The sequence below is a fragment of the Sinohyriopsis cumingii genome, chromosome 5, assembly GCF_028554795.1.
Source record: "Sinohyriopsis cumingii isolate HCF-2022 chromosome 5, ASM2855479v2, whole genome shotgun sequence".
Classification (NCBI taxonomy): domain Eukaryota; kingdom Metazoa; phylum Mollusca; class Bivalvia; order Unionida; family Unionidae; genus Sinohyriopsis; species Sinohyriopsis cumingii.
The window spans coordinates 138,592,454-138,664,542 of NC_142965.1; the positions used below are offsets into that span (position 1 = coordinate 138,592,454).

Consider the following 72,089-nt stretch of genomic DNA (forward strand, 5'->3'; position numbering starts at 1 on the left):
AAGTTCGATTAGAAGTTTCCTCTTCCTCTAAGTAGATTCCACGTAAAATATATTGGTAATCCTTTAACTTGTCTTCCTCAATGCGTTGCACTAGGTAAATCTCGAAGTAACCAAAATGATCAACACGTAGATCATCGGGGGCCTGGAAGTATTGAACAAGGTCTGACCATTGAAACAATTTCTGACGAATCAGTTCTCTTATACCATTCAGGTACCAGTGGTTAAACATCTGGTGACGTAACGGATGCAACTGTTCTTTACGTTTGACTTGTATTCTGACCAGCTCTCGGTAAATGCGTTCTCTTAACTCCACAGGCAAAGCACGAATGTTCTCTTGTAAAGTATCCATGAATAGGTCAGTCCGTACAATTCACAATCTTCTCCTAGAGCAAAAGTAATCCACATAGTAAGTAATTTCTGACCACTGCCATTCAGGGTAACGTCCAAGAATCTCACTGAACTCTTTTGATGTAAACGGTCTAGAGTGATATAATAGGACGAATGCACACTTGACCCAGAGAAATCTAACACACTGGTTGACTTTTTTCACTTTCCTCTTGTGAATTTCTCGGCAGAAAAGTTCTACAGTTACCCATTGAGATTTCACTCTGGCAAACCCCTGCCAAACTTCCTTGTAAATCTTCTCTTGCAGTTCTTTAGGTAATGATTCAATATCGTTTTTGAAATGAAGTTTAAACACTGGTCTCGGTGATGTCCAACATTTGACTCCTAACCAATCTGGTTTCTTCTTCTTCAACGACATGGTAAGTTACTTTAATGTTTCGGTCCCACTAAAGGTAAGTAATGACAATTCGGTGACCAACGAGCATGTTCTAGGTAGGCCGAATCTTGCGGTTCCCAGTGGTGAAGTGACACACCGCAACTGAAGCACTTGACTTTATCCCCTTCGCCCAAGTAGAAAAATCCGGTTCTGGCTAATTCTTCGGGGGTCGGACCTCCCAGATACTTAGGCCATTTTCCTTTGAACGATTGAAGACGATTTTCAAAGTCACATTATTCCGATAAACGCACAGGGAACGAATATTCGTCTTTCACAGGTTCGTTTCGATGAGGGTTGAGTGACATGGGCAGGAGTTTGCTCAGAGCTGGATGACATCCGTCGGGGAGTAGGCGTGAAGGTGAACATTCACCTTTAAAACGAAACCCAGTAAAATGTCCAAGAGGACGAGCGGCATCGCTTTCGCATCCCTCAGGATTGGCACGCACAGCATCCCTTTCCATGATAGGGGTAGTGAGAACAAAGTTCCCATGATGCTTTACGGCATCGCTAAGGTCACAACGTACAGCATCGTACCCATCGCAAGGCTCACAATCGCATTCCACTTGTGACACGAAAATAAACGTGTCCAATCGACGGGCACAATCACAATAGTCAGGCAAGAAAACCGGAAAATGGTAGGGTTTGAACTTGGAGTTCTCATCGGGTTTCTCACTCGATTCTTGCTGTGGCGAAGTCATCCTTCTGGTGGGTGGCTATCCGCTTACAGCCAAAGTTTTATACCAACATGTCCATACGGCAAAGTGAAATGATTGGGAAGTCGCACTCGCTTCTGGTACACGATTTGATAGACCTTTTCCAAGGGTCGACTGACGATGTGATGAGTGGGTAAACGTACAATCTTGTTCGGTTGATAGGTGGTCACTTTAAAGTGTTCATCCTCTCCGGATTGCAAGGCTTCTTTCAATACCCCAAAGTTGACCACACGACTGGTACGATAATTCAGAGTCAATCCTTTCACTTTGCACTGCGTGTGCACTTCTCATTGTGGGTCTCGGTATTCGTAGCCGTAATTTTTAGGACCGCCACTGACGAAACTTAGAATATTGTCGTCGGGATGCTCGTCTATCCAGGCTCCTAAACGGTATCCTTCGATGTCAGGGTGCTGTTGACTCGGGTGATGGATGTAAATGCAACTGTCCGTGTCAAAGTACAGGACGCGTTCCCCTAACAGTTCTAAAGCTTCGTACAATTTTAAGCGAGCATGAGCTGTCACGTAAGCCGCAATGATGACATTTCCAAAAGGGTCGTCTTGTACAAAGTCCAGATCTTCCTCGTAACTGATCAAGATCAAATCCACGCGAACGACGTCCACGTGTTTCATGTATTTGGTTTTGTCGTGAATCATCTGGAAGTAGCGTGAAGGTTCTGTCAAATATTCCGTCTTGGGTAAACACGGACGTCGTGCCATTTTACCCCACAAGCAATTTAACATCACTTTGGCAAACGATCGCCTGCCTTCGTTTTTCTCGATGTGGTCTAAAGAGATGCCTTCTTGTTCATAGTATTTCTCTTTGAATGTCTTTTTGTCTTCGGAAGTGTGACACCAGGAAGGATAGCCGCTGGCTTCTTGATTCAGTTTCAAAAAGTCATCCACGTAGTCGGCGAAAATGCCTTTCTGAGTGGGGTCACCCTTGTGGTATTGTTGTGTCTTGGGAAAGTGACAAATTTCGTACACTTCTAACAGTTGGTATCCCATGTCCAGAGTTTTGAACAATTCTACGCTGACCCAGGTTCCCGTCAAGGCCCGTTCTTCCTGGGTGTGCTGACAAGGTTGATCTTGGTTGCACATTGCGGCACAAGTACGGCACAAAGAAAACATCAGTTTGCCTTGGCAATGGTGAGGTAACACGGGATGGTACAAGTCCGTGGGAGGCAAAACTTTGGACTTGATCAGACCTTCGTATTGTCGAATGTTTTTCAGGTCGATGTGTTCCGTCAACAACTGTGGGTGCCCTACAGGAAAGCGACAATATTTGCACACGTAGGGATACAGCGAACACACGTCCAAGTATTTGATTTCTTCTCCTTTCTCTTCGTCGGCTTGGTACAGCAAAGAGGTGGCATTGGTCCTTCCTCCGTACAAACTATCCCTCGGGTTCAGCGGGTCCACCCACTGGTAACTTTCTACGAGGCGTTTAAATTCGGGATCGGTTTTCAAACGGTGATCGTACTCGTGTTCCCATATTTCCACCACTTGGTATCCTTGCTGTTCTAACTTTAGGCGTCGCTGACAAGTGTCCTGGTACAAGTCTTCTATGGTTCGCTGTAAAAACTGATTTTTAGTGCCACGGTCAGGGTAACAGGCGGGACATCCGTGAAATAAGCAACCGTTAAACTCGTACACGATCTTGGGGTTTTCTAAGTCCCAGCCATCGACCGAATGCGTTCCAATGGTCTTTTCGCCTCCTCCGTTGCGGGAATGCTGAATCCATTTGTCTTCCTTGTCGCACAAGTAATGTAACCAGCGTAGGGCTTTGAGCGAGTACTGACGTTTGACATAGTGGGTCGTTTGAGGACTGATGACAGCCACGGTCTTTTCAGGCATGAATCGTTGTCGATACACTAAGGAAAACGCTTTGGCAATGGTGCAAGCTTCTTTCAAAGGATCGACCCCTCCGTGTTCCATGAACAGTTCTCGAAATTTTCAACAGCAACGCCGTAAAATGTCCACGTCGGAACGACAATACTTTAACATTTCTTCCTGAAAGTCGAAGGGGTCGGAGGCATGAAACTGGTACCAAGCGTAGAAAGCTTCTCGTTGTTCGGTGCGCATGTTGTCAGGGTCGTAATAGTGAGCCTCAGGTAAATGGGGTAGAACGGCGTATTGATTGGCTTCCGTATTGAAAAAGTGTGGAAAGTACCCTTTAGCCATTTCTGTCATTCCAAACGTTTTAGGCATTCGACTCAAAGGCATGGCCAAGTAACTCATCGAATCTTTAAACTGTACTTGTCCCACTTGCATGAAAATGATTTTGGCTCCGTTCAAAGTAACTTTAGGACGCTCGGTGCCTTGTTCCGCATAGTATCTCAAAAGAAACTGTCCATCGTATCCGGAGAAATTGTGAGCCATCACCATGGCATGACGATGACAATCTCCGTAACGTTCGATGTCCTCTTGGCTCCACGTCTTGTCGATGGGGTCTAAGACCCATTGGGCAAAATCGGCTAACGTGTTCGGTCCTCGAAAGATTTTTTCACGCCCTCCGGGAATCTTGCTGCAGTGAGGGCAATGACTGAAGATAGGTTCTTGAATGCACTTCTCGCACGCTCGATGAGCCACGCAAAAATTAGGAATGTGAATACCGGTCTCTTGCATGCATTCGAAATCAAAAAAGATGAAATTGCCTTTCTTCTTGTGACCGACCTCTTTCTCTGGTGGGGGCTGGCATTTTTGCACGTAGCATTCGTGTTCCAAGTCCACGATGTGGTGACAAATGTGACATTTTTTCTTTCCTGAACATACGTGTGTCTTGGCATTATTGGTACGTAGGCCTTGTCCACACGTAGGGCACAATCTCAGGAGTTGACAAGCACATTTCTGCTGTGAACCTTGTGTTTTCAAATGTTGTTGGTAACAGGCAGGGCTGACAAACGTGCGCAGACAAGCAGGACAATGTACTCTTTCTTGTCCTTCGCTCAGACAGGGTGGAGAGGCCAAACATCCTGAGCATTATCATCCGCAATGTTTGTGTTGCTCTCGATTATTATAACCATAGTCACATTTCTCACAGTAATATTTGTATCCCAGGAATCCAGTGATAGTGGTAATGGTATTGAAATGGTCATCGTGATGATAAAGGTGAATGTATTTTCCATCCTTAAAGTCTTGGACTCGAAACAACAGAGGCTCGCGCACTTCTTGAGGGTGCACTTTCAAGGTGTAGAATGGAGCTAGGACATCTTGCAATGTTTGCATTTCAGGAATATCGCAGGGTATGTCTTTGGACAGGCCAGCTTGTTGTAACAGGAGTTCTGCTTCACTTCGTTGTTTGGCTCGGTTCGATTTTCGAATGTTCTCCCAGGCTCTTTTCCATTCTACCGTGTCGTTCGTGTTGGTATAGGTTCGTCCCACAACGATAGCCCTGGCTAAACACATCTGGTCTTGAGGGTTGTGAATTCGGACGAGGCTCGTTTTGGTGATGCGAAGAACGTTCACCAATAACATCTTATTGCGTTGTCCGGTCCCTTGAGGAGGAGAGACGTGGGTCATGTCCAGTGTGGCTTTTCCATCGGTGATGTCAAACTGGTCATTAGATTGTTGCACGTGTTGAATCTTGTCCATGACTTTGGAAGCAGTCAATTCTGCAGGGGTGCTAAACTCGATCCAAACAGGAGATTTCAAACCGTCGTGTTGTATGGAAAGTCTCAAGCGATCGTCTTCTTTGGGTTGACATTGTCGCTTGAGTGCAGTGAGCAAAGAATCCCACACCCCAGTGATGAACCCTTCTGCTTTCTCTAACGGTACTTCAGCCTTGAAATCTTTAAACTTCACTGAGTATTTGTAAGCCGCGGTTCTTAATTTTCTAGAGGAGCGCTTTTCCGTCTCTCGAATGGAATATTACTTTTCCGGGTTGACTAAGGGTGGTGAAATTTGTTTAGAGGGTTCGGATTCTGGTTCACTCATGTCCTCTTCAAAATCACTGGCATGAATTTGTGCGAAGACTTCAGCCCTGGTACGAGGCAATAGATCACGTTTCTGCCTCTTACTTTCTTCTTCTTTCTTCTCGAATGAATAGGATCGTTTCATCTTGAGTGTAAAACGTCAAATGACTCAAGTTTAAACACCATAGACTAATTTATAGTCCTGGCAGACCAGCGTATATAAAAGGGTATGTGTCTTGTCCTTTCACTATTCATTTCACTCTCAAGCCGAGCACAACGATGGAAGAGACTAACCAAATCGAACGTTTCATCAGAGCTTTGCGAGGGGTCATTAGAAAATTCTCTTCAGACCAGCCGACGGACTACTCTCCTTCCTTCCGAGATAAAAGTCAAGATACTTGCTATATCTGTCAGAAGAAAGGGCATTGGTCTTCAGAGTGTCCAGACCGTCAAAAAAGAAAAAATGGGGCTAGAAAAGACAAAAGTCAAGATACCTGTTATTATTGTCAAGAAAAAGGACATTGGTCTCCAGATTGCCCAAAAAAGAAACAAGAGGAGTCAGAAGAAAAGAGGGATTCTTCAGAAGAAGAGAGGGATTCTTCAGAGGAAGAGAGGGATTCTTCAGAGGAAGAAAGCAGACAGGTGAAGAAAAAGAAATAGGAGAAGAAAAGAAGAAGGGAAGAAAGTGAGGAGGAAGAGGAGGAAAAGACTGTGACGGTGAAGAAATTGAAAAAACAGAGAGACTAAAAAATGAGACAGAAGGAGTGTAAGAACTTTTTAAAGTTTTATGTTGTGAATTGTGAATTGGATTGTAACTATTGATAAAAGAATACATTAATTATATAAGGTAAGTGTCTTTGAGTTTTGATTTTAAATAAGAAGCTACACTCACGCACTCATATACACGTACTATAGGGGTAAAATGGGGTTTTTTGTTGATTTTTGAGTTATTGGCAATTGAAAGTGTATCTCTTTTCGAGAGACGTGGGTGGCCCTGAAAAGGGCCTTTGGTTTTTGGTGTAGGGGTGAGTTTAAGCAATCAACTTTAACTGCCTTAAGCCTTTGCCACGGCCAAGGCCTACTTCTGGACTGCGTACTGTTGATGATGATTGGGTTGAAATCACTAAGGGTGGTACGGTAGGCTTAGTCACAGGGTTGACGTGTTTAGCTCGGGAAGGTCGTATTCTCTTCGGTCGTAATAAAGAAGTCTGATACATTTGTTTCAGACTTTTTAACTCCGCTAAAATGTCCAACAGTACCGTGACCGTTTGATTTTCACCCTCTTGTTTCTTTGCTGCTACTTCTTCTTCTTGTTTTCTTCTTACCTCTTCTTCTTGCTGCTGTTGCTGTAGGAGAAAAGCTTGTTCCGCTTCCTTTTGTCGTTGTATAAATTTCTCCAATTCTTCTTTCTGTCTCCGTCTAAAATTCTCCACTTGCGGTAATGAAGGTGACGAAGGTTCCGGAACAAATTCTTGCGAGGTAAGAAAATCCACAAAATCCCAATTTGCCTCTTCTGAAAGTAAGTCCGGGTTCCCTTGGGCGGTCTCCACTGCTGGTGCACCCCAATGGATCGTTTTCTGAGTTTCCGTCATGTTGAATCACTGTCGCATAGATTGACTGCACACAGGCGCTAGCGAATCTATATAGACCACGTGACGTCACAGACTGTTCTCTTCGGATTTTGAAACGCGTGTTTGGATTGGTCAATAAACTCAATCCGTTTCAATCCTTCCTCTACCTATAAATAAGCGCAGTTCACTGCATTGATTCACCTTTTCTCGTCGCCTCAAGATGTGGACAGCAGTCGAATCATCCACCCTTGTGTCTTCAATGATGTTTAGGACGGACATGCTAATGTATGTCCGATCCAAGTGGACAGTTGTCCACAAGTCAGACACCAGTCTGTGGATACGAAGAGTCTATGTGGAAAGACAAGGTTGCCTCAAGAGGACTCTGATTTATGGCCCTACACTAAGACGCAGCTTGAGGACAAGAAGATGCCGCAGATGCCATTTATGTTAAGGGCATATTAACATAAATCCAAAGGCCCTTTTTAGGGCCACTCATAGGTCTCAAAAAGAGATTGACTTTCCATTGCCAACCCTCTTTTTTATTTTATTTTTTTAATTTTAAAAAAAAAATCCCATGTTTCAATTGCCTTTGTCCCTAGAATGGATATTTTTTCTCCCATTGTTCAATTGCCTTTGTCTCTAGAATGGATATTTCCTTTCTCCCATGTTAAATTCCCTTGTCCCCAGAGTGGATGCCTTTTTTATCCCATGTTAAATTTATATAGTCCCCAGAGTGGATATTGCTTCCCATGTTAAATTTACGTAGTCCCCAGAGTGGATATTGCCTTTTTAACATGGAACTCCCCTAGTCCCTAGACCGTCCCACCTTACTACTAATAATGTTTTGTCACTTCCAACAACGATCAAGGCCTAACGTCATTAGTTTTATTTTGCTTCAGGTAAACCTGGGATTGCTCCACCTAAAGTCAGACTTAGATTTATCGAATGGCTAGGTTGTATCCTTACGTTCAAATCTAGACTTTACTTCTGTTAGTAATGTCCTTTTCTGAAGTCTTTCTGATGTCTCTTACTGATTGATATACCTAATCAGCTTCATCTTGTTGTGATATGTCTGCAGCTGGGCACTTTTGATGTTGGCGTTAATATTGGCTTTGTCCTCTTATATTTAGAAAGGAAACGTCTATTTTGCCCTCGACTCACCACGGCTTAGTTGGCTTGTCATCCATGGCATATTTGTACACAAACACCTATCCAATGATGTGTATGCCGTAAATCTGGCCAATCCAGCACTAATAGATCTTAATTACTGAAAATGAAGTAAACAGTTTGCGGTGGAGAACTGAGTCGAGTAGCTGACTGAGAGAGCATGTTATTGTATCAATTATATGATCTCTTTATATCTACAATCGCAACACTTAAAGCTCACAATTTCGAACGAAATCACTACATTTTACGGTCGCTAAGAAAGAAACCGCTGAACGATATATTTATGTTTCAAAAGCTTTTGCTGTTTGTAAAAGCAATTTATTCCTCATTTTGTTTTCCCCTGTTTATTCGAGATAATTTTCCACCCCAAATAATCCTGATAATTGAGCTGCAAATTTTGTGTTTTTGTTCTAGCATATTTATGCTACATGCAGCTTTCTAATAACAATCCTCCATGAAAAAGCTCGGTACGCAGTTGACGGGAAAATATTTTCTCACTAGTTCCTATTAATCTAACAGACAGCTCCGGTGGCCTAGTGGTTAGAGCGTCCGCCTCGGATGCGGGAGGTCGTGGGTTCGATCCCCGGCCGAGTCATACCAGAAACTTAAAAAAAATGGTACTAACAACTGCCTCGCTTGGCGTTCAGCATTAAGAGGTTAGTGTTAGGACTGGTCGGCCTGGTGTCAGGATAATGTGACTGGGTGGGACATAATGCTACATGTCTGCGGCATGATGCCCCAGTGCTAGACATCACTATAAACTGCCACACTGCAGACATCGTAGCGATATGACTGAAAATTTGTTAAAGCTACGTTAAAAATCCAAATAACATCACATTAATCTAACACAATTATAACAACAATAAATACACAGTTTGTTGTGTGGTAATCTTCAATGTTCTGAAGGTTTACCTGTACCTTGACTACCTAGGTCAAAATGGTATGGGAACATTATACCTGGAAACTAACAAGGAAGTATATTTTGAATGAGGTTATTGTAAACCTGCATGTCAAATAGATGCATACAAATGACGCACATGTTGGTTTGTTAGACTGCACGTTACGGTACAACAGTATTAAAGGTAATCTATTTGTCTGTCTTGATCTCGCTTTCTTTTTCTCTCTCCCTTACACACATAAACAAATACACTTGTACTCGGGGCCCCGAGTGGCCGAGTGGTCTAAAGCGCTCTCCGTTACGGATCACTGCCATCTCACCTCTGTCTGCGTGGGTTCGAGTCTCGGATTCGGCTAATGTAGGTATGTAAGAAAGCTTGCCAGTAGCTTCTCGTGGGTCGGTGGTTCTTTCCGGGGTTTTCCCGGGTTCTTCCTCCACCATTAATACTGGCCGCCATGTATAGCCTATCGTGTGCTGAAAAATGGCGTTAAACCCTACAACAACAACAACAACAACACTTGTACTCACAAGATGCCACAATGTATACTCATGTAGTCCATGATTATTGTCGCAATCACAGAAAAGAATACACTTTAAGCACCGTGTAAATGTCTTGCAATCTGCTGATACCTCCTCGAGTAATATAAATTTTGACAGCTCAATACGGTGTTATCCGTTGTACCAGTGTAGTGTACCCTGACAATTCTAAAGTGTACTAACTTACCCTGATCACTAAACCAATAATTCTGTTTGAAAACTATCGCTTACGTAGATTAGTCACAAGAATATCCATACATCCGCCCTGCACACACAGACACACATACACAGACGTGTTAGAATCTTACCCAGTGAATTGGCACATGTACTAATTCTATTTTGTAAGGCTTTACATCATAATAGATTAGATTCGGCTCTCGAAGCAATCTCTCCCTCTCTCTCTCTCTATCTCTCTCTAACACACACACACACACACACACACACACATCATATGTATAGTTAAATACACCTATTATCTGTTATTCGGCCGAGAAATCGCACCCCAACTGTATCTCAACCCACACCCTTTACTATAGATGTGCAGGAAACATACAGTAGACACGCTTAATAAAAGAAAAGCTATTGATCTCCCAAGGAAACAAGGTGAAATGTACCTACATTTGCTTGGTTGTGTACACACGTTATCGACTTATCGACCATTAGCCTCAATTTGAACAGTATTGCGGGATATTGTAATGCATACAGACTCTCTCTCTCTCTCTCTCTCTCTCTCTCTCTCTCTCTATATATATATATATATATATATATATATATATATATATATATATATATATATATATACATCGAACATCGATCTGGTTTAAACAAATTTTATTTCCATATTTACATAACATGGGATCGGGCTACAAATTCACACGACTTAGCAACAACTCTTCTCTAAATACAATAGTAGATACATGAAAAGTGGTAAGGACTGACAATACGTATATATACTTACGAGTGGATCAGAAACACGGTGAATTAATACAAACGGAAAATGAAAAATTCATTATACTACTGTGAGGAAAGAATGGAATCAAATTATACAAACTTAATGCAAACTAAGTGTACAACATGTAATTTAAAGAAAAGAAGGGGGGAGAAGAAGGGATAATAAAGTGATTCCTTTGTACGTGCAAAATGGGGACCATGCTAAAAGGAAGTGTTTTCTTGGATGGGAAATGTTGGTCTACAAGATTTCAAAGATGTGGGTGTGTAGGTCATTTGATAACTAAGATTATCCAAACAGCAGGACCTTAGTACTAACAATTATCAATAACTGGTTAAGCAAAGCATTAATCTTGGTCTCGGTACTGAATATTTCTTACAATTAGGAATATAATGGCAGGTAGTCGTATAGTGCTCTCCACATGTGCACGATATGCTATAAGTATGACAAATATTGTTTAAATCACAGGAGCCGTTTTATCTTATTTAACCCTGGTATGAATAAATGAAGATTTCATGTTACCAATGTAATAATATAGCGGAACATAACTGGGTAAGAGTGAAATTTACGTTAAAATGTTAAATAATCTGGATTGATATATGAACGTTAGGAATGAAGCATGTATGGATGGAATAATGACTGTGTGAATGGATGGATAGATTGCTAATGGATAGACAGATTAATGAGAAGGAATGAGAAGAGTTCTACCTGGTAACGTGTGAACAATAAACAATTATTAAAATACCTCAAAACAAAACAATATAAGACACAAACATTGGACAATGATATCTACTTTAGATTAAGACATATACCGAATGATATACTGATTATTAAAGCTATTTAGATTTAATCTGGATCGTTCTCTACTTTTGACCACACTAAACATATTTGTCTGTATTATGTTCAAGCCGTTAATTGATCCAGTAGAGAAGCATTCGTCATTTTCTGCGAATCATTTTAGGATAGGTATTTATATAGGTATTTATATACATTATCTCGTAATATTACTTACCAAAGACTAATGGTGGGTAGGTTAAGGTTGGAAGAACATGAGAAAATTCTAAAGTACAAAATATAATACATTCAAATCAATATACCCATGTCAGAATATCAATTGTACAGAAAAAAAAAGAGTCATCTAAAATTAAACTAACAGAAAAAATCAATAATTTGATTGTGTCAGATGAGAACATAATGGAAGGATATGAAGGTAATGTGCATTAGTAAATACTCGACTTCGCATCTGTCTGTCTATTTAGATTATACATTAATATTTTCAAACAGTTTTGTTTCGCCTACAGGCTTTAATAATGATTGAATTCTTATCCATTCGTTCTTTGTTTTCTTGTCATTTGCATTTTGAAGCATGATATATCCAACCATAAGTAGGTCGAATTACTTTAAAATTGTTTAGTGACATTATAAACCAACATATAAGTTTTTGGAGGTTTCGTTTATGTTTTTTTTTTTGTTTCTGAGAAATGGAAATTTTGGGTTATAGGCTGGAAAATAATAGTCTTCTCTTTTGAATAAAAACTGTACTTAAGTTTAATAGTCTTTTATATGTCACGTTTTTGCACACAATTATGCCAAATACGGGTGGTGGGGGTGAGTCAATTATTTTAATTTAACACATCTATTTACAAGAAGTTTTAACAGGACGAGATACATGCACATATAAATCCATAGCTGAAGTAAAGCAGCTATTAGTTGTTTCAAAGTTTAATTATTTTGGAGCGAAATCTTACCAATGACACCTTAGAATACAACTAGAGCAGGTTGTGTGTAAAATTAATCTTTCACACGGTGTATCAAAAATGATTTTGTATCGACTCCCTGGCGAAGCTCATGACATATATTGTTACGGGGTAACGTTGGCCATTAAACTCCCGGTGACCATTCAACGACTCACTATGCTCTCTGTGGCTGATAAACTCTCGTTAGACCTTAACTCCAACAGGTACCTGATTCTCTGATGAAGTGGGGAATCCTTACAATAAAAATGGGACTAGTGATAAAATGCAGACTTATATTTAAGTTTCATCTGGTTTATTAACAGTCACAAAATTGTAGGGTATTAAAATTTCAAGATTCAAATATCAGGTGCATCACTCCCAAATAATACCTCATTGCTTTTACATCAAAATGGTAGTGTGCAGTTGGAAAAATTGATATATAACATTTATCAATGTCAAAGTTTAATGTTTAGATGTTATAGTAAAATTATTGTTTACTTATAGACTTTGAAACATTTGCTAACTTTTCATTAAATTCACATAAACAAAACCTTGAGAAAATGTCAATGGTTCTAACAATAATAACTACCGGTAGGTGCATATGTACAAAGTCTTGAGAAACACTCAGCGGCTTTACAATATAACAAATAACTGTAGGAAAGAGCCTTGAGAAACACCCACTTGCTCTATATTCAAACCTGCACTTCTTCTTCTTCTTCTTCTTCTTCTTCTTCTTCTTATTATTATTATTATATTTTCTATTTCTATTAAATTGTATCAAACATTATCTGAACAGGTTATGCAAGAAACACTTGACTTGACCTCATAGAATCATTAACATACTGTCTGAATGCTATTGAACTGATAAGCAGATATTTAAGCTGAAGTTGCTGATTAAAAACTTTACAATAAATATTCAGATTCAGATATTAAATTAAACGAAACAGAAATTATTAAGTTTAAACAGAGTGTAGAAGAGAAACGAGAAAAAGGTTTTCAAAACTTAGCTATAAGAGCTATCCAAAATTTACTTTAAACATTATTTACTCTGCATTTACTTATGTAGATATCGTGCAATAACTAGGAATTGGGATGTGCTGAAAATAATACACAAAAGAGTTACCTTTCTTGGCACACTTCCTTATATGGTATTCGTCGTAATAAAAAAAAATAAAATAGTAAATGATTTTCCCACGCACTGTCTAAACGTAAGGAGGTCTTGATGTGACCCTCGCAAATCCCGAACAGGTTCTTCTGCAAAGTAAAGTCATAATGTTTTAGTCAGACTTTACATACTCTGATGTCTTTTCTCTAATAAATTCAAATTCTTACAAAAGAAATGGACCTATTTTCAAGTTTCGTTGGCCTACATTTCAGTTGGCTGGAATGGGATGAAAGCCGGGAATGCCGAAATCGGATTACATTGAAATATTATTTTTTAACAAAACGAATAATAATATATTATGCCTACTGGAACTGTAAGCAACGGTCCGTTTCCTTCAAGAAACTTAATCTCAACATGTACCTACTTGAACTTACTTCAGCATACTTCGACTAATGTTGCATTGCAACAAATTCAAATCACTGGTGCTCGACGCCACCTTGATGTTGAGAAGAAAAAATAATATGAATAAAAAAAAATCATACAGAATGTCAAAATTACCTTAGATTACCCCAGGACCCGTTCTGACATAGGACCCTCTCTCTAGTAATATATTATATATTATATTATGATAGAAAGGTTCCTACGTCAGAACGGGTCATGGGGGTATTCTAAGGTAGTTTTGTCATTCTCTATGATTATTTTCCATCAGATTTTTTTTCTTTCTTCTCAACATCAAGCTCGCGTCGAGCAGCTACCAATAACCGTTATGCGAGATAACGACGGGAGTGTTCCAAATGTGACAAATTTGGAAACGAGGCCTGGAAAAGTTGTACATGTATTCCCAGCATAATAACACTGTGATATTAAAGAGTTCAAAGGATAATTTATGATCAGTTTATATGAGAATATTAAATATACCTGAGAATACTAAACATCATCTGGTATTGAATAACAGTAGGTATTAATGAATAAATTAATATTGACCGTCAATGTTGACAACACCCACCCACCTAGTTACGATATTACATGTATTAGTACTCGCGCTGTTTTACTATTGAAAGCCTTACGATTATAATAATGAACTTAATTTGATACTGTTTTATGCAAAATTAAAGGCTAGATTTAATTCCCATTACAATATGTTAGCAAACTAAAATACACAAACTCGTCATCACAAACCGCTAGAATTTAATTTTAAAGACCTATATGAAATAAAGAGGAAAAAGAAAACCTCCGCTATTTTCTTTGGTTCATTACATTTTTTACGAACAATTACTTACGTAAAAAATGATACGCAGTTGTACCAAAGATAATTTTAGTAAATGTATACAATGCATATATGGATAAGCCAATGAAAAGTCAGAGTTGAAGAGAGAGAGAAAAAAAAAAAAAAAGAAGCAAAATTAGCAGAATAGAGCATTTCGTAAATACAAACCCCGAGCTCATTTTGGTTTACCTCATGCATATGCAGAATCTACGTCACCTTGGGTCAAATCCACTGGAGTTCAGTTAGACTTAGGTGATCAATTTTAGTTGCATATGAAAAATGCCTCTTAATGAAAAGTAAGTGTATTTCAAGTTATAGGGTTATGAACTCCATAGTACTAGGTTGTGACCCAAGGTTTAAACCTCTTTAGCCTGGTTCCTGAGCCAGGGGTCTCAACTCAGCCCTCTTCTTACACGTACTTACATTTAGGTCAGATATCACACATGCATCAACTTTCAGATGGGTTAGTCTCAAGGTTAATTTATTTATCTTTTTCTAGGGAGCTTTCACCCTTTTTACAAGGCCCAAAACCCGAGGGCTCCATCAACTTCAGACCACCCTCAAATAAATTTCAAGATTTAAATCTTTTTCTTAAATTATATAGGAGGAGTTGCACGACATTGGTCTAGAACAGATGCAGGATAACATAATTCCTGATTTCTAAATTTAATCTATATTAATATATCAGAGCTGAGGAAACTGAATCTATCAGAAATATCGAACAGAACAAAAATGAAGATGTATGTATGTATGTCTATCTTGTGTGTTTCTCTCTTGGCACGTATATTCATTTTAGGCAGTTATATATAGATTGGGTTCTAGCTTTAATATTAATTAATCAGTTTATGAGTTTGAAGTAAATTTTTAGACGGATGGTTAATTCAGGCAAGTGACTACTGTGATATAAGTCACATGATAATGCATTTTAAAATGTTGGGATAGTCAGGGATGGTGCTGGCTTTAAAAAAGTTGTCGCCAAAAAATCGCCAACCTCAATATTTTGTTGCCAATTTTTAAAAAATATTGCTATTTTCATAATTCATTACTGTACTATCCATTTATTTCAACATCCTCGGGACCATGGTAATATTGTCAACATAAGCGGGTGTTTAGATAAGTGGTGGGGGGCTGAAATTAAATTAAAATTTCGCATACAAGTGAAAGTTTTAAGAGATAACTTGTTGTCAGTGACTAGGATCGACACAGAGAAAAAGAAATGGAAATTTTGATTAAATAAAAACTAGTCTGAAATACACTTGTATATTGACAACTTACATTTGTGTAGTACACTCAACAACATGTTAAATAATATACATGCTTTAGAAAATTCAGTGGTAAATGAAATCTCATTAGAAAAGACAACTAAAGCACATATATAAAAAACAGTAGTCCTCGTTTGATCAATATCCCATTGTAAAAAAACATGGTTCTCAAAATAATTAACAATATTTATTATCATATTAGCCAGGGCCATAGAGAGCGATCATGGGCCCTGGGGTAAGAAACACCTGGGCCTCTCCTAGTTCTTGTTCAAGCAACATTTTTCTTTTATAAAGTTAAACAGCATTGTTCGGGATTGGCCCGCTTACGGGCCCTGGCCCTGGGGATTTATCCCCAGTTGCCCCCCTCTTGTTAGCCCTGCTAGTAGCAGGTGGCTGTATAGTTGTTTATATGCTACGTGTGCTTAAGTTGGCCTAGATTTGGTCAGCCAGAGACAACTATCATGATGCCAATGCTACCAAGGGGATCAGGCTATTTATAGGGGTATGAAAACATGAACAAATTAAAAAGTTGTAACATTCTTGCAGATATCTATTGTTTGAAAATATTGGAACTTTGATTGTGGTTTTAAACTGTCATTGGTAGAGGTCGTAAGCAGGAACTTTTTTGTTGCAAATAGGAATCTTTCTGGCACAATAAATACTTTCCAATCACAACGAAAAATGAAACAATGTTTTTATTTAAGTTTGTTGCCGACTTTCTGTGATCAAAGGTCTTCAGCTTGCTTTGATGGTGGTTCATGTGTTATTGATGGTGCCACTAAAGGCACTCTTTAAATGCCTGTTTGTTATTGCATCAGCAAAATAAAAAAATTGTAGAACATTGACGGAGACAGACTGTTTTTTTAATTTGCTTAGTATATTTTTAGAATGATCAATGCTTCAGTGCTAATTAGTTTTCTTTGAAGTATCAGCAAAACTATTTTGTCTGGTACATTTTTCTGGTAGATTGTAGTCAATCCTGTTCCTGATTTCATAGGTGGTCGATTGTAGCTAGTCTGGTAGCATGACTATCTGAGTTATATTACAACACAGAGCACTAAGGCAAGACATCAGCATAAGTGTATTATGATATAACAATGCCGTGTTAGGCTGGTTTATCAATATTAGCAGAAGATTTGTTTATGTAACGGTGCAATTTTATATCTAAGTTTGTGGCTTCCTGTCATGGTGCTTTTGAATTTCCCAATTCGAAACCCAAGGCTTTATATACAGTATTTAACAGTCAGAAATGTCGCCAAAAAGATCGACAGATGGTATATTTTGTCACCAATAAGGAGGAAAAAATCACAATTTATGACATTGGCAAAACCCAGTGCAATCTCTGGATAGGTAGTGAAGCCTGTCATGTGTGGGGGGAATTGTATCTTTATACATAGTGAGAAAGAAATATATTAGGTATTCATTCCTAATCCATGATTCATATTTAATGTTGTTTTTTTATGAGTCTGCAAATGTATTTGATGCTGTGCTTGAAATTTATTAGAGATAAACTGTTTCTTTATTCTATTAGAGTTACAGTGTGCTCATACGCTTAAAGCAACATCTTCAAATTATTGTGAATTTAATTAAAGACATTCTGGACAATTAAATTGTGATATAACTTTACTGTTGGTACTTCATCAAGTTAAAGACTGATGACACTTCTTTTGGACTTGTGTTAGAATTTAAACATATTCAAAAATATGGACATTCGGTACATGCAACTTGTTCAGAATACTCAATGATTTTGGAATTGTGATAGAAATTTTATGTTTCTTTTTGATTTAGTTCACAACACTATAAGTTCAGTTTGTAAACTCTAATCATAGATTTTGAAAGACTGATTTGAAACAAAAATGTCTAATTGTTTACCAAACACCTTTCTTATACATATATCCACCTGACCTAAGCACAAGAAATTGCTCTTACTCTTGAACTCAACATCTTGTTTACTAAATAAAACATGACAACATCAGGTAGACAAAAATCAATTCCGCAGTATAAATTATATATATATTCAGGGTTTTCAATAGACACATACCCTCAGATTCTTACACGTGGAATATAAATATGATTCATTTTTGACACATGTAAGTTACGACTTGTGTGTCATTTTGACGCACATAGATTTGGTCTGGAGCATCACTCTTAAGTACCCATGATTTGCCTCTATCTTAGTTTCTTACTAAGAGTGCATTGTCCATAATAAATTTACTGTTCGAAGCACTGATTAACATCTGCTTGAGAACAGTTTACACCTTGGTGGCCAGTAATATAACAAAAATGAAAGATGAACTGGGTGGAACTAACAGTTAGGTACAACTGAATTTGGCTGAATTGTTTTGAGATTACATTTTAAGTTTATGGTAGAGGAAGAGGAAACAATTATGACACAAATGGACTGCCTCTTGATCATATCTCAGAATTGCTATGTTTGGACATCAAATTATAATCAACTGGTCAGAAATGGAACATATGGTGGCTCATGAACCCACTTGTCAAGGTATGGACCAACTTGAATAATTTAATTGGCAATTAATTTGCTTCATTTGGCAGAATATTTAAACCTTCAAAATTGTTTATGACTTCACTTGATTCATTTCTGAAAAAATATCAGTGTTTGTTTAATTGTGCTATAAATTATAATCAGTTAGAAAAACGGGAATGTATGGCTTCTCATGAAGCCAGTTTTGAGCATGGGATTATGTTTTATTGGCAGTTAATTTGCTTCAGTTTGCAAAATGACTAAAACCTTGACCATTTTAATTATTGGATCATTTAGAAAATTATTGAACAGACATAACACTCAGTGCATACATCTGAACTTTGAACAATGTTTCTTACAAAATACTTAAAAAGTATCTCTCATTATTTAGCATGAGACAAGAAATCTTGAACATCATTTGTTACTACCAATAACACAATAACAAGTAATCACAGCTATGGGATCATGACTGTTCAAAAGAATTGACTCTTGAGATTTTGGAGTCAAGAGTCAACTGACTCTTCAGTTTTGAAATCTGTTGAGAACCATATATATATATATATATATACATATGTGTATATAAATATATATATATATATATATATATATATATATATATATATATATATATATATATATATATATATATATATATATATATATATATATATATATATATATATTGGTGCTTATAGGTGTGTTTGCATGCCAGTGCACAATGATGCACATGCAAGTGTTAGAGGTTTATACTAATGAGGGGAACTGCTGCAATTGATTGTAAACATGGATTAAGGATGAACACACTCTTCATGCAGGCTCACACTAAATAAACTTACACACCCGCATATAGCAAATCACACACTCACTCACTTACACATTGCACAGACACACTCGGATGGTTACAAGTAATATATATTTGCATGCTTAAGAAAACTGTTTCAAAGAATGGTCGAAGCTGCTTGTTTTAAAGACATGGTGTCATTTATATTTCAGTGAGTAATGGAAATGAAAGATGAAGACAGTTATCAAAGGAAAGGAATCCCTACCAGCTCACCTAGAAATGTACACCTTGTGAAACTTTTCCAGGCTGTTGGAACTGTAATGTACACATTTCAATATATAACTTCTTTATTTCTGAAACAATTATACCTTACTGAACTTAAAAATATAAGCCATGATTAATGAATGATGGAAGAAATACACTTGCTTCTGCAACATTATGCTTCAGAGGTCTTGCTAGGATTTTAAAACTAGGAGTCCAGGACTCCCGTTTTGGTAAAAATAGTCCCACCAGCAAAAGTTGCAGTTCCCTATAGGGGTCAAGCTAGATTTGAATTTTAGGAAGAAGTGACTTCTCCTTTTGGACAGAACAGGGAGAAGTGAGAGCTCAACAGGGAGAAGTGGACACGAAGCAAGAAACAATATATATGCACACACACACACACACTTATATGTTCTCTTATTTGAATTAAGCCTTCTATTTCCCAGTATTCATATCTGCATTTAACTTTTGATTTAAGCAATACTTTATTTCTAAGTAGACAATTTTCAGAGTTATTTTGGGCCATGTGACTCAAAAACAGAATAACAGAAACTACACTGTAACAAATTTTAACTGAGTAACCATATTATATTACTGTAATTTCAAGTTAGGAAAACTGCTTAATCAACTACCCTTAATAAATATTTTAAAATTCTTTTATTTATTTATACTTTCTAAAAGTTCACAATAATGTCACTTCAGAGATTTCTAAACGTGTTTAAAACATCCCCTGTACCATGTACATGAGGGCAAGTGCACACGTGTCTTCAGATCATATTGTTCGTCCTAATTTCTTCGTTGCAGATAATACGTTACCATAACTATTCATACATAACACACTAAAAGGCATAAAATTACAGACATGTCTCATTTATAGTCGGTATGTGAACAAAACCCTTCTTTCAATCAGAATTAACACAGACTTGAGTGCTTCTGTGTTTAGAAGGAGAGGTTTTTATAATGTAATTATTTTAATATAGCAACGGTCCATTGACAGGATTGCAAATTTACGGTTTATTTATTTGTCTATGTACTCATAGTAATTTTAGGCAATGGTTAGACAGTATCTGCTTTGCTGCTTTTCTCTATATTTTCACAAATACGTTTCAAGTCAGAAAACAACTTAGACCTTACAACACATCTCACGAATTCCAAAACACAGCATTGTCCCATACATTTCTGACCTATATAATTTCCATTTTAAAGTTAAGTCTTTAATAAAATAATACCTAGGCTTTGCTTTCAATGGATTGTATGTTTTTCTGGATATATTTGGCCGATGATTTACGAAAACAGACAATCTTAAATTGAATCTAATAAACTGTTACATCCAAGACTTAGCGATGTCTGCCATTATTTCCCATTAGGCTGTTGGGTCACTTACAGTTTCAAACTAATTTTATGAGGAAATAGTGTACAAGATGCTGTTAATATATATATATATATATATATATATATATATATATATATATATATATATATATATCCAGATCACTGATTCTGATCTTAAAATACAAACTGCTATTTACTCACTATTGTTAAAGTTTTGAAATACAAGTTTGCATGTTTTGATCATCAAAGGAAACATGCGGAAATAGGGCAATGATAGTTGCTACATTACTCAGGAAAGAGTTAATGGTCAGTCAGCTATCAAAGCACATGCTGGTGAATGGGCAAGAGTTTGTCAATGTACTTGATATCAAAACTGGGCCTAGCTACTGATGTCATGATAAATCCGTTTTGCTACAACACTAGAACTAACTGGGCTAAGGCGAGGGGTCATCTCAGAATGTATGGTCAGTCAATGTAACCTCTTGAAAAATCACAGGGCAAAGTCATTTTCGCTTTTCCTAACAGATGAAGGAGAAGTTTACATTTTTCAGGCGACATAGTCACCCACTGCCTGGTAGCATGACCCCTGGCCCTTCCCCAAAACTATGAAAATTAGAAAAACTATTGGTTGCCATTGAGTTTAATTTCTATTTCTTTATAACACAAACACAGCTCTTGTTTGTCCGTCAGAGTGAGACTGAATTTTGTCAATCCATGTAAGGACTTATTCCAAACACTAAGCTAGGCATCACACATTTTCTTACACTTAGCTATTGTCCCATCTGAGCTATCAAGTCTAGCAGCTTTAGCACTGTTCTGAATCTTGTTAAAATCTTTGTAAGTTTGCTGTTTAATCCCAAAGTACTTATTCAAATTTGCAAATGGCAATTTGTCTAGGTCTCAACATGTCTTGATTCTGAGGTCATGTGCACTGCTTATTCCGCTACATTCGGAAATGAACACAATAATGAAAGCTAAAGTTTATTTTGATGTACTGTTATAAATGACCACATGTACATTTCTGGGTCTTTCTACCTCTGAATTAAATCACTGTAAATATCAGTACATTTTCCCACCCGACCGCCAGTCAGAGCCTTTGAACTTGCCTCCCAGCTATTGCATTATGTTCTTTTGATGTACTCTTATAATGGCAACATGTACATCAAGGGGTCTTTCAGTCACTGAAATCTGACATTGCAAATATCAGCACAGTTAATTGATCAACACATTTTTCCACAGCGCAGGTGGCTGAAGCAGGACTGGCATGTGTTTGAATTTTGCTGCACACCTATTACATGCATACGGAGGACTCCCGCCTCAGTGATTTTCAGCATCCTAGATAAAAAATTGGTGTCTAAATATACATGATTAAGCGTTTCCGAGACCTCTGATGCTTACTATCACATAAACTCAAGGCCAAAATCAGACAATAGACTTAAGAAGGCTTTTGACACTCTGTCATCAGGAAGCTTGGAAGCTTTATGTATTTTTTTTAAATGATCAAAATAGCAATGGATGGTAAACATGTTTTGTTTATTCACGTAGGTGTATCCTGCTGCAAACTATGTGCAACATATGTTCAGTGGTCCATATATTGAACAATTGTGAATCAGCATATCTGAACATGTGCTTTGTCAGTTATGCTCAGCAGCATATATTTAAAACATATATGTCAAGAGTATGAGTCATATGCTATATCTATACATGCATTTTTCATATAAACTTATGAAAGTGGAACATATATATATATATGGCATACATAGTATCATGTATGTTCAATGCCTAAAGTAATGCAAACCTAAGTTTGACAAGTGAAATGTACTGTGCTTCTTTCTAAATGCATGAATGTATAGATTCCCAGTTAAATAAAACATAGCCAAATAGTCAAACCTTTTAATAAAATGCTAGCGATGCCTCTTCTTTTAGTATAAAACAAAATTCAGATAAGCAGTAAATGCAGTGTCACTGTCAGACAAAAACAACAATGTTGTAAACATCCCAGTATTGTTAGATTTATAACGAGTACATAGCATTAAAAATATAATACTATTTTTCTTTCTCGTAGGATGAAGATAACAAGAAAACAGTTTCAAGTCGATGTGATACTCGGTAATTTAAGATAAGCTGCATCTGATATTCTCAATTTTATTTGAGTGTCGTTAGTGTATTTGAAAACTTCCATTTGATCTCTATGAACATTTGTATTTTTCTTAGCTCCATCCCAAATCCATCATCAAGACATGGTTGATCAGCAAATTATCGGAAAAGATAAATTGCTATTTGCCCAATGTGCCATTCATTTGTAAAAGCAAAATTAAGAAAATGTATAAAAAAGAAAACAAATATTATTCCATCATATATTTAGATAATGTAACTCGTCAATAGCAATCTGTGAATAAATACAAAATATGTGTCATGCCAAAGTTTTGGCACACACTCCTAGCCATTAAATTTCATGTGCATAAAACAATTTGTGCACATATTTAATATTTGTTTAATTTGTAAGAAAAGAGTAAATTTTAATAATATTCTGGACCAGTTTAACCCTTTATTTCATAGAGTGTATGGCTTTTTAGCCCTCCGATACACATGTAGCTAAGTTGCCCTGTGCAGTGCGCTATAAATAGAACACCTGTTACCTATTCAACTCCATACACATAGGCCTGCCTGTTAACTATTAAGCAGTGTAGTGTATGTTACGTTTAACAGCAATTTTAACCATTTTACATTTTTGGTACACATCTATTATGCATCGAAAAATGTAAGAGTAAAGTCTGATCATTATAGCTGTGTAATTATTTTTCACGTAAGAATTTTTTATGTGCTTTAAAATCTTGAGAGAACATGTTCACCATCAAGTCAGTGAAGCCACGTGACCAACCGTAGCTGCCATTTCTCATACTCGAAATTTACAAGTTCTTTGTTTGAGTCTACATCACTAAGTCATCTGAATTTGATAGTTTATAAAAACTATTTGCTACCTACATCAATATCAGAGCCTTTACCTAAGTTGTTGAACCCTTCATAGTTGTGATTCTAATCGTGAAAAGTACTGAACAAAATCCGTGACCTCCATGTTGGAGAGTGGAGAATACGACCCAGTTACTTTAAATAGCAGATTTTGACCAGAGCATAAATAGCGACCACGTGATCTGACGTAATGGTCATGTACAGCAATGAATGAGGTATCCAGTAGGGGTTTTTTCCCGGAAGGTGGCACTATGAAAACCCGCTAAAAATGGCCATTGTTTACAGCAGGCGCAGGCGTCAAAAGGCGCTTCCATGTGAATGGACTAAAGGCGTCCAAAGGCGTTAAGCAGGTAAAGGGTTAATCAGTATCAGACTTCTCAACCAGAACATTTTTGAACTATTTTGTTACTTTATACACTATTATGTGTGACAAAGTCAGTGCGCTTGAGTATTAGTAATTTAATAAATCAATGGCAGCTATAATAAATGATTAGTACATTTCCCAAAATAGTGGCTGAAGAGGTAAGCAGAATATCTTTTAATTTTAATATATATTGCATCCTTATACAGAATGTGACTTTGCAGATGTGCTTATAATATACTATATATATATATAGATATATATATATATATATATATATATATATATATATATATATATTTGATCACATTTATTGTTCCTACCTCATAGAATTCATGAGTAGCTAGTCTTCAGAGAATTAATGCATTTTTTGGGGGGAGACAGTAATGAAGATTGCAAAGTCCAGGATAGACCACTGAGATCATCGACAATTCTGATATTCTGTGACTATAAATGATGCCATATATATTAATGCTATCATTATCATTTGATAATCATATCAAGTCAAATGTTTGGAAGAAGTGCAGTTGTATGGACTGAGAAAGATCCAGAAGAGAATGATTGAGAGACATTAATGTACTGCAGTTAACAGGACTTAAACAACATGGCACTAGGCAAGCACAAGACAGTAGAGACTGTGTATATGGTATAGTTGAACAATTTTCCCTTTTTCTAATCTCTGCTAGGAATATGAATGGAGCATGCGGCCTTATTATTTGCTAACCAATCTTCATGTTCATCACACATTGTTTAAGTTATGTGTTTACCTTAGTTTCTCATGGACACCTGGATGTTGGGTCATACAGAGGTTCCTGTTAGTGCTTCCAGGTTAATACAGCATTATTGTACAATAGTAGGGACGTATATTTCATGCTTCATTTCTATGTTTTATGCTTAAATCAGTTTGTGCTGGCATTTCTGAGCCACTGAAAGAACATTAAAAAAAAAAAACTAGCAAAATGCTTACATTGAATCATATTTGCATGCTTGAAAAAGCTCTGGTCCCTACACAAATGTGTTCTTGCTATTAAAATTTTGTGAATCTGAATATACATTTTTCTTTCTTGAAAGCACTATTTTCGAATTCAGAAACGAAATCATAGCAGCTTTTTTACTCTATTGTTACCATGAACATGGAACCTCTTCTGTATTTCTGTGAAATGCTTGTTATGACTGTTGTACAAAGCACATAGAGCCTTGCATTCTATCAGAGAATTTGTAAAATGACAAAGCCACATTGTCATAATTTCATACCATAATGGCCCACAAGTAGATTCTTTCTTGACAGTGAGGCTATAAACTTCAAACCTTTTGGCAGTGTGGATGAGGCAAAGAAATTGTCCTGTTGTGAGATTCTTAAAATAATCCAAAGTTCTGGACAACACAGGTGGATCAAGTGTGAGCAAACTTTCCAAAGACTGAAATGGCCAGGTTGGAATCGGATGACTCAAGTCTTCAAACCAAATACCACCTTCTAGAAACACTAGTTGTACATACACATTTGAAAGCCAATTTAACTCAAAAATTAATTCAGCTGTATGGAATTCATAAACATAAAGTTTTATCAAACATGTTTAAAGTATCCTTTAAGTTTTGTCGATAAACGAATGTATGACTGTATGAAATTTGTGTCCTTATTCATATGTTTCTTTAACATTATTTTAGCCATTTAAGGAAAAATTAGGGACTGGCTTTGGAGAAATGCCAAGTCCTTATAATTATTATAATTGTAAATGCTCTAAATACAAGGACATTTTCAATTTCTTTATATCATACTAACTGAAAATTCATTGATAAACCAGTAATGCTTACTAACACATACTGTCGCCATGAATTTAGGTAAAAGCAGAGTTGTTGGGGTTAGTCCTACATGTAAGACATAGCACATGTTGGCTTTGTTTTAGTGCTATGTCTTACAATCCAAATAAAGGCCTTGTATAGCATGTTCTGATGTCATTGACATCAGAACAAGTAGTCAAAGTTTCAGGAATATCTCACATTTGGCAGCATATATTGACACTCTTCCACTAATTTGTGTAATTAATATACTTACTGTGCTGTCTTTATTCTGGCAGAACGAAAATATGACACTAGCAAATGGACACATTTTCATGTTCCATTGACATACATTTGAATTTGTTGCAATGTGACAGTAGTCAAGGTATGCCAAAGTAGGTTTAAGTAGGTTCATGTAGTAGATATGTTTCTTGAATGAAACGAAACGTTGCTTTACAGTTCCATTAGGCATAATATAGTTTCATTCGTTTCGTTCAAGAATAATATTTCAACTTAACCTGATATTGGCATTTCCAGCTTTCATCACTTTCCAGTCAAATAAAACATAGGCCAACGTAACTTGAAAACAGGTCCATTTCTTTTGTGAGAATTTGAATTTATTAGAGAAAAGACATCAGAGTAAGTAAAGTCTGACTAAAATATTATGACTTTACTTTGTGGAAAAGCACCATTATTTTATTATTTTATTTGCCAGTTGTAACAAGATAACTGGGTGGAATTTTGGATTCACAACAGAACACTTTTGATGATGATATAAATGCAATGTTTAATAATGGATGGCTTGAATGAGCAATAATTATGAATATGTGCATGTATATATAGTCAAAATTTTGGATTTAATTAACATAAGAACGCACAAACTTAATGATGAAAAATACAAATAATTTAGCAAATACAAAAACAAGGGGTGAATGGTTCACAACGATTTGACAATGAAACGATAGATATAGTTTACTCAGGTAGTAAACAATATAGAATTTTACTCATGTAGTAAAATGAATTCACTCAGGTAGTGAAATTATGGTAAAAAGAAAGGGACAGATATACAACTTACCTTTACAGTCCCAAAAGATACAGTAGGTTTTACGAACCCCAGAATTAGGCCATGGCTAAAGAATTATATGTAAGGAGATACACTCCGTCATCAGTACACTTTATTTCAGCTCCATAGGTGCTACACTTCAGCTTCACAGCTGCTACGGTTAATTCCTATGGTTAGCTTTACTTTGAATGTTCTGGTCACTCTAGACACCCTAGATACTCTGGACACTCCAGACAGTTCTACACAGCTCAGCATACTCCGGACATTAGACACACTGGACACTCCAGACATTAGACCGTTCGGACATTAGACACCCTGGACATTAGACACTCCAGACATTAGATACTCCAGACACCCCGGACATTAGACACTTGAAAATATATACAATACCATGTACTATACATAACACTGGAAGGGCCCCGAGTGGCCGAGTGGTCTAGAGCGCTCACCGTTCCGGATCACTGCCATCTCACCTCTGTCTGCGTGGGTTCGAGTCCAAGGCTCGGCTAGCGTGGGTACGTGGGAAAGCCTGCCAGTAGCTTCTCGTGGGTCGGTGGTTCTTCCCTGGGTTTTCCAGGGTTTTTCCTCCACCAGTTATACTGGCCGCCATGTATAGCCTATCTTGTGCTGAAAAATGGCGTTAAACCCTAGATCAACAACAACAACAATACATAACACGGGCATATAAGGTAAACTGTAATGACATTATACACGGTAAGTTATATAGATTCCATTATCAGCACAATAATTACAAAATGACAGGTTCAAAAATAAACCTAATCCTGCTCGATAAGAATCCTACTACATGTATATTAAACAGTTCTTAGAAATGTAACTTTATATTACTAATATAAATCCCTTGCTAAGTTGCAAACAAGAATAGAAATATGTGCATTATACTACATAAACGAAAGCTACATAGCAAACATACAAAAATAAACGTGGTAATATGGTTGTTATAACTTATAGACTAAAAATTAATAAACGTACATACCTCAACAGCTGAAGATGTGCAGGTCCTTGAAGCAGACTGCTGGCTGACAAGACCATCCGTATTGTAAAGAAATGTACATACGCCGAGGTATTTATGCAGAAATAGTCTGTGCATTTTAGGCATTCGGTTCATCCCATCGAGAGCACTTTGCACGTGCAGCATGGGATGAACCGAACTCACTATTTCGAAATACGTCACAATATACATAAATCACCCTCGGGTATCATTGTACACAAATATGAAACCCGAGTACATGTATGCAATAAATAAAAGAATTTAATTCTGTGACACCAGTTGTGTGAGATATTCCTGAAAATTTGACTTTCGTTACGATGTTAGTAGACATTAAAACACACTATACAGCGCCGTTAGTTATGCAGTAAGACCCTGACGCCCAAAACATAAATATCAGCATCAAGGTCTTACATGTAGTACTAGGGTTGGGGTCTGCAAAACTCCATCAAATCTTCAAATACTAAAATTGGTATATATACTGGATTTTAAAATTATAAAATAATGAATAACTGATTTTATTAATTAAATTGACAGTACATATCATATTATAAGAATACAAAAGAGAAAAGCCTTAATTCAGATTGATTATTTATAGTTATTTCAGTTTATTGTGCAATGTGTATTGCATTTTCCTGGTAAAGTCACATCCCCAATTAAAGTTCAGAAACAACAACATTATTATTAACATACTTTTTTGCGAATTGTTTCCATTGAATGCATGCTGAATTACATACTCTGTGAAAATGTGTAACGTAACAACCTATTATCACTGACATACCATAAACATGTGATGAACTTGACGTTAAACCCAGTGTCATTATTTAAAAATAACACACCTCCACGCACACAGCAAATCAAATTCTCCATTTTTTAAGAAATGCGAAGCATCAATACCATTCATTAGTGGGTCACAGACCCAGACGCAGTGGATAGTCGCAGTGACTGAAAACAAAACAGCTGAGTACCTATTTGAAACTCATCCTAATTTCTATATTTTTTAACTGAAAGTGATACAATTTACAAGAGATAAAGAATGGAAAGAAAGCAAGATGTTGGTGTAGTATTTATTATTCTGGTTCATGGGAAATCCATCAAAATTAAAGGTTAATTATATATAAATGCAGATTCAAAGAAAGAAAGGAAGAGAAAAAAATGCAGATGCACAGGGAAGAGAGGAAATGCAAAAATACAGACAAACATACACACAGACAGATATATAACATACAACAATTGTAAAGAAAAGCCACCAAATAATACAAATTCATAATAATAATATATATATATATATATATATATATATATATATATATATATATATATGTATATATATATATATATATATATATATATATATATATATATATATATATATATATATATATATATATATATATATATATATATATATATACATGTATATATATATATATAGTTATAGTTATAGTTATGAATTTGTATTATGCGGTGGCTTTTCTTTATACTTGCAGTGAAAAGTGTTACATAGCAAATGTTATAACACCAATTAAGATTACGGTGCCCCGCATTAGCCTGAGGTTGTTATTTTGTCTCTTGTAAAAAATTATATATTAATATATGCAAGTGTTTGGCATTCTGTACCTCCAGCTGAAAATAATTATATAGAATACTTTTTTGCCTATAGATGCACATTAATTTGATTGGCATATTCAACAACATGAAATGATTTGAAAAAATAGTCAAAACTTTTAACATAACCCTTATATAATTAAGGCCAGGATGCCACGGCCTTAACACACTCAATTTGCACAACTGCAGCCATGTTTTTTATACCCGGCTGCGACTGGTGTTGACAGGATTGAACACCTTTCCTTGAGATAACCGACAGTTAGATTAACAAGTTGCAAGTAACTGATATGGAAATGGAAAACTTCCAATCAGATACCGCTCATATGATATCCCAATGGACTGCTGCCAATTAGATTGTCTACAAATTTACAGTTGTTACACAATTACCTCACTATGGCTGGATTTTCCAAGTGATCCTTGACAGAGCTTTGCTACCTGGATATTACTGCTTATATAATAATGTACAAATTCATCTTCATATAATTTTGCTTCTGTTTCTTCTGTTTTTTGCAGACTTTATATCACATTCTCACATCAGTATCATTAATTTGAGAAATGTTAATGATGTGACAGATTATAAAATAGTGTAATGGACAGTTGCTTTTAATTACACTCTGGTTCAAGCATATGCAAGTACAAACATGTCATACATTTAAGGTCAGTGATTTCATCCATATTCTCCACTTTCCTTGAACCTCACACCACTCCGCTCAGTCATCAATGCAAAATAGTGTAAACTATAAATGATATACTACATATATATGATACTTACTTTATTAAATCTAATCGTGTGATATTTCATCAGTAATGTTGTTTTCAGAACATCTCAACTTAGAATCGAACAGATAGGCGATGAAGAAGATAGCAAACGCATTGTAGGAGCAGAAACCCTCAAGAATGGACACGTAAGCAAAAAACAGCAGCAACAACAAAAAATAAAACAACTGAAAGAGCATATAAAAGAATTGACCGAGGGAAATGAGCAGTTACAAAACAGGTAATAATAAGATCATTTCTTCAGGAAACACAACCTTAAAGAGTGATGCTGATTTTTAAAAAGATATATTCTTTCTTATTTTCTTCTTTTGACCTGAAGATATTATGCTCAATGCCAAATACTCTTATTTTATTTTTATTAGTCATTGTACCAAAACATTTTGCCATTGCTTTCCATCTTTAATCGTTGTTTCTTTACTTTCGTCAAGAGGCAACATTTTATCCTGTCACTTTCTTAATATTCCCTTAGTACATTGTGATAACTTCTGCTAATCTGTTAACTGTGCTCAGTTCAGGTGCAGGAACCAATAGCTTCAGGCATTTTTCTACAATAAATTCTCACAATGATATTTTACAGAAGAGCCTTCACATCTCTGAAAAAGAATAAACCCTTTGTTGCATTGCTTTAAACCTGAGTTCTCAACTGTTCTAAAATTTGCAGCATAATCATGTAAAACAAAATAAACATGCATCATAAACATCATGTAAATTATGAGTAAACATATCATTTTAGATCTGACAATACTCCTGATCATATAGTGTGAAGCAAAACTTGTTTTTCAAAATAATGTGCATTTCATTAAATATATTCCAGAATCTAAATTCTGTTATGGCATCAAAGAAGGGTCTTCAATTGTCTTGCTAAGTTTTGTTTTGCTTTTGGTCTAAGTATGTTGAGTTTTTTAAAATGAAAGTAACAAGCTGTATATGAATCAGTAGCACAAATAAACCTTTGGTAGGCTAGAAGTAACTTAAAGGCTGTTTCTTGTGTCCCCTAACCCATCCCCACCCAAATCAGTGGAATAAATGTGTGAGAGAGAGCAAGCAAGTCTACCTATCTTTACCCCTTTCTTTCATACAAAAGAATGTCAAATGCAAATGCATTTCTGGAGACTTAGTTTAAGTAAATTTAAAGTTTTCTCATCTGGTTAATGTTGATCAGAACTATCAAGCAGGGCATTTCTTTTTCCAATCAGCCCATCCTTATTTACCTCTGGTTTCAAAACTAATAGCACCAGCCATGATTAAAATGTTTTATGTGGTTGAAATTAACTAATTTTACAGATATTTATTGTCATTTCAAAATGTAAAGATTCTTTTTGCATGAAAGGCTTTCATTTAACCTTTTAAAGAAAATAGTAGTAAATACTAAAAGTGTCTGTTAATGTTCATTTGTCCTTAAAAAATCAATAACAAAGGACCTATCTTAGGAATTTTCCTGTCATCGTCCCATTTTCCAGGATTGTGAAATTTTGACATACCACTATAATATCTTGGAAGTCAATACAAATTCGTTTCAGAAGTAAACAATGATAGTACTGATTTATTAGCAGGCTAAATGTGTGATATTGTTATGAATTTTGAACGCTGTAGCTGTTTAATCCATTTATTGCCAAATATGGCGATAATACATACTTTTGCTGTGCATAAGGTGTTTGCTGGAGAACAAGCAGAAAGCTAGTTTGAGTAGAATGACTTGAATATGTTTCCAGAAAATTTACACCTAGTGAGAAAGACAGTAAATACGTCACCAGTGATAGTTAATGCAGTAGTGAGCAAATCAATTAAAAGGATACCTTGAGTTTTACTATACATCTACACTAAACAATATGAGAAATTTTGTGAACCCCTTTCCAAGTCAAGTGAAGCAAAACAACAACGCTGAGATATACAACAAAATCCAAGATGTTTAGAAGTCTTGAATTTGAGGCTGTGAACAGAAGCAGGAGTGTTGGTGGAGCATACTATGACGAGTTTGATGATTTAAATGTCACTGATTATTTTTATTGGGTGTCTGATTTTTACAAGACCATTGTATGGTTGTTTAGATTACCATAAATGAAGAGCTTACTCTACATGGTACTGTATTCTTACCCAATTAGAGAGAGGATTGATTTAGTATTACAAAGCGCTCGCCTTACTGATCACTGCAATCTCACCTCATTCAATGTGGTTTCAATTCTCGTATTCAGTCCATGTGGAAAGCTTGCCAATAGCACCCATAGCTTTTACGTGCACTGAAAAATGGTGTTAAACTCACAACAACCCATTTAGATAAACATGTATTATATATTTCAATGGCATTAAATTAAGACACAAAGGTGTATGCCTGTGTATATACGAACTCTAACAAGCTCTGTAGCAGAGCATGTAATTAGGAATATTGTAAATCACATGTACTAGCATTACGTGTTGGCTTACTAATGACGTAACACAAACGATTTTGATGGCCAATCGCTGGATCTGCAACAGTCCCTTTGATACTGATTCCATAGTTTGCAATAACTGTCACATTACTGGCATGTATAGATTAACCTCACACAGCTCATGAAATCTACAGTTGCCAATTTCGGTTGATAACCAGGGCTTGTCTTTTGAGTAGTGTGATTGCTCTTTCACCTGTCACACTCCTAATATAGCTTCCAGCAGAGTAATCCTCCAATCTTATTATTCAAAACAAATATTTCCAGATGTTTTCTGAGCGAATGTCTCAATTTTGTCCCAGATTTATACTGTTATATTTACAGGTTTTGCCATTTTGATATTATGGTATCATATAATGTCGTAAATATTTGAGGAGATTGAATAACTCCTCTCACACCACCAGGAGAGCTGTTTGCTACTGTTGTGCCCTTTACAAAACACAAGCTGTGCATAACCTGTGTGGGTATGATCTTTACCTGATTATACAAGGAGTCTAGGGATCATCAGTGGCGCCAATAATCATAATCCTGAACAATATGAACAAAATATGAGGTTTAAGCTGTGTCAGCATCATTTCTTTGACACACTGCAGTTTCTGAATTTCAGCCTGTACAGGTTAGTCAGTAACCTTACAATGGGATCCAGTGATCGATTTAAAATCACCAGTCTATATGGTGTCACAAACCTGACAAATTGAAGTTGATAAATTAGAAGTTGAGTATATGAGCGGATGGGACCAACTGAAACACCATTACCACAGATCAAGGCAGTTCATTCATTATTGCCTAGTGATGGTATTTCTGCCGATGACTATGAATACGCAAAAAAACATCTCGTCAGCATTCAAATACAAAGCATGAGTGATTATCATGGTCAGTATATCTATGTTATTGTGTGCTTCTGCTTGAATACATATTTGAGATCTTTTATATACAAAACTTCATGTGTACAAGTGTAATCCCATGCACTATTTTTAATCACTGGAACTGGAGCTTTTCACATAAATTGAGTGTGGAATCCGTTTCAGTATCTCCGTGTCGAGTTGCAGCTAAGCTCACTAACAGTCCAGGTGTGGATGGATAGATCCTGCATTCCCAAAAGTTACACCATGTGTTCTTATACATGAACCTTTATGAATGTGCAAAGATGCAGCCTATACCTGTTGGTGGTTTTCAGTGGAACGAGTGTAAAAATAACGATTATATAAGCATCAGTTATATCATGTTCTTTTATGAATTTGACCTGAAGAATCCACATGAGTGTCACAGCAGCCATAATGATATCTGATGGCTCGAGAAGCACTGTTGTTGCCACATGACTTTTGTTCCTGAATCAGTGCTAAATTATCAAATATATCCCCTCCCCCCCCCATATATATTTCCGGTTGACTGGCAGTCCTGTTTTTTGTGTCTGATCCCAGCACACTTTTCCCCCAGGGTTTAAAAAAATCCAGATTTTGATGTGCGTCTAACTGAGCTGGTTTTGCCCAGTACTTTAAGCACTTAGCACAATATATATATATATATATATATATATATATATATATATATATATATATATATATATATATATAAAGTTTAAAAAAATAATTAAAAAAAAGAATCAAATGCTGAGCACAGGTAAACAGAATGTACAAGGATATTACCAAACAGGAGAACTAAAAACATCTTTGTATTTCAAATGCAGATCCTAAAACTGTGGCTTGTGATACACAGAAGCAAAGTCCACCAAGGTTTTGTTACAGTTTCGCAAGAGCACTTGGGTGGTCAATACATTGAAATGAATAAAACCTGCATGAAGCAGTAACAATCTAGTTTCAGAAAGCCTTTTTCAGACTTAAAAAGGCTGTACCAGGCAAGATATAGGAGAATCGTTGGAAACATATTTGTGTGATAGTGAAGAGGACAAGGTTCAAAGGCTTATTGCTGACTTGGCATTCTAATCACAGAAGATCTTTGATAGTGGATTCATTTCTTTACATAGTAAGAAATTATCAAAACTGAAGCAAGCGAATCCTATCTACGCTGGCATATAAATGATAAGCACATTTCATGGTTGACCTAACAGTAATAATGAAATTTCATGGAATGAACAAATCTTAAGTACAGGACCCAGAGGGTCTGTATGCTATATCTCACTGGACATCGTTAGGTTTACCTCATCGATCCGGGCACATATGACCCATGACATTATCATTGTTAGTTACAAAAGCAGTGCTTCGGCAAGAATAGCCACCCAAGGCTTCATATTGTTTGGGGTCTTCCTTGAGGTTTCCATGAATAATTTGCTCTCAATCATACCAATGCCAGCTCTGGATAGTAAAATCATCAGTGAAGCCGCTTGTCAAAATCTAATTTATTGATTGTAAATAAAGCAATGCGAAGTGGATAATAGTTGTCTTGAGAAATGTATTAGATAAAACAAATAATGTATAAACGATGGCAAAATTCAAAGCTTCATGCTTGAGTGCTTAGATCCAGTATTGCCTTCACTAACTGTCTATGTTCAGTGGGCAATTCATTCCTTGTTGCTGGGCCCTGGTATGCAAAAGAACGCTGTCCATATGACTTTGTTTTCATAGTGGGAATAATGAGTAAACGATTGTCAGAAGAGCAGCGTAAGTATCTTGCTGGTGTGTACACACAGGTGAGGTCGGATAGGTATGTTGGACTAGAGTTCGACAGTGAAACATAGCACAGAGAACAAATTTTGTGTTTGATTTTGGATCGAATGGATAGCCGGTGTAGGGTACAGAGCAGCGGGGAGGTGTGCTCTGATCGTGGTACTCTAAGTATGATCCAAGCAGCTGTGTTTTGAACTTTGTGAAGTTTCTGGAGCAGATATTGAGATAAACCAGACATAATTGAGTTACAATAGTCCAGTCTTGAAAGTACTAATGAACACACAAGTGTTTTAGTAGCATTAACTGAAAGATATTTGCGAATTGAGCTGATGCGTCTCAGCTCAAGATATGCAGGCTTGCACATGTTCATGACATGTTGGTGCATTGTGAGAGTACTGTCCAGAGTAACATCTAGGTTTCGTACTGATTGTGTGAATTTAATGTTGGTGTTGCTGATATTTATTGTTTGAGGTAAAGGATATGAATGAGAAAGTATTTGTATTGTTATCAGAATGGCCTCAGTTTTATCATCATTCATCTGCAGCTTGTTACAAGTCATCCATGATTTCACATCAGAAATGCACATCTCTACACCTTGGATGGTAGCATCAACTTCAGTTGGGTGGCTAGATTTGTATATTTGGGTGTCATCATAGTACAATTGGTGAGACACTGGATGATGATTGATGACACTTGAGAGCGACTGAGTGTACAGAATGAAGAGAACAGGTCCAAGAACAGACCCCTGTGGAACACCAAAACATAGATCAACTGGGCTGGAGTGTATTCGATTTGCAGATACAATTTGTGTCCTGTTGACCAAGTAGGACTTTAACTACAGTAAGGCTGTATACATGCTGGAGACGGTGAAGTAATATATCATGGTCTATAATGTCAAATGCTGCAGACAAATCAAGGAGGATGAGGAATGTAATTTTTCCGCTATCCAACGCAGAGAGAATGTCGTTAGGGCTGTTCCAGTAAAACATATATCTTCCCTGGGGACAGCACTTCAAAATAACTTCTGTAGGAGGTTGTGTTTCGAACTAGTTTGATTCTGACAGTGGAAGGTTGGTTAGGAAAATCACTTCTGTTGTGGGTTGTGTTAACAAAATGAGAAATCGCTGGTGGGGTTGTCAGAAAGAAAGAAAAAAACAACGAATATATATTTAAAATCGCATCTAACACCCCTCATAGCGGTCTAACGTGAATAAAACATTGGGTCAGAAAATGATGCCAGTACACGTAATTTGTACGAATTCGTGTACTTTTAAAGCAGTGATACGCGTTCAGCAAATTACATCAACATTGCGGAAATAAAAAATGTGCTTTGCACAGGATGCAATTTTTATTAAACTTTTAACTTAAAAGTGCATTTCATGATGTAATTCACGCTGCCGCAGCTGTCTCAAATCACTTGATGTGACATCCAGATATCTGGATACTTCAGTTCGACAAGAATGGCTGTCAAACTAAATTTGATTGGCTCAATGGCCCTGGAACAAGCATTTTATGGAGTTTTAGCCTTAATTTCATCGTGGAAGTTTTACATATGCGTGTTTCCAATAAAGGCCACACAGGAAACCAAAATGGTTGAATCACAACACGGTTTGTCATCAGACGACGTTTTCAGTCGGCAAATACTGGCTGGTGATAGCTATGATGACAATGAATTTCATGTATATCGGTGTGTTGGACATTGGGAAAATGTCACTGGAAATGCCAGTGTGTGATTTTGAGCCCAAAATTGACGTTGAGTGCGAGTCCGATGTACGTGTTGGATGGACAATATGCCGGTTATATTTATTTAAGGTACCCATGTCTAAACAAGCAGACTATGGGAATGTTGGACTTAAAACCCTAATACAGCATTATGGAAGAGAATAATCTAGCATAAGAGGCAGCAAAACACTGATTCAAGGAAGTGAATCTTTGGCAGAGTTCATGTTATTGAAAACTGACAGAAGTCTCGGAAGCGCTTATAATCACGCATATTTGGACGCCATTTTTTTTTTATTTAGGTGGGCGGTAAAATTCAGAGACTTGCCAGTCCTGCTTCAGTCACCTGCATAGTAGGAAAATGTGTTGATCAGTTAGCTGTGCTGATATTTACAATGACAGAATTTAGTGGTTGAAAGCCCCCCCCTCAGTCGTCACTATTATAAGAGTACATCAAAAGAACATGCTGCAATAGCTAAGCGGCAAGATCAAAGGCTTTGACTGGCAACTGAGTGGGAAAATATACTGATATTTACAGTGCTTGAATTCAGAGAAGAAATACCCAGAGATGTACATGTGGTTATTTGTAACAGTACATCAAATAAACAACTTTAGCTTTCATTATTGTGTTCATTTCCGAGTGTAACGGAATAAGCAGTGCACATGACCTCGGAATCATGATATGAGACTTAGACTTGAATGAGAATTTTGGGGTTCAACGGCAAACTGACGAAGATTGTAATGAGATTCAGGAGAGTGCTAAAGTTGCTAGAACTGATAGTTTGGAAGGGACAATAGCCAAGTGTGTGATGCCTAGCTTAGTGCTTTGAATAAAACCGTCTTTGGATCGAAAAAAATTCAGACTCGCTCTGATGGATAAGCAAGAGCTATGCCAGTGTTATAAAGAATGTAGAAATTAAACTCTATGGCAACCAATAGTTATTATAATTCGCATAGTTTTCTGAGAGGGGTCTGCAACTTTTAATGGTGGGATATTTTTACCAAAATGGGAGCCATGGACTCTTAGTCTTAAAATCCTAACGAGACCTCTGGTTCAGAACTTTTCTTTGTGGAACAGAGATATCCAAAAGAGAATACCCGTGGGGCCATACATGTGAGATGTTGAAAATTGCACAACCATAAAGAACAGTAACGTGTTCAAGCTACTTATGCATATGTGTTTCAGACAGCAGGTAATGAAAGGAGTTCACAGCACAGAATAATATTCATACACAGAGGAGGAGGATCATATTAAATTCAGAAACAATTAACAGATTAATGCTCATAGGGAACATCAGAGAATCCCCATACAACATAATTAAGTGTGTGTAGATCTCTAGTTGGCAAAACCACTTTGGCAACAAAAGAATAAAAAGACAAACTTTTATATCATGCAGATGTATGACCAACTGATGTACATGCTCTCTATGTGCAAAAATTAAATGACATTAAACATAAGAGACTGACTGATCTGTGTAAACTCAAAGCAAGATGGATAAAATTTGCCCTGTTTGTGTTCGGTTCTTCCTATGTATCTTTGGATCATGGTGGTATTTTCTGCAGACCTTTTGGCACTTAGTTCCAAGCCATCATTTGGTATTTTTATTGCAAAATGGATAACTAAAAAAGTCTATTATCTAGTACAATACATTTTTAAGCGGTATCATTAACTGATGATGAAAAAATACTTGATGTCATTCTGATATATGGATTCTTTACTACACTACTAATCTGTTCATCCTGATTCTTTTTTTTTTACCATCTCCTTTAGTCTTACTGGTATCAGTGCTTTTAATAAAATTGTAACTTCTATTTTCTTGCAATCTAAATATTTGTAATGATGTGTTATTGTCAAAAGGTAAAATGAGCTTAGTGTTGTAAAATCTAAAACTATTAATTAGCAAGGGACTAAAGTAAAAAGTGGACAGAAATTATTGCCATATTACAGTGTTGTTGGAAACAACAGAATAGTTGTACAAGATGTATTTTGCACAAAGTTGTAGAACTAGCGCTCGTATTGTCACCACATATTCTACTTAAATAATTATATCATTATTTCTGTATATTCCTATTAGTATTTTCCCAGTGGTAGTAATTTTATGATCTGACATTCATTTTTTGTGCAATTTTTACACATTAAGAATTCTCACTGTATCATTAAAAAAACAATGTAATTTGCACCAAATTGAGTTTGAGAAAAAAATAATTTTTTTAACCCAAAAATCACTGAAGCTACGAATTCTTGCATTAAAGTCTCATATTAAATAATATTTGAAGTAGCTTCGGTAGTAGTGTCGGATGCAACTGTACCAATTTCACCTTTGGCATATCCAAATCTTGAATGTGATGGAGGAACATAGCTCCAAAATAAACATCAATTTTAGAACCTGTTCATTGACTATGAATCAAGTATCCGAGTCCAACTGAATTGTTAGAAATTTTTTAATTCTTTTGATAACATCATAATTAGCTGTCAAATATGGAGTAAGCCTATGGTCTTTATGCCCTCCCAACCAAGACCCCACCACAACCACGTGATCATGCCCAATGACATCACAGTAATAATCACTATACAACTAGAGATGATATCTCTTAGAGAATTTTGATTTCAGTAGAGCCTTAACAGAGTGGAACAGTAAGAAAGATATTTAAGTGTTAGGGAGATATTTAACAATGGCTATTCATCCTGCCACCACTTCCTCATTGGAGATCACTCACACACAAAACTTGGAGTAAATCCTGAAATCCTGGCAGCATCCCTGCAGGGGAGATAACTTGACTATTCAATTTTATTGTTCCCTGGTTATCCCATGGTATTTCTGTTACTTGAACATTATCTTACAGTGTGTTCAGTCAGCATGGTCGAAAAAGGCTTACAACTATTGAGAGTTGTTAAAGGACTCACATTACTACAGATGTGAAAGAACGATAACCATACTATAAATCAGTGAAGATAAAATAGAGTATATATGGGTTTGACTGTCCCTGATTGGTTGATAATGAAAGTAAGATTATAGTTAAAACAATCTTTTGAGAGCTTGTCCTACTTGTAACTGAAAAGGTGAGGGACATTACTGAAATCAGCAGCTGACTATTTGGTACAGTATTGAAAGCACACATTTCAAATTTGTATAGATCCAGAAAATAGTGCAGCTGTTATGGTTTTCTTTTCACAAAAGCTGTAATCATAGATGTGTCTATGCTGATATAAATTTGATCATGAGCACTCAAAATTTTTAGTTACTGAATTTTAATATCATGGTGTTTGCACAAATTTACAGTGGGAACTGAATTAGTACAGAGAGTCCTGAGTTTTGTGCAGAAATATGGAATCCAAGCAGAATGCATCCAGAAATGTAGAGGTTTTCAATCTTGGATTTAGTCTCCCCATTTGTGTTTCACACCGATATGCATATTCACAGAACATTTGTATAGTAGTAGGAAAAGTAAGTGAGAAATTTACATACACATCATAAACAAGACAAACAGTATGTGGGGGACAAGATCATAAGAACAGGCTGGAATGGAGAAGTATAATAAAAACATTAATGAGTAGAAGTGTGCCTCTTTTTTTGTGTGCAACATTATTTTCTTAACTTCAGTAAGAAATTTCATCAAAAGGAAGACAATAAAGAGGGTGTACAGTTAACTAAAACAATATGAATTTAGCTACTTAAAAGCTGTATCAAATCGATTTTAACCTTCTGGTCTGTTTCTGCCCATTCTGGTGATATGTCCACTGAATCAGTATGGTTGGAAAAAATATTTGGCAAATTTAAAAGTCTTTTGGCAGATTATGATTATACCCTACTTCTGCCTGAGAGATGTGAATAATTTTATTTCTTGGTTTGTTGATTGTGGTTGTTGCTCAATTCAAATGCATCATTGAAAAACACTGATGCATTCTCATACTTTGTTACAAATATTTATTATAGATGCATATCTCCAGATATTGGTGAATATAGCTTGAATAAGTTATAACAGTTCTAGTTGGAACAATGAACATTGTTAAGAGAAAATTTAAATGAGCTAAAATGTAAACTTGTCAGCAGTGTGTGATGCAGAATTGCTCAAGGCTTTTCCATCTCGTATGCTTACCATGAAAAATCCATTTGCACCAACTGATGATGACTTTTAGGTAACTGTCAGAAAGGCATAATTGATGATATTCTAACGTCTACAAAAATTACTTGAGTCAAATTTTTAAACTCGTACAGCTGTGGCAAAAATGATTGACTAGTACCTTTGCTGCTGTTGCCACATTTGATTAGTTGGTTGATTTAGTGTAGTTTGATTTGGTTTTTTTTTTGTGATTTCTTAACAATATATTAGGTGGAGGAAGAACCCCGAAAAACCACCAACCTAAATTGGTTGATCTGTGACACAAACTCACTCTGTGAGATGTGCAAGTGATGTAAAAGCAAGCACCTTAGTACACTTGGGGACATGGAGCCTCTGTTGATTTGACGTTTATCCCCAACAGCTAAAGTCATTTAGCCGTGAGATCTCAGGGTTTCAGTAGATCATTATGGCCTGTACACCATTTTCAGATGAAGAAAATCTATATATGGCAGCCAGTTTTACTGCTGAAGAAAATCCAAGTACTTTAGAGACACCAAACACCACTTATGTAGAACCACGGACCTTCCGCAAGTAACTGGCAACATTCTCATTTACACATTAGAGGCAAGTAATCACATGACAAGCATCTTTTAACACTGCCATGGAAGCCCCTAAGATCTGTATCACAAGACAAGCATCTTATACCACTCTGCTATGAAAGCCCCTCAGGCCATAGGTATAAGTCTCATATGAAAGACTAGAAGTGGGAGATAGAACCTGTGACAGCTGGATTGAAAGTGCAGAATGTTACTGCTAGGCCATCAGTGATGATGATGATGCTGTTGACAATACAGTTAACTGCAATGACATTGATTTTATGAGTGCTCTGGGAAAAATGATTCCTTGACTTTCATCCATTTTTAAAAATCTAACTTATGATATAAAAAAGTTTGACTTGCTATATTTTTTTTTTATAACTTTATATTAGTCTTGCAACAAGGCATAAAAATAAGACATCCGTAACTGAAAAAGATGTTCTTACAAGAAATGATATAGTGTAAAAGTAGACAAATGATGCAACATCACTTCCACAGGCATTATTGTTTTTTTTTTTTCTGACAAATCATATAAGTTTACCAAAACATTTATTGGGAAAAATAATAACAATGAATCATAGAATCTGACCACACATTTAAAGCAATACAAGATTTAACTATTATTCTAATCAAAAGCAGCATGCCTGAGAACAAAGAAAAATAGCAAGACATAGTGACCACTTTAGTAAACATAGAGTTTAGTAAGGATACAAATTCATGATTTCTGTATTAGAATAGAAATATCTATTATAAAATCTGTATTCATGGATTTTAAATTAGTAGGTATTAAGGGACTGATCAATGACATCTACAAATAATAAGCCACCATGAAAATTTGTGATTTTACAGTATCAGAGACATACTTGGCTGACAGACAAACAAACAAAAGGACAAAAGACTGATTATAATGAATGAATAAAAATAAAAATATGCAGTAGATTATATGATCTATAAGAATTCAGTAGATTACCTGCAGCTAGCTGTCATTTAAATCACGTCAGTCCCCAACCCAATATTAAAATCGCTTCTACCGCCCACTAACCCATATCCAGAAATTATATTAAAAAATATACTTCTGTAGGGGGCAGTGTTTCTCGATTAAAACACATCTGACGGTGGATCATAATTTTTTTAAATTGCTTCTGTTGTGGGTTGGTTGAATGTGAAAGTGCCTTCCCCCCGGGGGGTATATGTTTTACTGGAACAGCCCTTAACTACTTTTAGAAGAATAGTTTCAGTACTGTGGCAAGGGCGATATGCATATTGTACATTGCTAAAAAGACTGTTTGAATTTAGATGAGATGCAAGCTGGGATAGAACAACCTTTTCTAAGATTTTTTATATGAATGGGAGATTAGAAACTGGGCGGTAGTTCTTTAAATTGTTATGGTCTAGTGTTGGTTTCTTCAGCAGAGGCTTTACAAAGGCAGTTTTGAAAAATGATTGTAATTCCCCGGATGAGAGAGAGGTATTAATAACATCAGTTAGTGAAGGCAATACTGGATTTAAGCACTCAAGCAGCAGTGATGGTGGAATTGGATCAAGTTCACAAAATCAGTAGAGACAGGTTCAAATGCTGCTAATGGTTGCCGCTCAAATTCTGTATCCCAACTGTATGGTGACGACGAGTCAATTGAAATTGTGGTGTGTGTCAAGCTTATCTCTAATGGTTTGTACTTTGTCATGGAAGAAATTTGCAAACATGTCCGGAATGTCGACTGGAGAGAAGGTAGTTGAAGTGGTGTTGATTTGTTCCTTGACATTTATTTTTGATGCTGTGAAAGGTACCAGTCACAGTGCTAGTTGGAATCAACTATACCATCATGGGGATGGAAGACAACTAAAAGTAGAAGTCAGAAGAATGAAAACCTATGTTACATACATATATAAATCAAACATACATACATGCATGCATAATTAGATAGATATATGCATATATTCATAGACTTCTAAATTAACATTTTAAAAATTTTGATGTAGGTTAAGGGCCGCAGGAGCGATAAATGTCACCAACAACAATCCAGATGTCACAGATCTGAGTGATGTTGACAGTCCCGAAAACCTATTGGAGAAATTTACTGAGCTCTACAAGAATGAGTGGACACTCGCTTTTCATAAATTAATAAAATTTCAGGGCAAACAGGTGGACCAGGCTGTAAATCTACTTCTACATATTCTAAAGGTTAGAATGGAGTAGAGCTAGCTTTGTTCTTGCTGCTCATTAAATTTCAGTGCTCAGCAATGAAATATTATCTGAGCTGTACAATGAGACTGTTTAATGCCTTTTTTAAAAGAATGAATGTCGCTTATTGGCTGACTTTGAAACAAAAGTAAGCTCGAAACAAAATTCATTTTTATTGTATTGTTGCAACTGCACAAGACGTCCCCAATGAATATTAGAATGATATATATATATATATATATATATATATATATATATATTAGTTATCGTAGATATGAATATCATAAACAGCTATGTTTGGAACTAGTAGTGAGACCTATTTTGTGTACATGAAGTATAAATTGCATTTGTTATGGCTGTTATCTCATTCACTGCTACACCACCCCGCCCCGATAAGTTACCGTTAAGTTTGTATCATCACGCACCTTGTGTGAGTTTCATTTGTCATCGTCGACCTTGTCTTTCGATATATTTCTCTCACCCATATGGCATTTTTTGTTGAGTTAAAATGCTTCTCATATTTGTCTGTGAATATCATAGGTCTGCATTTTCTGGCCAAACATCTTCCTACACTAGTTATGCAATCCTGCCAAGCCAGTTGCAAGATGTAATCCAATGATTACCATCCTAAACAATTTGTCTGCAGTATTTATGAATTGATTTGAGATATACACAAGAGCTTAAAGAATAAGTTAACAATCAGATCAGATACCAACATTGGTATTCGAAACCTTGTATGTTTACATGGCAAGTGTGGTAGCATTCTATACAAAAGACAAAAGCAAAATACTGATGAAACTACGGAAATACCAGTATGCTTAAAATCTAACAATATTAATTTCTTTATATTCTTAAAAGTCATCGATTGGGATGCCAGCTTCATTGCACTAATATTAGTGAGATATCATTCTTTTCACAGGAAGCGTATGACATATGTATCTCATCAAGGAAAGAAAGTGCAGAAACTCTACGACAAGCCATGCTCTTTTATGTTGGATTATCTGGCGAGGTATGAAACCACTAAAATAATTTCTGTACTCAAAACTGACACATGACCTCAATAAATGTCATAATAACCACTGGTGTTTTATCTATTCCATATCATTGTAGCCATAGTGACTGGAACTACTTTTTACGGCATTATATGCACCTGAATTATTGTTAGTGGAGACAAGAAAACATTAACATATGAATGAAACAAGTGTATGTTTCCAACATGTATGTTGTTGATAAGGGATTTAGCACAACATAGGCTACACATGGCATCCAGTATAACTGGTGGAGGAAAACCCCCTGAAAACCCACCGACTCACTGGTAGCTACAGACAAGCTTTCTCACATACCCACATAAACGAAACCAGAGACTTTAACCCATGCAGACAGCGGTGAGATGGCTGTTATCCGTAACCATGAGCACTTGAGACCACTTGGCCACTTGGAGCACCCTCCAACAAGTATGTAGTTTCTTATGACAATCTACAGCAATAAAGCTTACCAAAGCACTTATCATTCGTCACTTGTTGGATGCAGTTCCATCATTAAGGTCTCCAGCAAATGTTTTCAGACACAAAGCTCAAAAACTATAGTACTACTGTCAACCACATGTTAGAATATAAATGTATAATGCAGAAAATACATGTGGGATGTAGATCCAAACATTTGACAAGAAATTTGGTCACTCAACATTTTACTGTAACTAACAATTTAATGCTGTTTATGTTAGTTCCTGTATTCGATTTGTATGTGATAAGGCAATTACAATTCCATCCCTTCATTTAAGGTGCTAGTATTAGAAATACAATAGGCCAAAAAGGCTAATCAGATTCAAATTGTGTCATCTTCCTTTATCTCGGTAGTATGGCTGATGAGCATACCAACCCTCATCAGCCATACTAGCGAGATGAAGGAAGATGACACAATTTGAATCCGATCAGCCTTTTTTGTTTCTTGTATACTGTGCCAAATAGGCATTTCCTTTTAATCGCAATCAGCAATAAGTTGTTTTAAATCTCCAAGAGCGATTTTCTGATCTCAATAAACATGCCTTACTATCTACTTTTTATCTAGTACTTCAGCTCTAATTAATCCTGTCCATTGTCCTGATACAGCAAAGTAGAAGGCATATTTAATGATATATGTTTAGTACAACTGTGTGGTTTTAATAAGGCTATAGATCTTAAACGTGTCAAATTAAAAAAATTAAATCATTTCTGTGTATATACCTATATTTGTTTGTTTTGATTTTACAGACAAAAAATGATCCCTATTGACTATAAAATTATCGTGATAGGCCTTAATGTCAGCTTTTGAGAATGTAATGGCTTCCTGGCAAACATAAATGTATTATGATGATTTTATCAAGTATTATATACACATATCGATGAAGTCTATATTAACTTTGACTCACATTCTGTATTTGATTTTAGATTCGAATGTGTTCATGTGTGTAATATATTTTAATCTTTGCTCTATGTATATGATATATTGCATAAAGACTATACTTTAGTTCAAAGTAATTAATTTCTACATCTTTAACAGTCTATGATCACCAAAATGAATATATCACTAGAGATCAATCTCAAACATTAGGGTGAACCTTTTACACGTTACAAACACCACGAAGGTGAGATGGAAATGGAGTTTAATTTACTTTATCTGTTTTCTAGACAGTTATAATTTTAAGAAACTGTTCTAAGCATTTCACGAAGTTAAAGTCAAACAAACAATCAATTTTACCATTCCCTGATGAATATTTGCTTGTATAAGTATTGTCTTTGAAATGTGGTTTGAAGCAATATAACCTTTCATAAGACACACAAGTCTGTCTAAATATGTGCAAGACAATTTATAAACAAAACAAAAAACTCGGAGATTAAATGATATTGGAAGGAGGAAATACAAAACAACACTGAGCTGATTTTACCAATCGCATGCACACACCCAAAAATTTGAAATGACAGTATATACTTGCTCAGGCAGATATTGTTACTTTCTGCAATATTTTATTGATTTATAGTACTTTTGTTTATGTATGATTCCTTGTTTCGGCAAAGGAGCTTATATAAACCATTCCTATTGAAAGGTTTGATTTGTATGTTAAAGTGCTTTGTTACATGTCTGACATACCTTTGCATATTCTGTAGGTCTCCTGCGAGCTAGAACTTACCGAAATTGAGAAGGAAATCTGGGAATATCGAAAGAAAAAGTCAAAGAGCAATCTCTCTCGCATTCAGGAGGTAAAGTTTATATTGTGGATGTACAAACCGAATGTAATACTTTGCAATACAAACACAAATTAGACATTTACAAAATAAACCTAATGTAATTATTTTCAAATGTCTTTCATAAAACAATCGGAAAGATAACATATCATTCCATAAGAACTGTTTGCCAAGACTCTTCAATGAAAATATTTATTTGTCTGCTTTCTGTATTTTTCATGTCAGCATTCCTCACAGACTAGTTCACAATTTTATTAATATGTGACATTGTTTCCACATTCACGGACATTATTTAAAACAAAATCCTTGCAGATAATTTCAGTATTCAAGATTGGACACACTGAAAATAGACATTCCTTTCAAACTAAGATTACAATGTCCTAAATATAGGGAGGAGATCCTGCCATTATGGAGTCTAGAACATACTCTCCTATTCTCTGTCTCTATTTCTATCTCTCTGTCGGTCTGTATCTGTATGTCTGTCTGTCTGTGTGTGTATATATATATATATATATATATATATATATATATATATATATATATATATATATATATATATATATATATATATCTGTGTGTGTGTATGGCATTGGTCATGAAGAGACTTTCTCCAACAATAAGTTCAACTACTTAAGAATTTTACTTTGTAAACAATCCTAATATTTATGCAGATCCAATTAGTCTTGCATGAATGTCACTGGTTTTGATCCCATTTGTAAATGTATTTTCTTTAATTTCTGACAGTCTGGTTCATGCACTTGTTAGTCTACACATTGGGCTTAGAATTTTGGCTACAGAGATTATTCTCTTATCATTTAGGAGGTCAAGCACAAGTTTCGAGATCAGCTTGAAAGAGACTTGTCCAGTACATTGAATTTATACATTGATGAATGTGTCTGTATCTGCTGGTACATGTGCAACAAGAATCCTCCGATGCATTTGGACTTTGGCGAAGGGAACAAGAGCATTACCATTGATACTAAGAAACCAGTAATGAATCAGTTTGACGTTTCAAAGTTTACATGCTACAACAATTCCGGTTTATACATAAATTATGTAGTATGGCCTGCAGTGTACCTACAAGAGGGCGGGAAAATTATGAAAAAGGGGGTGGCAGAAGCATTTTAGCATACTAGAAACATGCTGTAGATGGAGGACAAATAAGTGTGGCAAACACTTAAAAAATCAGTCAAGATTTTTTACGAGTACAGGATATTCTCGATACATCATTATTATTATATGTGCTTTCTTTACCCACCTCTGCAGTCCACTTTTAGACTCCACAAGGACCTAAACAAGGACAAAGGCAATAATAAGTTGTAAGTAGTAAGAGGATAACTGTGCATTTAAAAAAAAACTCACATTACAAACATCTAGCATACAACCGCTTAAAATGATGATGACTAGGAAATATGTTAGATACACAAATATTTCCTTTGCAAATTGAATCCTGGATATAAAACAGTATTTATTATGAACAAGACAACACTTGCCTATCACCAGTTCCCTTTTATTGGAAATAAATTTTAAAAATAGGCCTTGCTGTCTAATACTGATGTTCTCATTGTTTTGCCCCATATGATTTTGGCCTCCATTTAATAAACCTTTTTTAATTCAATGTTACCATGATAGCTGTTATTTAACATTAAATATAACTCTACAATGAAAAGTGGTATTATGGTGTAAATAGCACTCTTACTTATTGAACCCAGTAATAATACTTAACCTTTTAAACGTACCTTGTGCTACCATGCTCTGTTGTCGTGTTGATGTCCTGCTAAAATATATTTGTCTAATTAGTTATTAGCTGCTAGTAATATCATTGGTGTTATGTTTTATTAATTTCATGTCATGTTCATATTATTTTTCTTTGTTTTAATGTCAAAAAGATTAAATTTGTAATGTGGATTTCAGTTTAATCGTATATGATGACATGTTTTACTTCACTCTTGTCTCGTTTGCAATTGGACCATGTCTGATTTGCAAAATAAAACAAGATATGTACATTAACTTTCATTGGGATCTAAATATAGTATATTCTTTCATATTATGGCTGTATGGTTGCTAGTGGCTTAAGCCATTTTTCAGCGCATGATGGACCATACATGGTGGTCAGTATAAGGAAGGAGCAAGAACCTGGGGAAACCCTGGGAAGAATCACCAAAGCACCGACAAGCTTTCTCAGATACCCATGTTGGCCAATCCAGATACTCAAACCCATGCAAACAGAGGTAAGATATCACTGATCAGTAAAGGCAAGCGCCTAACACCACTTGGACACCCTGGAACCCTTTTGCCTATTAACTCATATGACATGTACAATAATAAATATATACGCAGGTTACACCTTAATTATGACCCAGTAACTGATAATTGATATGTACTTGGTTGCACTTTGGTCCCTCTGCATTTGATAGAGAATTTAAAATAAACTGATTGATTCCTGACAGTACAGGACAGACATTTTTGTTGTTGAAGACGTGGGGTAAGCATATCTTGCCCAGTGACATAGGATCTACCATCCAGCAGTAGCATATCATTGTGTTTCCAAATGAAATCATTCCTTCAGTCAATATAATTATAGCTGTCGTGTGCAATATATAGAATGACACACATACACTCTGTATATATATATCTTGGAATAAAACAAAATATTATTTAAACATTTAATTAAACATTTAACACATTATGAACCATGATTATGCCCTGCACACTACAAAACATGATTATACTCCTTTTGGATCACATGTACATTGGTGATTCTCATTCATCAGTGAATGAAACTGAATAATGTTTAAAAAAGATGAAATGTCTTGTAGCCTGACAAACACAATGAAATATCAGTATCAAGAACAAATGTATTTAATTAGGGTGAACTACATTTTCTAGATCTGTTTTATATAAAGAGCAATACCAACTATTATCAATCCCATTCAGTCAATAAATATGCTTGATAACTTTTGATAACCAGTCAAACTGACATTTGAAAGCTTCTTCTGCCTGGTATTTTACACACTGCAATTTTTTCCATAAATTTGCTACACACTCAAGATCAATCATTGTTCATATATTTGTTTCATTCTACAAAATAAGATGCAGAGTCATGCATAATCTTCAAGTCCAGATCATATATTTAGAAATATAAAATCCTATGTGAAAGTAAGGGCTTATTGGAATCCTAAATACTTCTAGATGATAAATATCATACATTTAGGCAAGTAAACAATAAACATGACATACTCTCTGTTCACCTTAAAACAGTTGTTCCGAACCTTTTTTGGCTGCAACCCTAAAATAGGTTTTCTGAGCCTGGGGACCACGTTTCCACATTTTGATAAGTTTTTTCCCCATTAAAACTTATCCTGGTGACCCTCCAGAATGTCCCCAAGATACTGATTTGCTGCTTTACCTCGGAATAGGTAACCACTTCCTTAGAACATAATGTATGTTATCATCTTGCAAATATATTTATATCATAACCTTTCTTTACATTGTCGTCTCTTGCTGAACTCTTTCCATGTACATTATTAAATCTTTGCTGGATTGTATTAGTTTGCCCTTGAATTATTCAGCATGATACTGAAGGATGAATTTATACAGGTCATTAATATATTGGAAAACAGTCCTTAAGAGATTTGTCCATTTTATGCCTTCGTGGCTGCAATCGTTTTGCACTGCACATTTATTTTTTCTTAAGAAGGGCTTATATTCGTGATCTTTTGACAAGATGAATTCTGCTAAGTTCATGTTGGTCACATGGATTGTGTGTATATATATATATATATATATATATATATATATATATATATATATATATATATATTAGATTTGTGATATGTGATTGACCTTTTCCATAATTGAGGATAAGAAGTTAAGAGTTTGGGTCTACCTGATGTCTGTCTCTTTTTGTGAACAACATATTAAATAGCTAATTTTGTCTATGATTCTTGATTATATTTTAACATAATTATTTTTGTAGGTAAACACGTTTACTTTGATTTGACTTCAGGGCATTTATTTTTCCTTCACAAATTCCCAGTCTACCTGATATTTGCCAGGTTCTTATATAAAGTTTTAGTAATAGACCTGATCCAGATTAAAACTTAAAATATTCTGGAAACAAACTTTTGACCCTCATGATAGTCCTCTTATTGTGGTTTAGACTTTATATTAAATGTGTTTAAATCAGAAACATCTGAAATTGGATCATTGTATTAGTTGTGTATAGTTCTAATTTCAGAGAATTTATTATTGTGATTATTGTGAATTCATTTAGATATATGTTTTGATACATGATCACTGTTAGCACAGACTATCGGTACATCAGATCATTTAGGATTGGAATTGAATCAGAACACTGCTGGAAGTCAACCGGAATACCCTACTATGTTGGACTTGTGATAGAACAATTTGAACTACCTGTGATGTAATTCACAATTCTGTCAGCTGTTGATAAATTGCCACTTTGTATTGTAGTGAAATATATTATTTGTTGACCTTGATTTTCTTTGCTTTCTGTCAGCTAGTTTAAGACCATAGATTTGGAACAAGAAAGATATATATATTTGTGTGTGTAAGAAAGATATTATATTTGTGTGTGTAATGGAAAATGGCACAGTCGTTTTCATTATTTCAAAATAATAGCAAATAACATTACTTCATCTTAAAGAATTATTTTGATAATTAAGCAAACATTGACAACTCTCCTCATCAACCTTTACATTTACTTTAAAAATATTTAAAAATGTTGTATGTCATTAATAAAGTTTAGAGTTTCAAACATGTCACAGAGTGCCTTCAAAGTAATTAGTATCTGTATTTAAGATGTTTTGTTTCCAGTAGTAATTAATATTAATTTGGATTAGAAAGGAAGATATTGAAAAGGACATCAGTGATTTTTTCTTCATTCTGTCTGCGTGTTTGCATTTTGGTTATTGATCTGTTTGTGTACAACAGCCATTTACAAATGGGACATTATGTTCCACTTACGCTTCTCAGAGACCTAGCAGAGACTCGACGTTCAAATGAAAAAAAGCAAAAACTTTTCAAATACAATTTAGTTTACAAGACTTGTTATTCATTAGCAAGATACAGTTTATCCTCCAGTTTATTACTAAGGCGCCTGCTGTATTAGCAATACCATTGACCCCGAGCGTCAAGCACAGTTTCTCTAAAAGTGAGTTTAGGAAAGAAAATCAGATCCATCAGTGTCCTAACTGTTTGTTTATGGCGCCTCTCTTGAGTTAATGTAATACGGTAGATTCATATTTTGTTTGCCACCAACCACATTTGGAACTTTAACTTATATTATCTACATAGAGTTAAATGCTGAACCAGTTAAACCCAAAACTTCATAAGAACTTGCTGAAACTGATACTGATGTTGATGACATACTACATGGGTTGATTTTTAAAACAAACAAATGAGCGTGCACATGGAAAGATAGCTACATGATTCTTGACTTGTGCTGTGTCAGCTGTGTCAGTTCAATCAGTACTAACACAGTAGCATTACAGTCTGTCCTAACTTGATGGCTTCTGGAACAATTAAATAATACACAGGCGGATGTTGTACCTCATTGGGCCTTATCTCAAATACCAATGAAGAAGCAAATATCCATGCCATATACAAGGCTAAACTGGGGGGAATCACTCGTGTCGTCTCTGCACTTACTGTAAGTGTCGGTTGTAAGAAAACTTATGTCATTATATAAGTGTGAATGTCTTGCGCTTGATTTGGAGAAAGATCCATCCATCCTACCCTCTTCATCGAAGATCAACAGACACTTTACTTTAGGTACAGTGCGGTAGTAGCATCGATATCAGTTGGTATAATTATCAATCAACTTGCTGATTTTGAGAAGAAACAAGACGAAATTACAATTACAATCGATGGAGGATGAACCAACGCAAAAACCAATGGATATGCCAGCACAAACTACTGTGCAGTCTGCTCAGGAAGCAGAAAAGGTCACCAATGTTAATCACCAGGAAGAGTTTCTGATGGAAACAAATACCCTTCACAGATGAAGAAACAACACCTGAGAAAAACGTCAAGACTGAAGATGCGTATACCACTCTCGCTGCCTGCTCAAGAGCAGCATTAGGAAGTGATACCATTTTATGTATGCTGAATCTGCATGTCTCTGTCCTCTGGCCTTTTGCACTTCATCATCATCAGGAGACACCGCGGAATCTCAGTTTCGTAAAACACGGGTGCCAGAGCATCTTCCCTAAACAAAAACTTCTGAGAAAGGTCCAAGCAGAATCTATTAGAGTACTACGTTTGCCCGATCCCTATAATATCGAATAGCAGTGTGTTTGTAAACACAAACAATATTATCTTGTTGAAAACAATGTAAGATAGGTACACCACAGAATGACAAGGACCTCAGAAACCTCAATTATCACAAACTCGTATTCGATGGGCTCAATGCGAAATATTCGATGGGCTCAATGCGAGGTATTCGATGATTCCTAAAACAACAAAGTAGCCAAAATGAAACCAGAGCCGACTCAAATTTGACGATGGCACACATGTCATAGACTGAGTAGTGATGGGCCTCTGCGCGATGGACTAATATTATTATGTCTGCCTCAATTTTCATTTGCAGGTGTAAATAATAGCCACATGTATTTTCGTGATCAGCGGGACAATGTTTAATGATTGTAAAACTAACAAACATCACTATAATTGCCAGAATGAATAGCTACGTGACCAACATCTTCCTTTAAAAGTCATGATGACCCAATTTCTCATTGCTCAACTAGGTCAAATCGTTGCTTGTATATAACGTGCTAGAGATTTCTGATTTTAACGCACCATCAGCAGAACAGTAAAATTTATATTTGTCAATGTTGGACTCGTAGAGCCTTCAGCCTGGTTGCTGATGAATGTTAATAGAATCTAGCCATATATGCTGCTCTTAGAAACAAAAACAAAATCAAGAAACAAAACAAATAATAATTGTTGAGTGTTGCAGATATTGCATCATGAGTGTCGCGAGCCATGTGCTTTTATTATGTAAACGTGCATTAATACCAGTATGTTAATGACGGCAATGGTGTGCACAGTCAACTCTAAATACCTACATTCTACGCATGAAAGAAATACACGCATTTGTTATTATTACCTTATTTCCACATTTAGTCGATGGATGACGTACGTGAAAATATCAATAAGAAATTGCCGAGTGGTCTAAAGCGCTCTCCGTTACGGATCACTGCCATCTCACCTCTGTCTGCATGGGTTCGAGTCTCGGATTCAGCCAATGTAGGTATGTGAGAAAGCATGCCAGTAGCTTCTCGTGGGTCGGTGGTTCTTTCCGGGGTTTTCCCGGATTCTTCCTCCACCATTAAGATAAAATAAGATAAGAATTCTTTATTTCAGACTACAAAGTCCATACCTCTAAATTAAAATATAATTATAAAGTAAAAACATTGTAAACATAAAAGAACATATATATCATACATACAAGTATACAGATACATTTAAAACAAATAATTGTGCCATGCAGTGTTAAGAAGGAAATTGAACTGCACATTTAAATATTAATTTGTTCCATCTACTAATAATGTGAGAATTTAAATGAATGTCATAGTTCCAAAGAGATTTCAATATACAGTTCTTACTATTAGATATTCTTGTCATCATTGAGAAAACATACTTTCTCATTACTTCATCAAAACTGAATACATTATGATTTACAAACATGCTGGAGGCACTGTTCCACCTAGGAAGACCTATTAGAAAACGAAGACTATTATTATAACCAATAAGTAATTTTCTTTTCATAGATTCACTAAAGTTTGTCCACAGAGGAGCACAATACATAGTGCAGCAAAAAGATTTGAATAATCTAATTTTGATATTCAATGAACAATTCTTAAATTTACGTAGAAGCATGTTTGTTAGAGTACACAAAGATCGATGATTTCTCATCATATTTTCATTATCAGACCGATTGGATTTCAAAATATGACCCAGATAGGTATATCTGTTGACATACGTAAGAACATTGCCGTTAAGATGTACTGGGGGAGGAGATGGTAATTTGAAAGAAGTTGGCTGAAAGACCATGCATACTGATTTTTTTGTATTATAGATGATATCATTCTCAAATGCGTATTGTTAACATATCTTTAATAATTTCCTTAAACCTGTGATAGAAGGACTTATCAATGACATATCATCAGCAAAACTAAAATTGTTAAGAAACAACGCATTTGGTGACAGACGTAACCCCACCCAACACTGACCGAGCTTACGATTTAACTCGTCTATATATATATATATATATATATATATATATATATATATATATATATATATATATATATATATATATATATATATATATATATATATATATATATATATATATATATATATATATATATATATATTAAATAACAAAGGGGAAAGAATACCCCCCTGCCTCACCGCATTGGTTACATGGAAAACGCTGGATATTACACTTCCCCATCGTACGCAATACAACTGTTTGCCATACCAGTTAGCTAAAATATGAACTATGTAGACAGGTATTTTAATATCAATCAGCTTTCTAAAGAGTGTCCAGTGACTGACCCTATCAAATGCCTTGCTAGCGTTTAAAAAGCATGCAAATACTGGGCTGCCATGATCTGCATAATAGCTAACAGTTTCCTTAAAGGCATATATGCATAAATCTGTTGACTGCTGCTTTTTAAAACCAAACTGATTACCGGAGGTTATGACTTCACATCTTTGAAGTATGGTGCCTTCAAATATTTTTGAAATAATAGTCGTAAGAGCTATGGGTCTGTAGTTATTTTTGTCCGCCAGGTTACTAATTTTGCTCTTTAGTAGCGGTATAATTGTAACTTTTTTGAAATCATCTGGTACAAAGTGATGCACAAACATACAATAAAATAAAATCATCAAAAGCACACGAAGTCTAGTATCTGAAAATTTAAAATTTTCCACATATAAAAAATCTGGTCCTGGACATATACCACCTTTTTGTCTTGTAATTGCACTTTGGATCTCAGGTAATGTGATTTCGTCAGTAGGAGCAGAAGGGGTATTCAATGCTGAAAGCACATGCTTCTTATTCGATTCATTTTTTTAACACTATTGAGTAAGTCTTCAAAATGATTTTTCCACATGTTGCATATATTATTCTGACCATGGTTCCCATCAATGCAGATTGATAGTTTATTGGAAGTTGTCGTAGCATTTTGTTTAACTTACTTCCAGAATTCACGTTGCTCGACATTTTCAAATTTTTGTGCTAACGAGTCTGCTCGATGTTTTACTTCCTCCATCTTACATAATCTAAGAGCATACTTAAATTGTGCTCTTGTTTGACGCATTTGATTACTGAGACTGCCATGACGAGGTTTACCGTTATCACGCCACATAAGGTAAGCATTTCGTGCAAATTCATGTAGTTCTTTGACACAGTCATTCCAGCCTGGAATAACCCGGTGACCGCGTTTGGATTTACTAGTCAAGTTATTACCAGAGCTCGACAAAGCTATTACTATAGCAGTGTATAATCCATTTATCTGTTTCATATGCACCTGGTTAGTGCAGCCGTGGTCATTACAGATCGTAACACAATGTGGGATCTCAATCTTGCTTAATAAGAATGCAAATGTCTGAGTATAATTCAATTTTTCATCAGAAGTATCATCTACCATTATTCTTGGCCACCATGTATAGCCTATCGTGTGCTGAAAAATGTCGTTAAACCCCACAACAACAACAATAAGAAATTAGTATCTTTTATACAAACAACTTTTAACTTTCATCAGTTCTAATTTGGAAAAAGAGCTATGTTAGGCAATGGTACGCTAAAGTACACAGCTCAGTCTAACGAAGTGTGTAATGACTGAGGAAATTTCAAATGCATGATATTCTTTATTATCATCTGCCCTTGAAATATATCAAGTGTTGTTATTACTGGTACATGGACATCTTGTGGAATAGATAGTGGACTATTGAATAAACCACACTGATAGTTAAGTGCGGGAACGTTTATTTGCTTACAATTTTTGATTCAACTGGGGCTGGTTGGGAGTACTTGATAAAGTTTGAAGAATTAGGTACTTTTCGCTACATTTAATTATGCTAACCTGAAAAATTACTAAGCAACAGATAGGATAAAATTCGCCATGCTGTGTTTAGTTTCTAGCATAATACAGAATAACTCGGCTTCATGTGCATGTGTGTCTGTCTCTCTCAAAATATGTTGCATGGTGTGTTATAAACGTTGCAGAGACTTTAAGTTCCTTTGCGTGAATTTCTTTTTGTTATAAGTAGTGAATGGGGCCACTATAGTGCCTATGGGAATTAGCATTAAAAACACCCCTGGGCCACTATAGGGTCTATGCAAATTTAACATGGACAAAACCTCTGGGCCACTGTAGGGTCTATGGGAATTAACATGGACAAAAATCTTGGGCTGGTATAGGGTCTATGTAAATTTAACATTAATCACCCTGGGCCTGTATAGGGTCTATGTAAATTTAACATGGACAAAAACCCCTTGGCCTGTATAGGGTCTATGTAAAATTAACATGGGAAAAAAATCTTGGGCAAGTTGAGCCTCAAGGGAAATGGAACAGGGTCGGGACCCTATTTTAATACGGTCCCGACCTGATGGGTCTATGGAAATGGAACAGGCGAAAATTGAAACAGGGAGGGGTCTCTATTCATTTTTAAACAAACAAACAAACAAACAAACAAAAAAAAAAAAAAAATCGGGTAGGCAATTGAAAGTCTATCTCTTTTCGAGAAATGTGGGTGGCCCTGAAAAGGGCCTTTGGGTTTCTTCTTCTTCTTCTTCTTCTTCTAACTCGTCCACTTCTTCCACCAAGTCCTCACTTTTTCCATTATTCCTTTCTTCTTCCTCTTTTCAGTTTCTGTTATCCAGTCAGGATGACCCATATCTCTGAATTTCTGTTGAATCTTCATCCAGTTGTTATTCAATCTTTCAAACTCTAATTTCTTCTTATTATTCTCTTCTTCCTTTCTCTCTTTGCTCCATTTTTCTTTTATCTTCATCACTTCTACTTTCATTACCTCTCTAATTACTTCTTCTGCTTTTATCAACTGGTAAAAACCCACTTTACGTACCACCAGTCAGTCCAATAAAAGCTATTTTCTGGGAAGCTCCTGACTTCTATGACATGATCCAAGGATTCCTTTAAAGTACCTACTCTCACGTAAGGTGGGTCAATGAATCCTCTGATTCTTTCTACTTCTTCCTCAATCATTCCCCCTATTAGATCTTTTGCTACTCCAAGACTCTTCACATTGTTCAGGCTACCTTGAAATCTTCCTTCCTTATTCAATCTTTCTACTACGTAAGTCCCATCCATGATCCAAAAATAGCTATGTCTCAAATCGTTAAATAATTTTGTCACCTCCATCTTCTTTGTTTATTCCTTAGAATGGTACGAACGACTAACACTGTGGATTCTTATACGAAAAGCGCGGACGTGAAGGTAAACATCCCCTAAAACAAAATTTATATTACCTAGATCATGACCAAACAACGCGCGGACGTGAAGGAAAACATCCCCTACTTTTCTCATCTCATATTATCTACTATCCACATACGCGAAGCAGCAATAAACAAACCCCAAATCTACTATCCACACACGCAAAGCATTAAAATGAAACCCAATAATCTACTATCCACACAAACGTACTTGAGCGCTTAAGAACACACACACACACACACACACACACACACACACGGAAAAAAGAGTCATTGTTTATATTCACACTACTCAAGATACACACATTGGCAAATCGATTGTTATTTCTTTTCTAAAGGTTTGGGTAGCCCTGAAAAGGGCTGTTTGTTTTTGAACTCCAGTGACACCTGGTTAATGATGGCACCTTCCAGGTCTGGCACCACACACGCATCTTCTTCCCCAGTCTCCTTTTACTTTTTTACTTGAGAGCGCAGAGGGAGGATGATTGGCTTCAACACCCCAATCCTCTGTCTCTGGTATCTTGTAAGCCATCCTCTCTCCTATTTTCTTTTCCTCCTCTTCCCTCTGTCTTCTCTCCTCCTCTTCATTCTTTATTCTTCCCTCTTCTACTATGGCCTCCGCTGCCAGTTCATTTAACAGGCGCCTGACATATTCCAGATGTATCTGGAGTTCAAGAAGTTTGCTTATTCTGGTATTCATTGTCTTGTTAACGAATGAACAGGGTAGCTATACTGCCAAGCGATTTTCAATTTATAGTTAAAGCACGAACGTGAAGGAAAACATCCCCTAAAACAAAAGTTATATTGCCTAGATCATTACCAAACAACGCGCAGACCTAAAAGAAACACTCACTGACTTTTTTATTCTACCTATAACTATTCTAAAAAAATTTTATTAAACAAATAATATGCTAACCACATACGCAAAGCAGTCAAATCAAACCCCAAATCTACTCTCTACGCACGTCAAACAGCAAAAAAACAAGATCATTATCTACTATCCACAAAAACACATACACTCACATCACAAAAGAGTCAGTGTTTATATTCACACTACTCTACATACACACATTGGCAAATCGATTGTTATTTCTTTTCTAGAGTATTGGGTAGCCCTGAAAAGGGCTGTCTTTTTGTTTGCTATGGCAATCTTTTAGTTTCTAAGAATGCGATGTCCTCTGACGATAGACTTTCTGACGATAGGTCTGCTTCTTCGGAAAGAGAAGAAGAACTCTTTGGTGTCGATACGACAATCGACAAAGCCTCTGTCAGGTTCAGGTTGCTGCTGCTGCTGTTGTTGCTGTTGCTGCTGTCTCTGCTGTTTCTGAAGTCTGTACTTCTCTGTCCATTCTTCTTTCTCCCTGTTCACTTCTTCTCTGAAGAGCTCTTCTATCAGGTCTTCAGTGACTTTTAACATTCTCACATTCTCTATCTCTTCTGGCTTCGGTATCAGACTGTGTCTGACCCTATGCAAATTCACGTAGGCTTCGTTTAGCTTAGCTAGTTTGGAGCACATCTTCGTAGGAGGATGAGTCGACAATGGATGGTTAGACTGAAGGCTAGCCCCGGCTTTAAAGTCAAAGCGCGGACGTGAAGGAAAACATCCCCACACGGTTTTCGAGCCGCAACGTTCAATGAGTGTCATGAGAGGGATAGTAAGAAGTCAAAGAGCATGAATCAAAATTCCTATAGCCAAACAAAAGACAAAGGCATTTTTTTTCAAAACACTACATTTTTTATTCAAAATCACTTAACACTAACAAACAACTATAACATTTTTATTAATAATTTAACAATATAACATCAAACATTTTTTCAAATCACAAACATTTTTTTCAACTCACACATTATTTTGGACAGGGTTGACAACGTTGTGAATGAAATTGTGAGTTCCACTGTTTTCTAGCTTGAGACAAAAGATAAGCATAATGGTCACAAAACCATCGATCTACTTTCACATCGTTTCCAGAAGAAGAACGAGGATCAAAATGAGTCACTAAATGTTCTAAATAATAGCCCAGGCTGCGATGATGCAGAAAATACACACAATATTGTCCACACACCAAGGAATCTGTGCCTTGTAATTTCACCTTATTGAATCGGGTGGTCTGAGCATTTCTTCTCATAAAGTCAATGATATCGTCTTCCAAAGGAGGCAATCCATAGGAATCGAAATATTCCACTCATCCTTCTTGAGGAAAGTAAACGGCTACCCAGTGGGTTCCTGGGAGATGACTGTCGTCCGTGTTGATCACATAAGCTTGATGGTCTTGAGGTTTGCGATGAGGGAGTTCATCTTAGCACAGACGACAGGATTCCAAGAAGCCGTGTACGAACTGTGGTTCAAAAGGTAATAAAGTTCCCAGGTATCCATGTTTCGTGTGGGATTTTTTCTTCACAGGTAATGATAAGTGATCAATTCGATCCTGACTTTTTACTTGAAAATGTCTGACAAGTAAAAGGCGTTTAGATCCGATTCTTACTCTGGTCCAAGAGAGATTTGATGCGACGGGACTCCAGAGACGTTAATGGAGGAGAAGAATGTTTATCCAAGCCTTTATACCACTCGTTCAACACGAATTCTATCTCGATGTGATCCCAAGCTTTGTCCAGATATTCGTCCAATTTTTCTTCTTGACTCAGCATCAGACATTTGTCGTGTTGAATTTGACTGGGATGATCGTTGTGACATCCATAGCACTCTTCCTTAATCAATTCTTTCATTATATCTGCCAGGAATGTAGCAAAACAGGAAACTAAATAGGCTTCTTGTTCTGGCCATCTTGACTTCATCATGATAACTTCTTCGTCTTGGGATTCTTCTTCTTCTTCTTCTTCTTCTTCTTCTTCTCCTTCTTCCCCGGTCTCCTCACATTCCATCTCCAAAGTTTCTCCACTAGGTAAAGAGGGATAACATTCTTCCATGGCTTCTAATAGTCTAGAATGACTTCTCTCAAACTGTTGATTTCTATGGTATTGTCAAATTCTGCATACAGGAGGACGTTCACTGTGTGATCTGGAGGTGAATTTGCCAACTGAAGTTCCACACGAATCAGACCCGATTTTATAGGGTGGAAATGTCCCTCGTCGCTGCCTTGGTCTGGAGTGAAATCAAAACCCCACAAAGCATAGCCTCCTGCATAATCGTCGTACGAAATACCGTGACTGGTGTTGGTTCCTAACTGTCCCGTGGTTTCGTACAGGGACAAGTACGATCTCAAATAATTCTTCGCGACACCAAAGTTGGGCTCAAAGGGTCGGGTACACAAGTTCTTGCCGTCGCGACTGACTTCGATCTTGGACACATTGTAATGTTGAAACTCAAAAGGATTTTGATCGTGGGTTCCGTTGAAGGCTGAATTCGTGACGATACCAACAATCAAACGCTTGGGTAACTGTCCTTGGAACAGATAATCTTCGATCATAGATCGCTGTCCAGCGGGAATGGTGAACGTTTTCACTTCTACGCGTCGTATCGGATACTTGGCGGTCGTTCTGCTCAACGTCTGACTGACGTCATTTCCCACTTTAGGTAACACTTCCACACGACGCACGTAAAGTCGGGTTTCTTGAATGATAGTTTTGTATTAATTTGCATGGGCCATCAAATGGAAAGCGGCACTGCTACGATTCAGTCTCAGACGGATATCCACCCCGTTCAGCAAATACTTTTCTTGTAACCACATGTCCAAATGCAAACGATCCATCAGTTCTAAACTTCGCCCTTGCAGAATTTTCTTACGACGGTCGTTAAACCCCACATTGTGAGGACTGTCATCTTCTGTCAGGGCTGTGTCGCTAAACGTGGCTACACCTGCCGTGTCAGGTTTCCATACCAAGCAAGCATCCAGGTGAGTATTCTTGGCTTCTTTTCCGTACGTCAAGAGATTTTCCAGGTAGGCACGATATGGGTAAGTATCCATGCTGCTGATGACCAGTTTGTTATTCAAGTACAAGTCCACTTCACTGAACAAGGAATGCATGAAATTATTGACAGGAACTACTCTAGCATCGCCTCCTGGATTGGTGTTGTCCGTTTTGATCACTTTCACTTTCAAATACAGGTAACTGCTGTTCAGATCGCTGTAATCTTCGGGCTGACCTTTGATTTCAAACTCGATGGGAGCGGAATCCGTCAAAGAGGAGACGGGGTGAAATTCCACCCACTGGGATTCTTGCATCGTGATCATGGTGGGGGGCATGGCAAACAGATCCAGTTCCGACTTGGAACAAGCACAAGACTCTCGGTGCATCATTTTTCTCTGTGTCTCAATAATCGAAAACGTCTAAGTCTCGGACGGTTCTTCTTTTCTTTACCTTTCTAGCTTTAGACGTGTGAAGTCTGGTGAAAGGGTGTTTTCTTCGTCGTCTCTTTCTGCCTTGTCCTTGCTGAATGCCTGACTTGGTAGCGTGCAGGGCATTTATAGGTGTTTCTCGTCGGCCCAAAAGGTCTTTGCCCGTTTGCAGCAAGACATTTTTGCCTGCCCTCACGAAGGCTTCTTTAGGATTTTGTTTGTCGATGATGACATTTTGGAGAAATTCTTTGCCTTGTGTCAGTGCTGCATCTTTCAAGGCGTGCAATCCGCGTGTCACCATTGGTTTCAACCGAACGAAAGGCCGATTTCAGCATATCTCCTAAACCGTGTCCTCGCTGTCGAGCAACCCCTCGGTACACTGGATACATGAATTACAACTGGTGAGAGAACCGTTTTCGAAAATGGAGTTTCACCGTGACTTTTCCTTTGGTGAATGGAATATTTTGTCCCAGATCTCCTTTTATAGCAATGTTGATCGTGTCCAAATACGACTTGCTGACCGGCAAATAGTGAGGATGTACAAATTCGCGGTGAACGTGGTGTTTCCACCTTCCTCGTCAGCGGTCGTGGCAGAATCCACTTTGAAAGGAATGACATGCAGTAACGGCACAGAGGTGTGTCCCACCACGTTGTACTCCACCACATCGGAGTACACAAACATCAAATTCAGTCCTTGGTTCAGTTCTACCGGGACACGAAATAACTTGATAAAAGACTCGTTGTCGTAAATGATTGGTAATTCGTTTTTCTTGAGTATGGCCATTCTCATGTCCATGTCTCCGCCCAACATGTCAAACAATTCAGAACAAAATAAAATGGACACGATCTTACTCCCGTCAAATTTCATCAAGAAGCGACGCGCTGCTTTGTGGTATTCCATGGTGACACTTTTTTTGACACTTTCCAAAGCTTTCAGAAGCACGACATTAAACCTGGAGGCTATGGTGCTCACCAAATGTTGACCACTAAAATAATAGCCTGGGGGAACGAACAAGTGATAGGTGGTGTACTTGTGATTTTTTGTGCCAGGAATTTTCTTGTCATTTTTGCCATAGGTATCCAAATACTGTTGCAATGGTTCGTCATGAACTTCCACATCAAAAAAATTTTGATTCGGAAGGACACTGAGGATTTGGGTCGGGTGAATGATTTCTACTAAAGCCACTTCCCAATGGGCTTCGTGATCTAATGGGGATGGTCTGAGGTAATTTGGCTGTGTAACAGCACAACGTGTTCTTAGGAAACACCTCCATGGAACTGTCACTGGGTAAGGTTAAGTAAAATTGGTTTTGGTGACTCATAATTCCAGAGTTATGTGGCTGTCCGAGGAGTTACTGGACGTCAGAGGCGTGTCTCCGCCTAAAATGAGGTTCTTGTTGTTGTTATTGGAGTGGTGACTGCCACTGGCACTGGACACAAGGTTGCCGTTGTTCCCGTTCGAGAAGAATGTCAGGGAGGGATTGGGAAGCAGGTAACCAATGCAACTGCTCAATAAAATGGTCCACAATTGTTTGTCTCCTTGTTGCAAACTCAAATTGGCAATGTCTGCACCGATGACACAATACACCACGAAGATTTGACAGAAAAAGACGATTTGCGTTTTAGGCACACGTTCTCCGCACCACACCCACAAGAGTTATTTCTTTAAATCTTGCAGAGAAGAACTGGGTGAAGGAGTTGTCGACGTAGCTGGGTCTCTGTGAAAGGGCATGATGGTCACTTCTTTTTATAGTCGATGACTTGCGAAGCGCCGATCCAAGAATCAAAACTGGGTGGATATCCTTTCCAACGTACTTTGATTTCTTTGACACGTCGTTTACCCACTTTACGGTTCTGCGTTCGAGAATGCTTTCGATGTCGTACACGTCGTCTTCTTTTTTGGTGACACGTTGTAACTCGGGCAAATAAAACGTTCCTTTGAGCACTTCTCCGTTGATTCTTCCAATTTATAGACGGCAGGATGACGGCCATGCACTCGTCCAGTGACACGAAACAATTCGGTCGTCCAGTTAGGTAAGTAACCTTTGTCGAAAGTGCGTTTGGTTTTGCCAATGCGCACCCAATCTCCTACGGTCAACTCTCCACTTTTCTTGGGGACAGCACTCGTCGGAGACGTACCAAACAGACGCTCAAACACCAACACTTCGTTCTCGGGAGTCACTTCTTGCGGGGCATGCCCGATGCTTCGATGGTAAGATTGGTTGTACGCTTGAACCAGGTGCGGTAAAATGTCGATGTACTTCAGAGTGTGGTGATGCGTAAAATATTTCCACATGCGTTCTTTCAAAGTGCATTGAAACGTTCCATGATGCTGGCTTTGGTTTCAGGATTCTCGGTGGTAAAAAAATGAATATCACGTTTCTTTAATTCCTTTTGGAAAGTTTGGTTCAGAAATTCGGTACCTTTGTCCGTTTGCCATCGAAGAGGGTGACGACCGCTTTGTTTCAACACCCGTTGCAGGGCTCGCACTAACTCGCTGCTCGATTTGGAAGTCAAGGGTACGACCCAGGGAAATTTGGAAAAGACGTCGATGACACAAAACAAATATTTGTAGCCGCGATTGTAGCTGGCCAAATGAGAGACATCGACTAAATCGGCTTGCCATTGATGATCGATGCCTTCCACTCGGGTGCGACTTCTGGAAAACTTGCGTCGAATGGGTGTGTGTAAAGTGTAGGTAGCTTGTTCTTGTAACCATCGTTGCACTTGAGGTAAACGGAGACTTTTCAGTCACGTTTTGGCAGCACGATACAATTCTTGAACTCCTGCGTAACCTGCAGGATGGGAGGGATCGTAGTAAATGCTGGATAACGCTTTTTCCATATTTTGTTTGTTTGTTAATAAGGCACCCACTCTTGGAGGATGCTACTCTTTTTCTCTTTGGGTAATTTCTTGGATTGCAATACTTTGCGTGTGCGACCGGCAATAGGTGTTGAGGAGGAGGATGTCAGAACAGGGGATATCGGTTCTTATTTCACTTCTGTCTTCACCTTCTTTTTCTCTTGTGATGAAGAAGGGGTGGTCATCATCTTTTTAATCCATCCAATCCTGGAGGTAGGTGGTGTTGTTAACTTGCGTACTTTTTCTGGTGGAGTTTGAAACACTTCTTCTTCTTCTTCTTCTTCTCCTTTCTCTGTCTTGGTCACTGGTAGTGGTGGTGGTGGTACTGGCGAGGGTCCTGGACTTTTCATCAAGGTCTTAAAATCTTTCAGTGTGGGAAGAGCTGTTTCGTCTGAGGCTTTCTGGTGAAAGAGTTGCAGTCGTTGCAAGAGTTGACCGTACTTTTGCGATTTTTCTGTTTTGGACAAATCTTGGCGATCCATCAAGGACTGCAGTTCGTGTTGTAACTGGGACATTTCGCTCAAATTGGGATTGGGAGGTAAATGCGGGGTGCGTTGTTCTTGCCAACGATGGTATTCCATCCATCGTTTGTAAGGCACTAAAGCTAGTTTTCGTCCTTCCATGGGGTTGTTAGGGGTCGATTCTGAGATCTTGGGACTTCAGAGGGCCTTTTTATCTTGCTCCCACCAGTCCTTCCAACATGGTTCCCAAGACTCCTTTCAGCAAGGGGCCTAACAAGAGGGGTAAAATACCTCCACGTTGGACCAACATCTTCTTCTTTTGACGAATGGGAATTTTCTTTTGAACCATTTGGCGAAGAACGTGACGATGTTTGCCTAAGCATTGTTTCTGGTGTTTGGACAAAGGGATCGTGCCTTTCAAGACGTTCAAATAGCATTCGCACACGGTATCGATGACCTCTTTGGAGGCTGATTGAATGAATTTTTTTCGTAGAGGTGGAGAAGCTCTGGACAGGACAGATAACATGTCCCCATGTTTGACTAAACGAGGAGGCAGTCCTATTCTTTTCTTTGCTTGGGACTGTTTAGAAGAGGGATGTTTTCTGGAGGGTGACATCTTTGAGTCTTCAGCACCAAAAACACTGATACCCCGACTTGGTCACAGGCCTTTCTTATACTGGAACGCGTCGCCACTGATTGTCTTTACGTCGTATCAACTTTAGGACAGGCATGACACGTCGTGCAGGGGTACGCAACGGACTAAATCGAGCCAGTTCTTGCTTGGACAAATCCAGTAAACTTAGTAACATGCCCGATCTTTCTTGAACTTTGATTTTGGGAGCAGGTACTTTGTGAGCAGCAGCCACTGCCACTAAATTGGAAGGTCCTGCCACTGGGGAAGTTCTTTTTGGGGTCATCAACGGAGAAGTTCTTCGTGTGATCAACGTCTCCAAGTAATCTTCAGTTCTTGGTGTCATCAACGTAGAAGTGGATGAACGTGAGGCTGCCGGAGACGCAGTTACCGCCGTGGCAGGTCGTGGTTTACGAGTGTAAGGTTGCGTCCTGGCCTAAGTGCCTCTCTTGCGACTAGTTTTCTTTTGTGGGCTTTTCTTTTTCTGGGGACTTTTTCTCTGTTTCTTTTTCTGGGGACTTTTTTCTTTTTCCGGGGTGGTGTCTGGTAAGAGGAGGGTCCCGCCACTGGAGAAGTTCTCCTTGGGGACCTGGTCTTTTTCTTCTTCTTGGAGCTTCGTTTGACTTTTTTCTTGGGGAGAAGTTTGGGGGCATTAGGATCCCATCTTAAGAGAGAGCGAATGATGACCCCTCCTAGAGTACCGCTCCCTCCAGGTTTCAAAATGATTTGTTTTTTGGTTTGAGTGTCGATGCTGGCATCGGCCAGTTGGGTCAAAGCGACTTTGTTTCGATCAAAAAAGCGTTTGGCTTGATGAGGAATCTGAATGATTCCTTGGAGTAATTGACGTGCCGTCACCGTGAACCATCGTAAGACTTCTTTGAGACTAGCTTCTAAGACACGAGCTCGTATTTGTGGATTTTTTTCTCGACTGATGCCATACAAGGCACGAATCAATTTGACGGGAAGATGCGACTGAATGGACGTCATGTTCAAAATGTGTGTGAGACAGACGAAAAGGGTCTGAGGTTTTTAAAGATTTTTTTGTGGAGTGAAATTAAGTCGAGGACGGAGACGTGTACAGGACAGGCCCTCCGTCTTGGCACCAGTGGTGAAACAAGTGGGTACGAAATCGCAAATCATCGGGGGTCGTAGGTTTCAAATCGACGAGTAAATAAGCGTGTGGAGTTTGAGTGGCACCGTCGTACGCCTGAGTCAGCCAAGGCGTTCCTAACTGTTTGGCTAAGACTTGCACTTGCGATTTATCTCGAGGGCTTTTAAACAAGACCACGTAATGCGCATTGTGACTGATGGTGCGATGGGCTTTACTTTGTTGAAACAAATTTTGGGTGATGTAAACGACACTGGCATTACGGTGATGCCCTTTGCGCGTGAACCACAGTTTAATTTCTTCTTCGTCTTCTCCTAACATGTCGTCGAAAATGACCAAATGGGTTTGACGGGAGTCAGGGACGATGCCGTCGTCTTCTTTAGGAGTGCCTTCCACAAACACGATGGAATCGCTTTGACTTTCTCGCAAGAGGCTGTACGCCGATTGCCACTCTTTGTAACACCACACGATCCGCTGAGGTGGTCGATCGATCAAATGATGTTTATGTTCGATCAAACGTTTGACGAATTCGGTTTTGCCTAAACGCTAGGTCCAGCAATGAGCATGTTAAAGGGATGGCGAAGATACAAAGCCTCCCAACTGGCACGATCTAAGTGTTCGTCGATGACTTTGACCTTAGAGGAAGAGGGAGCAGAGACAGCAGAGGTAGCCATAGTGCTAGGAATGTCACTTGTGACACGAAAACAAACAAGACAAGAGTTTATATACTTTTTTTCAGAACACGTTTATTGAATGTTTTAAACATGAATACGAAAGACAAAAATACATAAAAGCCAAAGGCTTAAGTACAAGGATAAAAGGCACATGATAACCATCAACGTGGAATAAATACAAGTGTCTGTACAACATGTTTTGGGTAATGTTCTGACCAGTTCTATAGAGGGTAAGGTCACACAAGTGTCCTCCCGAAAAGGTCTTTCAGGCCTGTCCACGACAGTCCTGTCCTGGGTGACGGGTTCTTCTGGCACCGTCACTAACACAGGTTGAAAAGTAACTTTTTTCCTTGAACAACTCTCGTGCATACTGGGCCACTTCTTGGGTCCAAGCCTCAAAATCCCATTCTTTCCAGGCACGGACATCTGTCCAATGGGGATGTAAGTCACAAGCTACACACACATCGTCATACACGTCTTGGGTAGCTAAAAGTTGACGAATCTTTTTTTCCCGTAGAGGTCGAGAAGTATCCAGATGAAAACGTATGGCTTTGAGCAAAAGGAGTCTCTCGTGAACATTTAAAGGCACCACTTTCATGTTGATTGGGTGGTAAATACTGTTCGTAAAGAGTCCACAAGGAATCGGCTGGTAAACGAAATCCCAGAAAACAAGTCACTAAGACACACACCACTTGTCGACCCAAATTGAATGGATACAGTTCTTGTAATAATCGATGGTAATGATCCACTGTTTGAATATGGTCATTGAGTTCCTGCCACGGAATCTGTTCAATTACATGTGATAAAAGTCGTGGCATGGCAGCCTGTTTTTATACTCTCTTTGTTTCGGAAAGAATACACGTACTTTCTAGCCAGAGATCTTCGTTCTCCAGTGGGGAATCTAAATGCTCCAAACTGTAACATACACTTCAAAGTTCGATTAGAAGTTTCCTCTTCCTCTAAGTAGATTCCACGTAAAATATATTGGTAATCCTTTAACTTGTCTTCCTCAATGCGTTGCACTAGGTAAATCTCGAAGTAACCAAAATGATCAACACGTAGATCATCGGGGGCCTGGAAGTATTGAACAAGGTCTGACCATTGAAACAATTTCTGACGAATCAGTTCTCTTATACCATTCAGGTACCAGTGGTTAAACATCTGGTAACGTAACGGATGCAACTGTTCTTTACGTTTGACTTGTATTCTGACCAGCTCTCGGTAAATGCGTTCTCTTAACTCCACAGGCAAAGCACGAATGTTCTCTTGTAAAGTATCCATGAATAGGTCAGTCCGTACAATTCACAATCTTCTCCTAGAGCAAAAGTAATCCACATAGTAAGTAATTTCTGACCACTGCCATTCAGGGTAACGTCCAAGAATCTCACTGAACTCTTTTGATGTAAACGGTCTAGAGTGATATAATAGGACGAATGCACACTTGACCCAGAGAAATCTAACACACTGGTTGACTTTTTTCACTTTCCTCTTGTGAATTTCTCGGCAGAAAAGTTCTACAGTTACCCATTGAGATTTCACTCTGGCAAACCCCTGCCAAACTTCCTTGTAAATCTTCTCTTGCAGTCCTTTAGGTAATGATTCAATATCGTTTTTGAAATGAAGTTTAAACACTGGTCTCGGTGATGTCCAACATTTGACTCCTAACCAATCTGGTTTCTTCTTCTTCAACGACATGGTAAGTTACTTTAATGTTTCGGTCCCACTAAAGGTAAGTAATGACAATTCGGTGACCATCGAGCATGTTCTAGGTAGGCCGAATCTTGCGGTTCCCAGTGGTGAAGTGACACACCGCAACTGAAGCACTTGACTTTATCCCCTTCGCCCAAGTAGAAAAATCCGGTTCTGGCTAATTCTTCGGGGGTCGGACCTCCCAGATACTTAGGCCATTTTCCTTTGAACGATTGAAGACGATTTTCAAAGTCACATTATTCCGATAAACGCACAGGGAACGAATATTCGTCTTTCACAGGTTCGTTTCGATGAGGGTTGAGTGACATGGGCAGGAGTTTGCTCAGAGCTGGATGACATCCGTCGGGGAGTAGGCGTGAAGGTGAACATTCACCTTTAAAACGAAACCCAGTAAAATGTCCAAGAGGACGAGCGGCATCGCTTTCGCATCCCTCAGGATTGGCACGCACAGCATCCCTTTCCATGATAGGGGTAGTGAGAACAAAGTTCCCATGATGCTTTACGGCATCGCTAAGGTCACAACGTACAGCATCGTACCCATCGCAAGGCTCACAATCGCATTCCACTTGTGACACGAAAATAAACGTGTCCAATCGACGGGCACAATCACAATAGTCAGGCAAGAAAACCGGAAAATGGTAGGGTTTGAACTTGGAGTTCTCATCGGGTTTCTCACTCGATTCTTGCTGTGGCGAAGTCATCCTTCTGGTGGGTGGCTATCCGCTTACAGCCAAAGTTTTATACCAACATGTCCATACGGCAAAGTGAAATGATTGGGAAGTCGCACTCGCTTCTGGTACACGATTTGATAGACCTTTTCCAAGGGTCGACTGACGATGTGATGAGTGGGTAAACGTACAATCTTGTTCGGTTGATAGGTGGTCACTTTAAAGTGTTCATCCTCTCCGGATTGCAAGGCTTCTTTCAATACCCCAAAGTTGACCACACGACTGGTACGATAATTCAGAGTCAATCCTTTCACTTTGCACTGCGTGTGCACTTCTCATTGTGGGTCTCGGTATTCGTAGCCGTAATTTTTAGGACCGCCACTGACGAAACTTAGAATATTGTCGTCGGGATGCTCGTCTATCCAGGCTCCTAAACGGTATCCTTCGATGTCAGGGTGCTGTTGACTCGGGTGATGGATGTAAATGCAACTGTCCGTGTCAAAGTACAGGACGCGTTCCCCTAACAGTTCTAAAGCTTCGTACAATTTTAAGCGAGCATGAGCTGTCACGTAAGCCGCAATGATGACATTTCCAAAAGGGTCGTCTTGTACAAAGTCCAGATCTTCCTCGTAACTGATCAAGATCAAATCCACGCGAACGACGTCCACGTGTTTCATGTATTTGGTTTTGTCGTGAATCATCTGGAAGTAGCGTGAAGGTTCTGTCAAATATTCCGTCTTGGGTAAACACGGACGTCGTGCCATTTTACCCCACAAGCAATTTAACATCACTTTGGCAAACGATCGCCTGCCTTCGTTTTTCTCGATGTGGTCTAAAGAGATGCCTTCTTGTTCATAGTATTTCTCTTTGAATGTCTTTTTGTCTTCGGAAGTGTGACACCAGGAAGGATAGCCGCTGGCTTCTTGATTCAGTTTCAAAAAGTCATCCACGTAGTCGGCGAAAATGCCTTTCTGAGTGGGGTCACCCTTGTGGTATTGTTGTGTCTTGGGAAAGTGACAAATTTCGTACACTTCTAACAGTTGGTA

The 72,089-nt window shown here is 37.4% G+C and overlaps 1 protein-coding gene across 2 annotated transcripts; it reads left to right on the forward strand.

The window, feature by feature from the left end:
• The first annotated feature begins 9,085 nt into the window (after positions 1 to 9,085).
• On the forward strand, positions 9,086 to 51,645 carry LOC149800352 (uncharacterized). Of its 2 annotated transcripts, none has more exons than XM_089959972.1 (8): positions 9,086 to 9,224; positions 19,375 to 19,479; positions 22,821 to 22,864; positions 30,360 to 30,536; positions 43,721 to 43,922; positions 44,842 to 44,931; positions 47,066 to 47,158; positions 47,963 to 51,645. In XM_089959972.1, the coding sequence occupies exons 2-8, from the start codon at positions 19,381 to 19,383 to the stop codon at positions 48,269 to 48,271; spliced, it is 1,014 nt and encodes a 337-aa protein (XP_089816098.1). In that variant the 5' UTR covers positions 9,086 to 9,224; positions 19,375 to 19,380; the 3' UTR covers positions 48,272 to 51,645. The 2 variants fall into 2 exon arrangements, with proteins under 2 accessions (XP_089816098.1, XP_089816099.1); XM_089959973.1 differs by lacking the exon at positions 9,086 to 9,224 and adding an exon at positions 14,174 to 14,321.
• Positions 51,646 to 72,089: the final 20,444 nt, after the last annotated feature.

What these genes read in the sequence shown, in the direction of transcription:
- LOC149800352 (XM_089959972.1), top strand. Translation starts at nt 19,381, where the DNA reads ATGGAAATGAAAGATGAAGACAGTTATCAAAGGAAAGGAATCCCTACC. An exon ending in AATGAGCAGTTACAAAACAG is followed by an intron (nt 30,537 to 43,720) that starts GTAATAATAAGA and finishes ATTTTGATGTAG; the next exon opens with GTTAAGGGCCGCAGGAGCGA. An exon ending in TACTTCTACATATTCTAAAG is followed by an intron (nt 43,923 to 44,841) that starts GTTAGAATGGAG and finishes TTCTTTTCACAG; the next exon opens with GAAGCGTATGACATATGTAT.